The sequence below is a fragment of the Notolepis coatsorum genome (assembly GCF_963971535.1).
Source record: "Notolepis coatsorum genome assembly, chromosome: 13".
Lineage (NCBI taxonomy): Eukaryota > Metazoa > Chordata > Actinopteri > Aulopiformes > Paralepididae > Notolepis > Notolepis coatsorum.
Window position 1 is genome coordinate 64,874,697 of NC_140177.1, and position 72,089 is coordinate 64,946,785.

The 72,089-nt window shown below is 44.3% G+C and overlaps 2 protein-coding genes across 2 annotated transcripts; one reads left to right on the forward strand and one right to left on the reverse strand.

Moving 5' to 3' along the window:
- The first annotated feature begins 13,884 nt into the window (after nucleotides 1-13,884).
- LOC311238738 (uncharacterized protein) lies at nucleotides 13,885-54,048 on the forward strand. The gene is made up of 5 exons (XM_084326912.1): nucleotides 13,885-13,914; nucleotides 50,116-50,492; nucleotides 50,773-50,839; nucleotides 51,347-51,512; nucleotides 51,856-54,048. Exons 2-5 carry the CDS (start codon nucleotides 50,124-50,126, stop codon nucleotides 51,974-51,976), a joined length of 723 nt encoding a protein of 240 aa, XP_084183038.1. The 5' UTR covers nucleotides 13,885-13,914; nucleotides 50,116-50,123; the 3' UTR covers nucleotides 51,977-54,048.
- Nucleotides 29,332-32,519, reverse strand: LOC311239381 (B-type lectin plumieribetin-like; the record flags this gene model as incomplete). Its single annotated transcript, XM_084327688.1, has 2 exons — nucleotides 29,332-29,595; nucleotides 32,484-32,519. The coding sequence occupies 2 exons, from the start codon at nucleotides 32,517-32,519 to the stop codon at nucleotides 29,332-29,334; spliced, it is 300 nt and encodes a 99-aa protein (XP_084183814.1).
- Nucleotides 54,049-72,089: the final 18,041 nt, after the last annotated feature.

A 72,089-nucleotide genomic window follows, 5' to 3' on the forward strand; every position in this document is an offset into this window, starting at 1 on the left:
TCCGCCTGGATGACGACCAACCAACTCAAACTGAACCTAAGCAAAACAGAATTGCTCCACCTGCCGGCCAAATCCTCCCCCCTGACCGACCTTTCCATCACAGTCGAGAATGCAGCTGTGACCGCATCCCCGACTGCCAAGAACCTTGGTGTTGTCCTCGACGACCAGTTAAACTTCTCCGCTCACATCGCAGCGACAACCAGAACCTGCAGATTCCTCCTGAGCAACGTCAGAAAGATCCGGCCCTTCCTGACAAAAGAAGCCACCCAACTCCTTGTCCAATCAACAGTCATCTCCTGCCTCGACTACTGCAACACACTGCTTGCTGGCCTCCCGGCCAGTGTTAATTTTGGCAGCTATTTTCATTTTAGTTTTAGTCTTAGTCATGTGTCAAGTGCTCCTTTTTCGTTTTCATTTTAGTCATCTTCATTTATTTTTAGTTTAGTCAGTTTTAGTCAACTAAATGTCTGGGCATTTTAGTCTTAGTCAGTTTTTGTCTCAATTTTGTCTTTTTTGTTTTAGTCTAGATTTAGTCGACGAAAACGGATGACATTATTGTCTATTTTTAGATAATGGGAAAAAAATCAGAAGTCAGAAATAGTCAACATGGAACATTTTCTGATTAAAATTTCGTATTTATTTTTTAACCTAGGGGAATCTGAGTCGGCGGCACAAGTGATACACAGGAAGTATATATGTTGGTGTATACATGGTCCAATGTATTGTTGCTCCTACAGTATATGTTGGTGTAGACATGGTCCAATGTATTGTTGCTCCTACACAGGGGCGTCATTTTGGTATGGCACGGTATGGCACTCGCCCTACCTTGGCAAAAAAAAATGTAAAAAAAAAAAAAATGTCAACATTATGAACGAAGCTTCGAACTATTCGGTACAGCCCTAGCATGTTTTGATATTGTCAATTATCTCACTTTTACTAGGTGACTTTTACTGTGACTAACTAAAATATGCAAAAAAAAATAAGGAAAATGGACATAGGGAAGTTTTTTTATCAAAGGGCAGCAGAGACAAGTGATACAGGGACACAGGTAAGGTCTGGCTTAGTGATTATAATAGTGCAGTTCAGCATTCAGTAACCCATACTTTTTGTGAATGTGTTTTTGATACTACATTCTGTTGAACACACACCTCAAAACCGTACCTAAGGAAAATTGGCTCAATTGCAAGAAAAGTAATAGACAGTTATGATATTACATTCTGCATAATTCGTATAATAATAATAACTTTATTTTTTGTATGCAAAATATTGTGGTTCCCTGCTTTAGTCTGTTGACACATTTCTATACTAAAAATGCTTGTGTAATCCTGTGTCATACCTAAATGTCATATAACTGAATTGTATAGAAACAACTCACCAAAAGTGACTATTGCACAAAGCACAACTGATTTGACAAAAAGAATCCACCAAAAATCCCTTCACCCCCCCCCCCTCCTCGCCATACCTTGCCTTTTACTGAAATGACGCCACTGCTCCTACAGTATATGTTGGTGTAGACATGGTCCAATGTATTGTTGCTCCTACAGTATATGTTGGTGTAGACATGGTCCAATGTATTGTTGCTCCTACAGTATATGTTGGTGTAGACATGGTCCAATGTATGCATCAAAGAGAGCATTACGGATGTGGTGACGTTGTTTCTGACCAGAGAGACGACGCTGAACTCTGTCTGTCTTCTGTTTGCTGTGTCTTTCCTTTCTCTCTGCCATGTCTGTCCTCTCTCTGCTGTGTCTGTCCTCTCTGTCCTCTCTCTCTCTGCTGTGTCTGGCAGCGGTTTATTCTATAACAGGATACTGTAAACTAAGTAAACAGAACACACAGTAGTACTAGTAGTAGTACACACTGATTGCAATCTGCTTGCATAAAAACATTATATAAAATCACATTCTGAGGTCAGTGTTAAAGTGCCACATGGAAGAGGTCTGGTTAGTGGTTAGAGTTAGAGGTGGTCTAGGTCTGGTTAGGGTAACTTAGGGGTAGGTAAGCATTCATTATAATTTATTATTATTATTTAGATAGATGGATGTAAAGGGCTAGACCAACTCTTAACCCCTATCCGGACCTAGACCACCTCTAAGTCACAACCCTAACTTAGGGGTTAAAGTTAGAGGTGGTCTAGGTATGGTTAGGGGTTAGAGTTAGAGGTGGTCTAGGTCTGGTTATACTGATCCGATACCAGTGCATACATAATTTTCTTTTTAAATTATATTATATAAATTATAAAACTTTTTTTCTTTTCTTTTTTACAGCTACTGTTTTATATATACTGTGTTTTAGTAATAACTAGAAAGTAATGGTATTTATTCAACAACAGGTGATTGTATAGATTAGTATTAGTATCATTAATTGACAACTAAGCTCAATGAGTTCACCCACGGAATGGTTGTTGGTACATTGGTTCCGCATGGACGTTACACGTTGTTGCGCACTTCCTATCCAGAAGGCTCCGTTTAGGTTAGCTCCTAGCAGAGGCTCTGTTGTGATTTTTTATGCAAAATAAATATTCAACATTCTCTTTTGAGACTCCGCCTCAGACTCTTATCATTTGGCACTAAAAGCTAAACATTGTCACCCGTATGGCTGTCTGCATTATGTCATTAATTGTGTTGGAGAGGTCGATCAGTTAGCCACGTTAGCGTGAGCTAGGTTAGCCACTAGCTAACGCGAGCTAGATGGAAATACAAACAATGTAACATTACTGGTGAAAAGTGATTTACCTTGGAATACTCCTTTGCCAACTTGCTGTACTTTGCTTGCAGGTCTGCAGCTGGATTATGAATAGTCCCAACTAGGGTTGGGCATCGTTTGGATTTGAACGATTCCGGTTCCGATTCCGATTCTCCATATCGATTCCTGTTCTAAACGATTCTCGATTCCGATTCTTTTATTTTTTTTTATCTACTTTTTCTCCCATCCCAATTTCGTATCGTCCAATTCTACCCTCCCCTGTCTCGAACGCTGTTAGGCCATGCCTGCCACACGCCGGCTGCAATGTGGACGAAGCCTTACATCACGTGTCCCCTCCGGTACTCGAGGAAGCAGCCGTCGCATCTTTTCACCTGCACAGCACAATCTCTCAGCGTCGGGGGTGTGCGTGGGAGGGACACGCCGCCCCCGTCGCTTCCTGATTCTGCTGCGCAGGCGCACTAACCGACCTGTAGGAGTCGCTGTCCACAACGTCCGATCCCCACCCATCAGCTTCCCACCCCCTAATACTGCCAATTGTATTAGTATGAACGACCAGCCAAGCTGATAGCAATGCGGAGAGCTGGGCTCGAACCCAGCGTATCTTGCATTGGTGGCAAGCGCCTTGCCCACTACACCACCTAGCCGCCCCTCGATTCCGATTCTTTGAGGTGCAGGTCAAAACAGGTCACAGCTTATTTCGCAGGAGAATTTTAACTTTTTTGAAATTTAAATTTTTTTTTCATACTATTCACATTTTCAGTTGACTTGATACAGTTTAATTTGGTTGCTGTACTGTAACTAGGGTATTAATTAACAAAGTAAATTAAGAATCGAAATTAAGAATCGAAATGCAAATATGTTATTTCCGGTTCCAGAACCGGAAGTTAGGAACCGGTTCCTATTAGAACCGGTTTTCGGTGCCCAACCCTACTCTCAACTTTAGCCAAGGTAACGTTCAGCTAAAACTAGCTTTTCAAATAGCTCTACAGCTAATGCTAATAACAGAGCTCCTCGCCACACTGCTCAACTCGGGACGAGGGCATTAAGAAAAGTTATAATTATTTTGTCTCGTCTTGTTTTATTCAACAATAGCAACATACATGAAGAGAAATTTCGTCCTGGTTTTTGTCAATTACATTTTTGTGTCCTCAGTTGTGGTCAACGATATTTAATAAACTATTTAGTCTCGTTAGCGTGACATGGTCTTCAATAACGTGACGTCACGTCTCGTTGTCGTCATGAAAAAAACCTTCGTTGACGAACATCTTTCGTCATCAATTTAGTCAACAAAATTAACACTGCTCCCGGCCACTGCCACCAAGCCTCTTCAACTCATTCAGAACGCAGCGGTCCGCCTGATCTCAAACCTACCGAAGTCGGCCCATGTCACCCCACTTCTTAGGGACCTGCACTGGCTCCCCATTGCTGCACGAATCCGCTTCAAGGCCCTCGACCTGGCATACCGTGCGGCAAAGGGAACCGCTCCCGCCTACCTCCGGACAATGGTCTCTAGCGACACACCCTCAAGACCCCTACGCTCTGCATCTTCTGGCCGTCTCAGACCCACTCCTATCCGAGCTCCGGGAGGGTCATCAAGGAGAACCTGCCTTTTCTCAGTCCTTGCCCCACAATGGTGGAATGAACTACCCACCCCAGTTAGGACAGCCGAAACCCGTCCAATCTTTCGCCGTCGACTAAAGACGCACTTCTTCAACCATTATCTGAAAAAAACTAAAACAAAAAAAATTATCTAATCCTAACTAACCTTACTGTCATGCACTTGTCCTAATAAACTAACACTGTAGCACTCAACACTTTGATGAACATTGTTACTCAGCTGATAGAGTTGTGCGCTTCCTGATGACTTGTCATACAGAACTTGTAAGTTGCTTTGGATAAAAGTGTCAGCTAAATGACTAAATGTAAATGTAAATGTAGATCAATACAGTCCGTATTAATTAATGTTGTGTTTTTTTTCCAAATGTAGCCAAGAGTAAAGACCCTAACCCTATCAAAACCGCAGTCAAAGTGTATATTTTAAGCACTAGGCTACATTTGTTTACCAATGATTTTAAGTGTTATATGAGTGCAAACAATTTAAATTAAAAAAATCTTGGCTCATCCCGGCGGAAACTGGATTAATTGGATGCAGGCAAATATCACGCCAGGAAGACCCAGGGCATTCAATGGACATTGAAATTTCATAAAGCTACACTACCCAGCTCACACCAGCCTCTGTGAAAACTGCTGAAAATATTTATTGCGAAAAAAGTCAGACTTTATTTTCGTGAATATATCTCACAGGTCGAACAAACCTGAATGTTATTGCCATAATATACAACGTAGATTGTTTCTTTACCTTTCTGTGAACATCTAGGAAAAAAACACGTCTCAATCTGATGAAAAATGGCGGTGTGTCTGACTTCCACCTAAACCGACTACCTAAACAGACAATGTATAACGTATGAAGTATATCATGGCATACATACCTTTTGCATACTGCACCTTATGTGTATACTGTATACATACTTCATCAGAGCATACTTAGCATTTTACGATTATATATATTAGATTAGATATTAGATTATATATGTAACCTGAGGGACACTAGGACCCAGGAGTTCTCTGGCCAGGTACTGCTAGCCTCGAAAGGGAAAGAGAGAAAGTCGTGTGAGACCTTGACCAAGCTCACGTTTGTTCACGTCAGCTGGGATTGACACTACAGGTGATTACGGCAGCGGAGTTCGTGCTGCCCCACGGGTGTTTATTTTTATTATCTTTTTCCCCCTTCTTTTTCCGTTTTTCTCCCCTCCCAATGTTAGTCGTTATGCCAATTCCCAATCCCTTTCCTGGTCGTTGCGCACTGTACCCCCTACCGTCGGTCTGGGAGGGTGGAGACTATCACATGCTTCCTCCGACACATGTGTACCCAGCCCACCACTTATTTTCACCTGGCAGCCCGGACTCTCACTGAGAGAGTGTAACGTGTGGAAGGTCACACTACCTCTCTTAGATCCTTCCCTCGCTGTGCAGGCACCCCAACCGAACTGTAAGAGTCGCTGTCCACAATGACCCAGACCCACCCACCGGCTTCCATCCCGCTGACTCTGCCAATCGAGCCAGTATGACGGCCGGCCAAGCCGGAAGCAACGCTGACAGCTGGATTCGATACCAGTGTCTCTTGCGTTGGTGACGAGCGCCTTGTCCGCTGCACTACCCAGCCGCCCTGCTCCACAGGTTTTTAAGACGTGTTGTATGTGGCCAACCATCCTCGTTCCTGGGAGCACAGTTGCTGGCTGGCAATTGCGGGCTTGAGGTTGTACAGACACGGCGTGTAGGGCAGCCACTGTTTTTCCTCTTTTTAATTTATCTGTATGTCCCCGCCTACCCAACCCCCCACCCCACCCCACCCACCCAACCACCTCCAATGTACAGTTCCCCCCCCACACCCCACCCCACCTACCCTACCCCCCCCCACCCCACCTACCCAACCTACTCCAATGTACAGTTTCTTCCCTCTCAAATGTATATACTCTCTTTTTTAGACTCTTTTTGTATCACAAACAGTACTGTATATTTGTAGATTAAGTATGTCATAAATGTCTAGATGTAACGGTACTCTCTACCTGTATGTCATGTATGTCATCTGACATCTGATTCATGATGTAAATGACTCTTAATCCGATCAGCTTGGACGCTCTTCCCCTTATCCCAAAAGCAAATCTCGTATCAGTTTAACACGGAATTCAACATGTTGTGTCAACACCTGATGACACATTATCCCAAATTACATTATACCTTGTTATTGACAGGGTTCAGAATTCAATTTTGCATCAACAACATGACATTGCATTTCATTACTTGTTGACACTCAAAGACAGGCATGTCTGCAAGTGACCTTTAATATGACCTTTCATGTCCTAGTGGACATTTCCACCACAATTCCCCCCTTAAACACTTATATTAATATAGCCACTAGTGTTGTCACGATACTGGAATTTCGACTTCGACACGATACCTTGAAAAGTATCGATACTTCGATACCATTTCGATACCAAAAATTTTTTAAATAAAGAAATAAATATATATATATATATATATATATATATATATATATATTTTTTTTTTTGATTTTTTTATTTTTTTTTAACAAATTTAGCTTTTGTTGCTGGTTGATTCTCCTCAGCTTCTCTCTGGTACTATAAGAGAAGATAAATATAACACTTTTAAAACCCTTTGTTTATCTTTAGATCACACATTTAAAAATAACTGTTCATCTCACTTCAATCATTTTTATTGCAGATGCAGAACATGGTATTTTCTCAAGCAGACAGATGTAAAGACTGTAATCTGTGTTGCATGTACCTGACAAACTGAACTGTTTGTATTACAGTTAGTAACAGTTTCGATTTTTATTTAAAGATAACGAGAGAGAGAGAGAGAGAGAGAGAGAGAGAGAGAGAGAGAGAGAGAGAGAGAGAGAGAGAGAGAGAGAGAGAGAGAGAGAGAGAGAGAGAGAAAGAGAGAGAGAGAGAGAGAGAGAGAGAGAGAGAGAGAGAGAGAGGCTATGCTTGGAGCATTTTAGTAACGTTACATTTTCAACAAGATTGCTGCTATTTAAACACTTCATGGAAACGGGGTAACCAGGGGCGGATTTAGGATTGTAGGAGATCCGGGGCTTGGGCCCCCCCCCCCCTTTTTTTTTTTTTTTTTTTTTTTTTTATATATTTTTTTTTTTTTTTTTTTTTTGGGGCAGGTAAGGGACATATTTCTTTTGAATTTAATGAACCTGTACGTGCAATTTCCTGCAATATAGAGCCTTCAATCTTGACCAATAAAGCTGCTCTTTTCACTATAAAACTCAGTTAACCATAACGTAGTTATGGTTAGATTTATATATTGGGGGGGGATATATCATATTTTTTATATAATCAAAAAGTGGTGGAGCAAGATCATACCTTTGCTCCCCCAAGTTCAATAGTGGGAGAGCAGAGATGCTCCGAATGCTCTTATGGCCAGGCGTCTATGATTCACTGATACAAAGTAAAATAGTGCAGTGCAATAAAATAGTTAGTAAAATAGAATAAAATAATGCAATAGTGCATTGCAATAAAATAGTTATCATCATATTTTTTCGGGAGGCCGGTAAGGAGTGCATTACAGTAGTCGAGTTGGCTTGAGATAAAGGCATGGATCTGGTTTTCAGCGTCCTTTTGATTTATAAATGGCCGTACTTTAGCTATGTTTATACAACGGCATGCAAATTTCTCGATTCTGATTGGCCATTCACACGTCTTTATTGACAACAATCCACGGTCCTGGGCTCAGGACCCGCCCACAACCAAATCACATAACCCTCCCCGGCTCACTCCGGGAGAAAACAGGATCGCCGAGTACAAATGGTTATGTTGAAAGCACCATAACGACTAAATATGAAGCGATTCTGTCAAGGGGAATGTGTTAGTATTTTAAACAATGTTGGATGATGTAATTGATGGGTCTTGACTCAATCTAGAACAAAAGAAAAATCGCGGATTGATTGATAGATTAATTGATTGATTTAAATTTCTTCCTTCCTACTTTCCGACTGCAGCGTTCTCTCTCACACTGTCCGACGCTGGCGTACCCACAAACACACACATACACACACACACACACACACACACACACACACACATACACACACACTGTGACACACACACACACACACACACACACACACACACACGCACACACACACACACACACTCCTGTCTGCAACAGCGCGGGAGTCAGACTGAGAGAGAAGCAGCGCTGTTTTAAGTGAGCATGGTCTATTGAATTGATTGATTGGTTGATTGCTAATTTTATTACTGTACCCCTGGTTTCCAACTGGTTAAGTTTAGGCTAAAAGAAATAAATAAAAAAATAGGGCGAAGAAAACGTTTTTTTCCTATAGGGCAAAGAAAACGTTTTAATAAATTTTCAATCAATCATTCCAATAATACACAGTTGGATGTGTTAGTTGGTTGGATGCACTTCAAGCTGCTTCCACATGAGGCAACTTCTCTCAATCATTCCAATAATACACAGTTGGATGTGTTAGTTTGGTTGGATGCACTTCAAGCTGCTTCCACATGGAGTTGTGGGAACTACTTTTTCTGGCGGATGGTTTTTTCAATAAATCTTCGATTAATGTGTGTTTATTGTATAGAAATAAGGTTGGATGAATCTGGCAGTTGTATAAAAGCTTTACACCACGTGCAGTCGTGATTTGTGACCAATAAACCATGCCTAGGGGGGTCTAACGACCCTCGGCTGCGCCTCGGGCCTAACAACCACCCCTAGGCATGGTTTATTGGTCACAAACCACTCCTGCGTGTGATGTAATGCTTAATTCTAAGGTGGAAGAATTAAGTTTTTGTCAACTTGTTGATTGTGATTTAAAGCTTAGGTCTGAGTCTACCATAACACCAAGACTTAACTCACTCAAATACAGTTAGCAGCTGGATAGACCACAGATGGAAATTAGCTTCTGCTAAATCTGGTGCAAACATATTTTCATGTAACAATGATGAATTGTAAAAAAAAAAAAAAAAAAAAAAAAAAATTAATTTTTTTTTAAATAGATTCGGGGCTTTTCAGAATACATCCGGGGCTTGAGCCCAGGTAGCCACCCCCTAGCTCCGCCCCTGGGGGTAACGTTAACCTTATGTCGACTGTAGTATTGTATGACCTCGACATAACGTTTAAACGTTAGCGTTACTCCGTTTCCATGCAGTAATTATAAATGTGTCCAGCTAAGCTAAGCTAATGGAGCTAACGGCTAGCAGTAGCTAACGTTAGCTGGTAGCTGTAACGTTACTAACAACGAATCAGCTGTTGATATTATGCGTCATCAGTAGACAACGTATCATGTATTAAACTAGAGTTAATGGTTTAATGCTTCAGTCACAGTGACGTTGAAAGAGCAGCTGTCACGAACCTCTTTCATTTCTTTATGGAGATCCACGTTGGCACTTCTCTGTAACACCACTTGCAAATAGCATTGGGGCATCTTTATCTTGTCCTGCGTTGTTTACTTCAAACCTGAAGTACCTCCAAACAGCACTTCTGCTGTTTTCTTTATCCACAAGCACAAGTTGCGGAGGCTCTGCATTTGCCATCTTCAGCTAAAATGTTTGTTTACAAACTGAAGACAGCTCTGTGAGGGGGAGGGCTGGACTCGGAGAAGGCAGAGGGGCAAGCGTGCTCTGAACAGCGTGTCAACAACTTGCGGTAGAACACTCGCCAGCTGGTACCGATACTGCAGAAAGTATCGGTATTTCGGGAAATGAGTATCGAAACCATTTTAAATATTCAGTATCGATATGTATCGATACTTCGATATTTTTGACAACACTAATAGCCACTACACCATGCCTAGACCCTTGCTCGTGCATGGGTATCTTATTTTCCTGTACGCTTTTTTGTGAGGGAAATATTATCCACTTCGTGTTAAATACATATTTCTCTGTACAAAACTTTAACTAGTCTGACTAGTATACAGCCCAAACTCTATAGGCGACAGTTTTAAACAGTGTCTGTCTCTTAAACAACAGCCAAGGTTGAAGAGATATGACATGGCCTTTCCTCCAGTTCTAGTGTGAAGACATAACAGAGCCATAGACCCAATTCTGTTATCAGACTCTCATCTGGGGCATTTGTTTGTTTACCTTTCTTGTCATCTATTCTTCCCTTTTAGCAATATATTGTGAACATGTTAACATTTCCCTATAAGGATAACAATGTTCTCCTTATTTCATTGAGTCCAGTGTACACCCATGACCTGGCACACTTCCATATCTTGCGTATCTTCTAACTGGGAAGTTATCCCAATAGTCAGTCCACCTGTTCCTTTCTTTCATCAACCTGCTCACTTAGAGCAGCGCTCAGCTTCTGTACTTTCTTGATCATCATGGTTGGAGGTCATCGAGGCTCTGTTGATTCCAACAGCCATGCCCAAGGAGGCCATGGGGAGCTTGGGGATGACAGCCTGGTGGGATCCCGTTGGCCCAGTAGGTGAACAGGGAGCTGCCAAAGTTCTGTCGCCGGCCCTCCTTCCTGTTGCTATTGATGGCAGCCTGGAGCTCATTTGGGTTGCTCAGGCCCCTCTTGTCACAAGTCCCATGACGCACAACTGCAAGCCGATGCTTGACTCTGTCTTCCCATTCCCGGAGTTTCCGGCAAATTCCTGGAAGCATATGAATCTCAACACTTCATGTTATATAATCTGTGGTACATTTATAATTTCTCAAACTTGGCATATCATTTATGCCTCATTAATTTTAAAACATTCACCGCTTCACAGTTTTTCCTTTTCATAAATGGACATTGTGCTTATCAGCAACCCACATGTTTCCTGTCACTTCTCTTGCACATGCACACAAACTTACTAACTAGCCCCCTCTGCTTCTTTTTCTTCGCTTTTTCTTCACTGGACGCAGTCAAGGTATGGGGAATCTCTTTTCATACGAACATATAGCTGATTCTTGTAACGTGGCAATGGTAATTATTGTAAAATTGTCTTTACTTTGTTTTATTATTATTATTTCCTTCACTTCTCTTTCGATAGTTAATTCACCCCCCCCCCCCCCCCCTTCAGATAATTATATACATATAAACATCCCACTTGGTTTCCGTAACACTTTGAGTCGCTGATGTACTAACATTCAGCATGAAACTTTTCACATGCCCCCCCCCCCCCCCTTTTTGTAGGGAAGTCAAAACCTTTTCGGTTAGATTCCTGTGTCTCTCAACAATACTCTCACATCTTCCTTCCATCAGTCACCCCAATCTCAAAGTTCTCAACAATATTTTGCAGGTGTTCCTTTGTACACTGAGTCAATAACTCCATTGAATGAGTGTGTATAAAGTCTTTCACAATGGAAGCCATATTTAAAACACTAATCACTACGATATTTGTATTTGAGCAACCCTGGTTCCCTACCACTCATATAACTACCTTAAACCTAACCGTCTTCTTTGAGGCGTGCCGGGCTCAAGGCTACTTTAAACGCTGAACTCCACAACCCTAAAGTCTGGAAGCGTACCCTCTACAGAGCCCAAAGTCTCCACCCAGGATTACCTCAAAATAAAAAGGAAAAATAATAAATTAGTGGACTGTTGGAAATATTGATTATTCAATATAGCTGGCCCACTCGGTGCCTAACTAAACCAGGGCTTCTCTCTAATACTTTTGTTTGGTTTTATCATAGAAATCTTTAATCGTCTTTTTCAAGGATACTTTTAAGAAGGGAAGTCTTGTGGCTCGAACATTTCCTGCAGTGTCTGGCATGGATCCAAGTTTGGTTGTTCTCCAACCTTGAATGCAGACGTGGTGATGAGCAGGACCTGGTATGGTCCATCTTTGACCACCACCCAATCTCCTGGTTGCAGGCTATGAAGTGGGCCCTCCCGTGGTTTCGGTAGGGCTTATTTCACCTGCGAGCGGATAGAAAACTAGAACCTTTGTTAGATTGGTGCATTATTCCTGCTTTCTTTATTCTATCCCTTCTAGGCTATTTATAACTTGGATGGAAAGATTTTTTTTTCTTCTTTTTTTTCTTCTCTTGTGGACGTTTTGAGTACTGCACTCATTTTCTTTAGTTTGGTCTAGCTTTGATGCTATTGGCTAATTCAGTCATGTGACACTGTCAGGTCAGCTATTTCATCACCCCAGAAAGTGTTTGTCTGCTCTCAGCATTATTCCTATTCTTCCAGCCGTGGAAATTATTGCTTGTAAGTTTTTTTATTGTGCAAACATCATATTGCAATTAATTTCACCTGTGTGAGTCTGTGAATGCTCAGTTAACATGTTTGCTTAGTTTGGATACACTCGTGTTAGCTCCTGGTTAGCCTACCTGTATTCCTAATGTTATGCTAATTCTCAGTCAACTCAAAGGACTTTCTGTTTCATATTTTAGTTGAGTGAACTTTGTAAATATTGTACTTTATTTAAAAGGCACATTCACATCAGCATTTAAGTGACATTTGGCTTTAGCTCATTTAGTCATTTTACATTTAGTTGAAGTCATTTTACACATACAATGTATTTGTATTGTATACTGTAATGCAATGTTATTGACAACAATTGTGTAATTATTCTTTTTTGTTGTTGTTGTGTATTTCAGTTTTACACAATTGTAATTTGAGAACAGACAACAGTAAAAAAAATCAATGGTTACCATCTTCCTGGACTCTTAGTTTTGAAACAGCAATGTGCAATATTATTTTATTCCATTTTTATTCTATTCTTATCTTAGGCAATTTGATCACTTTGATGTTGAGCGATTTGCAGTGTAAAATTTCCCTCGGGATAATAAAAGTATTTCTCACTTCATATAAGTAAGGAATTTCTCAAAACTTTTTTGTGAGAAATCTTTACATTTTTTATTTAGTTGTATCCCAATAAATGGCAAATGGCTATTTTCTCTTTCTCTATCCTCCCCCCTTTTGAACAATGGTTTAAACCATAGCTCAATCTAGTTATAATAGAGAAATAGCCCTTTGTCCACACTTGTTGTGATATTTGTTACTGTGGCCCCCACTTAATGTCAGCGACTTCTGGTTCCTGAGAAGCGCTTTATAAATTCAATGAATTATTTTTATTATTATTTGTGTGCCTGGCACTGCCACCAAGCAGTCATATACAGACATACAGTACATATTGTGGCATCTGTCTGTGCCTCTGTCTGTCAGTGACAGCAGCGGCCCTGTAATTATTTGCCCACTTTGATCTTGATAAACTCTTATCAGAGCCCACCAGCCCGCTCACACAAACCCCACCAGCCCAGCCTTCTGTCTGTCCTTTCTACTTTAGACTGAGCCGTGAGTTGTGCTGTCTGAAATAGAGAAACATTTATATTCCATTTCAGGCAGTTGTACATATAACTCAAAGAATTTGTTTTAATATCTCTGTATTTTCCCTTTTATCATGTAAATTACATTTGATGTATTTAATTGTTTCTGCTAATTCTACAAAGTTTTGAGGTGCTGTCTGTTCCCTCACTCTGTCAGTAAGAGTTCCGCCCCCCTTCCTGTCGGGTTCTGCACTGCCACCCTCACTATCACTGTCACCGGCCCCCCTTTTGTCGTCTAGTCTTCTGGTCTTCTGGCATTCTCTCTACCATATTTATAACATGCATTCCTGCTTCCCAGGCGACTACTCTCCCCTCCTGCCTTATTAGGGTGAGTCTTATGGTATCTGTTTTTGGTGTGGTCTGGTCCGTTTAGACCAAAAGGTTGGACAACTGTAATCGATTTCTCACTTCTCTCATGAGTCACATACATAATATTCCCATAATTTAACGTCTTCCATTCCTGTACACTTTTATAACAACCATATGACATGTTATTTTCAAATATAATACACTTTTCTGGAAGACTCTTTATCAAACTCGGATTATACATCCCAAACTTTTAACTATATGTCAAACACCTCTCAATTTATTACTGAACGTTATTATTTTTCACTCTTTATGCAAGCTATTGTTCATTGTGGTTATTAATGTTAAAATCCTAGTATCTTAACCTGGCATGCCTAGTTGCCCTTCCGCAGTCTGGTTTAAAATGTCTTCTCCTGCTGTCTCCTTCGTTTCAGGTCTTGTTCTGCATGACTTGCATATCTTAATACTTCATCTAATCTTGTTGTCTCACACCCTATGCAAGACGTCTGAGCTGCACTACTGTACTTTGTTCTCAGTTGCCCAATTGCTGTTCATATGGAGAGTCTTTTGTGTTCCCCCGAATGTCAGCTGGAGGCATATAGCTCTGCCGCTGTAATCGGCATATACTGCACATAGTCTATTTCAAAGCTTCTATCGGGGCCCGGTACTCATTGTTATCTGCCCAATGTCTTTGTGCAGGGAAATCCCCTCGCACCATTCGCTATTTCAGCTTTAACACTCTTCCTGGGATAGAACTTATTTTAGCATAATTTGGTTTGTGCATTTCAATAAAAATGTGTAGAGCCTTTGTAAAAACGAGTCCTTCCTTAACACTTGGGTTGGGGAGGTCAGCGCACGTTACTAGTTCCTCAGCTTCCTCATCAGGAATGGTCTATATACGAACATAGTAGCTCTTTCTTCTTCAGGGCTCGTGTTAGGGCATTCAATCGATGGGTAACTGTACAGTCTTTATCCACCAAAATAAATGCCATTGAGAGTACTATCAGCAGTGTTGTGCCGATCTTTTAACAGATTTGATGAAGAGATGGTGTGATCAAGGCGATCTTGTCATCCTCCAAAGTTGGGTTCGGTTCAGTAACTCATATACTTATTATTTCCCTTGTATCTCACACTGGTGGTTAGTAGTAACATTTACAAAAACAGTGACAAAACATTGACACACAACAATACTGGCCATTAAAACATATACCCCCATGTATGTGTATTAAGTATTTATTAAAGTATAATATGGACCCGGTGTCTGTGTGTCTGTGTGTCCTGGCTGGCTGCGTGAATATTTTCGGCAACCAACTTGTGTTTAGCGTTTCTCTGATTGGCCACTACGCCCATTAACCCGTCTAACCTTAACCAACTCCGAAACAATGCCTAACCTTAACCTTAACCATAACCAACTCCGAAAGAATATTGCCATTCTCTAAGACAAACTCTAACCTTAACCAGCTCCTTAACAGCGCCTAAACTTAACCCTTCTAACCTTAACCAACTCCGAAACAATGCCTAACCTTAACCTTAACCAACTCCGAAACAATGCTTAAAGTTAACATGCCTAAACTTAACCGGCGAAAGAATGCACGTTAAAAAAAGAAGAAAAAAAAAATGAAGGGAATCGAACTTGTCACCAACTGACCGCAGGATCCACAGCAAGGCAGCGCTGCCAGTTGAGCTAGTTGTCGATGGTAAAAAAGGGGGGATTACTGCTACATAATGCTGCCGCGACGGAGCTCCCGCTACGCTCCGCGGCCCGCTCCGCTCTGCTGCTGCTGCTGCTGGGGGCATGGCTAGACGCAAGTTGGGCGTGGCTAGACACAAGTTGGTTGCCTTTCATATTTAGGCGGCCCGGCTGCCAGGGGGCTTGCAGGCCCTTCGCGTGTGTGTGCTTATCAGCTCGGGCCACCTTGCAGTGGCTCGAGCAGTCAGTGTCTACCCACTTTTTACACTTATGTCCCATTAAAACATAACTACTTATAATTTATATCTAGTTTGTTTAATTTCCGTTTCTTTTGGAATTTTTATTATTATAATATTCTTTTTTTAGAGTATTTCTGAAATAATTATAACTTCTTTTTCAAGAATTTTTAACATTTTGACGACTGGGTTATAGATCATAATCTTTTTCGGCCAGCATTATTCTGGGACCTTATTTATAGACAAATCTTTATCGGCCAGCATTATTCTGGGACCTTATTTATAGACAAATCTTTTTCGGCCAGCATTATTCTGGGACCTTATTTATAGACAAAATCTTTTCTGGCCAGCGCCTCCGTATTTGTTTATAATTATTATTTTATTTCTATGCATGCAATTTACGGTTCCTTTTATCCAGCCTCCTCAGGACTGATAACAAATCTCAGAGATCACAGGACTTAATACCTATGTGCTATAGCCAGCTTCCCTAATCTCAATTATGCAACATAATCAATCTCAGCGTCAGTCTTTTTACGCATCTTCATCTCTCATCTGTCTTTCATCAAGATAGCCCCGCGGTTGACTCATACCTTCAATGGTAAGTGGGTAAGCTCCAATGGTTTTATTCTATTCAACCTTTCCTTCCTGCAATAATTTTCTGCAGAGGGCCTCAAACCCCTTACACAAACAATAATCTTCTGATTCTACACTATTTTAAATGCTAGCTTTATTCCATTATAATATATTTCTGTAATTTGTTCTGCTCTCATGGCGTGCTTTTACTCAGAAAGAATCCTCTGCCCCTGGCCCTGTGAGTCAGCTCTTATCTCAGCCACAGACCGCAGCCACATGAAAAACTGGCGTTCTTCCAAGTCATGTCAGACCTCTTAAATTTTTTTTTCTATCCCCATCTGTATCAAAATCCAACTGTTCCGGCCGAAACTCTTTGATACCAATCTTAGAGACTTGAAACTCCAGCCAGATCCATCTCTCAGCCACTGGAGCTCAGTCTCAGATGTGGTTCTATACAGAAAATATTCTTTTAATATTTCAGATATTTTTTGCTGATTCACAGTTACAGAGGCAAATATCATCTCCGAGAATAACTCTTACCTTTAAATATGGGCTTGGTTATTTTTTATCTTTTTGATCCTGTATTGACAAATCCAGCCCACAATCCCTGGCTTAGGAAAAGTCAAGTTTAGGGTCCCATCTGGGGTGCCAAAATTGTCGTGACAATTATGCAAATAAATTTTACACAATTATGTAAATCACAGTTAAACCCATACGGTGAGAATAATTACACAGCAATAATATAAAAACAGAGTCTTACCTTAAAGGGGAACTATCTTATAAATGACCTTTTCCAGTGTTTAGGGTTATTTTCTAGCTATGTGGACTTATAGTAATAGGATCTATGTCTCTAATTCTCGATTTGGCGCATTCTTCCAATTCTCCTCTCACAATAATGTCCCTCCCTCAAGTGAGTCATCTGAAAATTAGCGTATTCGGGACGTCAGATGGTGCGCATTTGCATAATAACACCCGCCCCCCTCTAGCTGCCAGCCGAGCGAGAGCGAGAGAACTGTAAACACTCTCCTTCTCCCGTTCGAGGAAGTCCAACACCGCGCTGCGTGTTTACACAGTTCTTTTTTTTTTCTCTCTCTCTCTCTCTCTCTCTCTCTCTGGGAGACACGCTGAGTTTTTTTCTCTCTCTCTCTCTCTCTCTCTCTCTGGGAGACACGCTGAGTTTTTTTCTATCTCTCTCTCTCTGGGAGACACGCTGAGTTTTTTTCTCTCTCTCTCTCTCTCTCTCTCTCTCTCTCTCTCTCTCTCTCTCTCTCTCTCTCTCTCTCTGTCTGGGAGACACGCTGAGTTTCTCTCTCTCTCTCTGGGAGACACGCTGAGTTCTCTCTCTCTCTCTCTCTCTCTCTCTCTCTCTCTCTCTCTCTCTCTCTCTCTCTCTCTCTCTCTGTGGACTGACTGTCACTCAAAACTCAAAGTGCTTATGGGCGGAGCCAGGCCATAACAGCCTGAAATCCGGAGGCTGAAAAATGATTGAGTACTTGATTAGAAATATAAACCAATGCATTTTTTTGAAAAAAAAAAAGGTACAGATGTCTTCAATAGACTCACAGGAATTGTGTGAAGTTGCCCAAATAGTGCTAGGAATAGTAAAATAGTTCCCCTTTAAGGTGAATTTGAAGAAGTTTTATTAAAGTATATTATGGAAGAAGTTTATTAAAGATACCAACAATTCTTACAGTAACTGAGTCTCTGGGTCTCTGCTAATCAGAGATATCGCATCATTACCTCTGCCCAATGCAGATACGTCCAACAGAGATAACTATCTGTTTCTAACTGACTACCTCCAGTGTTTCATAAAGTTCTGGAGGTGAGACTGCCAAAACACACAATAACATCAGCTTTTATAACAAACAGAAAATGGGGGACATCCTTATCATAAAAGTGATCTTTAACCAATCAATGACCCTTGTCTCAATTATCTCGTGGCCTATTGGACATCTGATTCATGATGTAAATGACTCTTAATCCAATCAGCTTGGACGCTCTTCCCCTTATCCCAAAAGCAAATCTCGTATCAGTTTAACACTGAATTCAACATGATGACACATTATCCCAAATTACATTATACCTTGTTATTGACAGGGTTCAGAATTCAATTTTGCATCAACAACATGACATTGCATTTCATTACTTGTTGACACTCAAAGACAGGCATTTCTGCAAGTGACCTTTAATATGACCTTTCATGTCCTAGTGGAGGGATATGGTATTACAATCAATTAATATTAAAATAATAGTGTTTATAATAGTGTTAATTATGCATATTTCCACCACAGTGTTCAATCTGGATTTAGTATTACCAAGCGTGATTCACAAACCGTGAATGAAATCTACTGTAAGTACAGTTACTTTTTTATAATGTAAATTACTCCACCATTTTTCATCAGAATGCAACGCCGTTTTTTGATAGATGTTCACAGAAAGGTCTTTACTCTTGGCTACATTTTAAAAGAAAACGCAACATTAATTCATACATTATGTAGAGATGGATTTATGGCGTGATGTCATTTGCGGTCCAGTACCGAACCGCTCTGGCTTAATAGGTTACCCTGTGAGGCCCAAATACATTAGCAACATCAGAGGTCAGAGGGTGGGACCTATAAACACATTTACTATCCATAAGAATTATGAGGCTGAACAACAGGACCCATTGACTATGTACAGTAGGTACATGTGCTTAAAGAAAATTAAATACACATTTACAGACTTTTTCTTTAAATGGCTAAAAGTTATTTTGGAATTTTGCAACCGTGGGTCTCACAGGGTACTTTTAACCCTGTGAGGCTAAAAAAGAAAGACATTAGCAACTTCAGAGGCCAAAGGGTGGGACTTATAAACACATGAAGGGTGCCGTGACTGAAAGAAAGGTTGAGAAACGCTGGTATATATGGTGTGGCTCTTTGTGGTACCACAGTAATTTTTGTGGCTCTTAGTCTCTGACTGGTTGGCCACCCCTGTCATATACAGTATGTTATGATGAATTGAAAATGGGGGACCCTGATGAAAGATGAAAGTCTTTCTCTGGTCTGCATCCCCTTAACACTTTGGCGACCAAAGTTCTGCAGCGATTTATAGTCCAGAGGACCGAGCGTTGTCAACAAACCGATGTTCATTTTCACTAATCGATCACGTTGCGTTTTAAAACAATGTCCAATCCAGCTGTAATTTGGGGGAATAGTATCCTATCGTCAGCCTTTTTTTTTTTTTAATCGCCCTCAATGATACTGCAGTGGAGCGATGTCGCCCCTAAGCGGATCTGGCCGGTATTGCATGTTTCAAAAATCAAATATGCGGGTAGGTCCTGCAAGTCGATCTGGGACGTTAATAGCGTTATTAATATGGAATAAAACAATAACAACTCGCCACGAGTTAACTTGTGGCTCTGGTCCACAACACATGGCACTGTAACACGTATAAACTCGTGGCTGGTCCTTAAAGTGTTTTACAATTGTGTGTATTGAGCTGTACTGTATTGTACCCATTCTACAATCTGTTAATACAATTTCCAATCAATCAATAAGTCCTCATTTCCTTTTAGAGTGGGTAGTTATATTATCGTACTTGGCCATCGCGTCCCGCTCTTAAGCCTATCGAGATATACCTCATCTCATGTACCTACTGTACTCCACTGACGAAAAAACAAATACGCCCATCACCTGCCGGGTCCCGCCCCTATGGAGGCGTAGCCTATAAGACACTAGGCATGGTCACCAAACACTCTTCCTCTATTTCGTTTCCATCATAACGGTCGCAGTGCGCCTTATGTAACTAGTTGTTATGAAAAGATTAGAGAAATTGCGTAATGTTGAAAGCTTACCGGAGGTTTGCTTACCCCTGGAATCTTCGGGGCATGTTTCAGCGACACGTCGGGCCTATGTTGATGTTTCCTCGTCTGGTGGCAGCAGACCAGGGAGCAGCGTACAAGGTTTGGCTATCGGGCCAGCTTGTACACAGGTAGGCCCTGTGTCATCAGGCATTGATGTTGGTGTTAGTAATGCTGTGAAGTGTGTTTCGGCGCCAGGGCCGGGGTGGCTTGGTGAACGTTCCACTGCAGTGGACAATTTCCTGGCTATCCTGGAGCATGCTGCTTACACTAATGCTACTAATGCTACTGCTAATGCTAATGTTGATGCTGAAATGGGTCGTTGTTCTAATATTCCCCGCCGCGGGACGTTGCCGCTTTTCCCTCCTCTTGCCCGGTTCATTGATGAAGGTCAGTCGGTTGCTAATGTGGGGGGTTTCGCTGAGTCTTATTTACCTTTTTTACGGGTAAAAGGGCTAACAACAGGGTGCAGGCCGGGGGTACCGTGGCTACGTAGCCAGGTAGCTTTGTTCCTGTGCCCCGGCGGGGATGAACGATGTCCCACCCGGCCGATGCTTGAGAGCGAATCGGCTCGGAGGGTGGCAGTATGGACGGATGAGTGGTATACTGCTGCAGGATGGTTTGTAGCGGCGGCCAGTGTTATGGCTCAGCTGGCTAGTTTCCTATCCACATTGGCGTCGGGTAGTGGGGCTATGGGTCCAGCCGACATTGTAAACATGTTGCATGTTTGTGGTGTTATAGAGATCTTGACTCAGTCGCAAGCTATAACTGCGGGGAGGATTAGGATGCTATCAACGTTTGTTGTTAGGCATGTTTGGTTGGAGCACTCTCCTCTTGGGGAAGAGGGTAGGTTTTCTCTCCTCATGACTCCTTTTTCCACGGAAAGACTTTTTGGTCATTCTGTGGAGGCGCAGGCGGTTGTTGATCTGGGTCCCACACTGCCTCACGCTGTGCAGCCAGAGGTGGGAGCACGGCCTCGTCAACAAGTCAAGTGATGCCCTGGGCGGAGAGTCAACAGGGATCCACAAGGCCGACAGCCTTGGCGGCCGAGGGATCGGCCATTTTGGGTGTATTCGGCTTGGATAAAACAAGCCGTTGTCATTCTGCCGTGAGCAGCCCGCTCCCCGTTCAATCCTCTCTCTGTTACCCACGGAAGCGGGGCTCTGATCGTTTTCCTTTGGCTGCGGGCCGCGAACCTTCTTTGAAGCGCATGCGGCCCCATTCTTCACTTCTCATGGGGACAGGGGCTGACACCCAGTTGATGGCTGAGCCTGGGTCTGTCCGTGAGAATGTTGTGCTGTCGCGTGGCTCCTGCACCACACGTTGTGTGATGGGGGAGCCTGGTGTTACGGCTGCCACTAGCTACAGTGGTCAGCAGGGGGACTCGAGGCCTCTTCTGTTGAATGCACAGCAAGGGTTACCCCGGCCTCGCCTTCGCCAGGCGGGGTATCACGCTGATGCCTCCCACTCCCGTGAGAGCGGCAGTGGTCTGCAAAGAAGAGGCGAGCGTGATTTGGGTGATAGCAATATCACTGCAGGGCTTCGGCGTGTAGGAGCCCATGGGGTCCTCATGCCTTGCGTGTCTAGCTGTAGAACAACTCCTCAGCATGCGCTAGAGGGGTGTTCAGGGGGGGGGGTGTGTCAACCAGTTTGATGACAGCTTCTCCCATATCAAACCGGCCCTTTCTGTCGGGGTCCCCCCTTGGGTGCGTCGCACAGCGGGAGGGACCGGGCCAACTATCTACTGTTCCTTGCGGCCCAGCGTCAGTTGACGGCGGGTGCGCTGTGGGATTATTTTCACATATGGCGACAAGAATGCCGTTTGGGGGGGTGGATAGAGAGAACGTTGAAGGAGGGGCTTGTGTTGCAGTTCGCGCAACCCCACCCTCCGTTCTCAGGTTTGGTGCCGACCCTATTGTCAGGGTCAGAAGCAGTGACAGCCCTGGCCGACGAGATCCAATCTCTGTTGGCGAAGCAGACCGTAGTCGTGGTCCCGAGAGAGGACGCGATGTCAGGCGTCTACTCCCGTTATTTTCTGGTGCCCAAGAAAATGGGGGGGGGTCAGACCTATACTGGATCTGTCCGCATTCAATCGGTTGATTGTAGCGAGACCGTTCAAGATGTTGATCGTCAAACTCCTTCTGCTTGCTGTCAGAAGGGGAGACTGGTTCACCTCCATAGACCTGAAGGATGCGTATTTTCACATCCCGATTTTCCCTCTTCACAGGAAGTTCCTGCGGTTCCTGTTTCAGGGCGTAGCGTACGAGTACCAGAGGTTGCCGTTCGGCTATTCTCTGGCTCCCCGCACATTCACCAAGTGCGTAGCGACTGCGCTGGAGCCTCTACGTCGTCGGGGAATACGGGTTCTATTCTATCTTGATGACATTCTACTCCTCAGTCATTCGGAGGAGGTTGCCAGGTCTCATACCAGGCTGGTGGTGGAATTCCTCACCACGCTGGGTTTTGCTGTGAACTGGAAGAAGAGTACGCCTCTTCCCAGTCAACAGGTGGAGTACTTGGGCTTGACGTTGAGGTCAAGGCCCATGATTGTAACCCTCTCGGAGCAGCGATGGGTGTCTATCCTTCGCGCGCTCGGGGGTTTCCGTCTGGGAGGGACGGTCACGGAGCTGCAAGTGATGTGCCTGCTCGGTATGATGGCATCTGCTCACACGGTGGTTCCTCTTGGCCTCCTCTTCATGAGGAGGATACAGAGGTGGTTTTTCTCTATGGGGATAGATCCGGTGAGGGACAAATGGAAACGGTTGATGGTTCCTTTGTCGATATGGGGAGATCTCGGCCATTGGAGGAGGCTGGGTATCCTCACCATTGGGGTCCCCATGGGCAGCAGGCGCTCACACGTCACGGTCTTCACCGACGCCTCTCTCACGGGTTGGGGAGGGACGTGTCAAACCCACGCAGTGGGGGGCAGCTGGACGAAGGTCCATGCTGGCCAGTCTACCCCACACATCAATCTGTTGGAATTGAAGGCGGTCCTCCTGGTCCTCAAACGGTTCGACCACCTGGTGGTAGGCGAGCACGTTATGGTCAGAACGGACAGTATGACGGCAGCGGCGTATATCAACAGGCAGGGTGGGACTCGTTCCATCCGCCTGCACCGGGCGGCGGTCGAACTTTGGCTATGGGCATCTCGCAGGAGGGAGGGAGGGAGCGCAGGACGGTGATCCTGGTCGCGCCGGACCGGGGCACGGCAGTGTGGTTTCCCGTCTTGATCCAGCTACTGGTCGCTCCGCCTTGGGTTATTCCTTTGTCGGCGACGGCCCTCTCTCAGCAACACGGGTCGCTGTTCCAGTACCCGGTGTTGAGCCAACGCCTGTTGGTGTGGCTGGTGGGAGGATAAGTCTGGAGAGGATGGACCCTTCTGTGGTTAATACCATCCGGAATGCGCATGCTCCCTCCACTGTCGCGCTTTACGCGGGCAGATGGCGTATGTTCCAAGAGTGGTGTAAGGCGGGGGGCCGGGACCCAGTCTCTTGCCCCCTGGATGCTGTCCTTAGTTATCTCCAGTCTCTCCTTGGTAGACTGTCGGCTTCGACGGTGAGGGTATATGCAGCAGCTATATCCTCCTATCATGAGGGGTTTGAGGGGGATGTCTTGTTCAGCCACCCTCTTGTGAAGCGTTTCCTGCTTGGCGCTCGACGCGTTAAGCCGGTGCAACGCTCTTTGGCTCCGAGTTGGGATCTTCAATTGGTCCTCGTCGGTTGTCCTTGGCCCCGTTTGAGCCGCTTGACCAAGCGCCGTTGGGACAGCTGTCTTCAAGACCGCGTTCTTGCTGGCTGTCACCTCCGCTAAACGCGTGGGTGAGCTCTGTGCTCTTTCGGTACGTCCAGAGTGCCTGTCTTTTCGTTCCGATTGCGGTGCCACTCTGCGGCCTAATCCTGCTTTCGTGCCTAAGAATATCCGGAGTTCCTTCCGCTCCAGGGATATTGTGGTTCAGGCGTTTCGTCCGCCTCCTCACGCTAGTGAGTTAGATGCGGGCCTTCACCTGTCATGTCCGGTCCGTGCTTTGGGAATTTACCTGAGCCGTACTCAGGACCTCAGGGTTACCGATCAGCTTTTTGTCTGTCACGGTGGTTCTCGTGCCGGTAAGGCACTATCGAAACAGCGCCTGTCCCATTGGTTGTGCGAGGGCATTGCCCTCTGCTACACGTTGGCCGGGCTGGATCAGGGCGCACTCCACTCGTGGGGTGGCTGCCTCTGCCGCTCTGCTGGGTGGGGCCTCAGTGGAGGACATCTGTGCTGCAGCTTCATGGTCCTCCCCGGGCCCCTTTGTAAGGTTTTACCTCATGGACATGACCGGGGGTTCTGTCTCCCAGGCGGTTCTGGGGTCTGTGGCCTTTCCTGCTTCCCGTCCTTTGGTAGGGTAGCAGGAGTGTGTGGGTATGGGCCACAGTGTGTTAGGTCACACGTGGTTCCGCCTGTGCTGTGTGTTCAAGGGGTTCTAGTTCCCTCTTGCTCGCACTCAGGTGGAGTTGACTGCGCCCCCCCTTCATTAGGAAGGATGGGGTGACGGGACTCCCCAACCCCTTGATGTGGGCTTACGGGTCCTCAGGGGGTACATCTGTCGGGCCTCGCGTCCGCTCTACCCCATATCTCGATAGGCTTAAGAGCGGGACGCGATGGCCAAGTACGATAATATAACAAAAGGTTATGTATATAACCTAGTTATATGAGTACTGGCTGAGCGTCCCGCTCTTAACGGCCCTGAGTTCCCTTTTGAGGAATCTTTTCCTGGAAACAGGTTTTTTGGCGAGGAAGAGTGTTTGGTGACCATGCCTAGTGTCTTATAGGCTACGCCTCCATAGTGGCGGGACCCGGGACATCAGGTGATGGGCGTATTTGTTTTTTCGTTAGTGGAGTACAGTAGGTACATGAGATGAGGTATATCTCGATAGGCTTAAGAGCGGGACGCTCAGCCAGTACCTTTCGTTTCCATTTGTACCTCTGTGCCATCTGACCGCTTTATTTGATTGTTTATTCTATCAAGCAGTGCAGTGATGTTTCTTATTTATTATAAGTGCTGTGTGTGTGCTCTATAGAGGTGCAGTGCTTAATTGGTGTACAATGCTGTTTTTAATTACCAGTAGTGGTCTAGATTGGTCCAGAGTTATCCCTTTTAATGTTTTTATTTAATAAAGTGTAAAATCTTGGTATAAAAAAACCTCTGCTGTACGCCTTTTCTTTTATTAGAAACCCTGTGTTGGCTAGGAACTCATTAGAACCGAAATGTGTAGCAATGAATGAGGGTCTCTCCCCTTAACAGAGAGTGGCAGAGTTTCTCTATTCAACCATTAAGGTTACATATATATATTGTAACTATATTTATTGTAGGCAAATATAACTGAGCAATTATATACATACCCTCATCTTGCATCTTGACCTATTTACACTGCCTACTTGCCCATATGCGCATGATCAGAGTTAATTATATTGTTATAATAACTATTTTTATTATATTTTACCTCTCCACTATACTATAATTTTATGACCTGTATCATGTCTTCTAATACCCGTACCTCCCCTCCCCCATGCTGCTATGGTGACTGAATTTCCCCGCGGCAGAGCGGTGCAGCGCTCTCCTTCGCGAATACGCTCGTTCAGAACGCAAGCCGCCATCTTTAATGTGTGCCATACTGTAGGTCGCATAGGTAATATTAATAGGTTGCCGCGGCATTCGTAATCCCCCCTACATGATAACCACGCAGGTTAATCAAGCAACGCTCACACATAATAAGTAAGCAATTGGCACAAGTGTAAATTATACATTCGTTACTCAGTTTTGATATCGATGGATAGCTCAACTTGTTTGTCAGCTTGCTGTGGAGCCGCTGGTCAGTCGGTGACAAGTTTGAATCACTTCAATTATTATTATTAATTTTTTTACATTTAATTAATTTATCATCTCTCTATATAAACGTGACTAGCTATTCATATCAATCGAAATAACGTTCATCTCCGATATTTAAACATGGTCCCCAAAATGAATGGAAGCGAATGAGGAGCCTAAATAACATTATATAACGTTGCGTTGTACAGTTTCTAGTTAATCAGTAAGAGTGTACTGTACATACAGAGTTAATAGTAATACAGAGTTAAGTGTGTACTGTACATACAGAGTTAAGTGTGTACTGTACATACAAAGTGTACTGTACATACAGCGTTAAGTGTGTACTGTACATACAGAGTTAACTCTGTATTGTACACTACACTCTGTATGTACAGTACACACTTAACTCTGTATTGTACAGTACAGTCCACTTAACTCTGTATGTACAGTACACACTTAACTCTGAATTGTACAGTACAGTACACTTAACTCTGTATGTACAGTACACACTTAACTCTGTATGTACAGTACACTTAACTATATGTATTGTACAGTACACTCTGTATGTACAGTACATCCTTAACTATGTATGTACACTACAACTGTACTGTACATGTAACTGTAACTGTACCGGGAACTGGTAGTGGACTTTGTCACATGGTGCGATAAAAACCACCTGCAGCTAAATGTGGCGAAGACCAAGGAACTGGTTGTGGAGCTGGGGAGGAGGAGGAGTGCACCTGTGACCCCCGTTTCCATCAGGGGAGTTGATGTGGACATGGTTGAGGTGTACAAATACCTCGATGTGCACATCGACTACAAACTGAACGGGTCAAAACATGCAGAAGCACTATACAAGAAGGGCCAGAGCCGACTCTACTTCCTCAGAAGGCTGAGATCCTTCAATGTCTGTACAAGGATGTTGAGGATGTTCTATGAGTCGGTGGTGGCGGGCGCCTTCTTGTACGCTGTGACCTGCTGGGGCAGCGTACTGAGACCAGTGGACACAACCAGGCTGGATAAGCTGGTCAGGAAGGCCAGCAGCGTGGTTGGGGTGGAGCTGGACTCTCTAGCGAGGGTGGCGGAGAGGAGGAGCCTTGCTAAGCTCCAGGCCATCAGGGAAAACCCCACCCACCCACTATACACAGACTTGGCTGACAGGAGGAGCATGTTCAGTGCTAGGCTCACACTACCCAAATGCAGCACTGAACGGCACAGGAAGTCCTTCATTCCAACAGCCATCAGACTATATAATGCATCACTGTGCCTCACTGCATCACTGAGCACAGAGCGGCAGCTCAATAGTGGCAGGAGGCCGAGACTAGCGGCCTCCAGGCTCCACAACAGGGGGTGACCTGTCCTGTCTAAATGTTTAAATGTTGAGCGATTTGCAGTGTCAAATTTCCCACGGGATAATAAAAGTATTTCTATTCTATCTATTCTATTCTTCTACACTCTTAACTCTGTATGTACAGTACACTCTTAACTCTGTATGTACAGTACACTCTTAACTCTGTATGTACAGTACACTCTTAACTCTGTATGTACAGTACACTCTTACTGATTAACTAGAAACTGTACATTGTAACGCAACGTTATATAATGTTATTTCGCGTTTTTATTCATAACGTTATTTCGCGTGACAATACTGTACATCAGTGGAGGCTGCTGACCAAATTTTTAGGTGAAGCACAAATTATTATATTATATATTAAATTATATTTTTTAAACATCCCCAACGCTGCAACACCCCCATTCCTCCCAGGTGTCAGGCTCCTCATTCGCTTCCATTCATTTTGGGGACCATGTTTAAATATCGGAGATGAACGTTATTTCGATTGATATGAATAGCTAGTTACGTTTATATAGAGAGATGATAAATTAATTAAACGTAAAAAAATATTGAAGTGATTCAAACTTGTCACCGACTGACCAGCGGCTCCACAGCAAGCTGACGAACGAGTTGAGCTATCCGTTTTTATTAATACTGAGTGACGAATGTATAATTTACACTTGTGCCAATTGCCTACTTATTATGCGCGAGCGTTGCTTGATTAACCTGCATGGTTATTATGTAGGGGGGATTACGAATGCATAATGCCGCGGCAACCTATTAATATTACCTATGCGACCTACAGTATGGCACACATTAAAGATGGCGGCTTGCGTTCTGAACGAGCGTATTCGCGAAGGAGAGCGCTCTGCCGCTCTGCCGCGGGGGCGTGCTAGGCGTGGTCACGTGGGACGCTGAACGCAAGTAGGTTACCTTAAGTGTTAACGCGAGAGGGACGCATCAGGAGCATCTCAAAAGAGGAAAACTTACAATTTGAGTCTGAGATAAAGTTGAGCTTGGAATCGTAAATCAAAGCAACCCCGCCTCCTTTTTTGGAGGTGTGTGTGATTGATTGATTGATTGAAATGTTATTAACAGATTGCAGAATGGGTACAATTAGGGCTGAACGATTAATCTATTTTTTATCGAAATTGCGATTTGGAATGATGCAATTATCAAATTCGCAATTTTTCTTTTATTTTTTTTTTACTTTTTTTTTTAAAAATGTGTTTAACCAGGAAGTCCCATTGAGATACAAGATCAGTTTGGGAGAGGGAGGTAAGGGGTTTTAGATTGTGTGTTGTGAAGTTTAGACTTCAGAGAGGGAGAGTAAAGTACAGAAAAAAAGGTACCGTTGGGTTCCGGTATTCCCAGGTAAAAATAAACATTTTCAGGCTCGGTGTCCCGAAAAGACCCACCGCGTAGGCCAGATGCAAGCCGCATTTTACAATCGCAATATCTGTCAGAAAAATCGCAATTAGATTATTTTCCCAAAATCGTGCATCCCTAGGTACAATACAGTGCAGCTCAATACACACAATTGTTAAGGGGATGCAGACCAGAGAAAGACTTTCATCTTCTTTACATCAGGGTCCCCCATGTGATATGAGAGCTACTGAAATTAGGGGGGGAAGCCTCATTTAAAGGCAGGAAGTCATTAGGTTTAAGCCATGTCTCACAGAGGCCCAGCATATCGAGGTATTTCCCCCCTGCATTTCCACTTTGTTTTTGTCTTCCCTACTATCTCAAACACAACCAACAATGTCCGCCCTAAAGAAATAGAAATGTCTGTCCAACAATATAAATACTGAAGTTTGTCAGAGGACCAAGGCAAAGGCCAATCACAGTTCTGCAATGTCCGCATCAGCTCGCATTTGAGCATACAAAGGGAGATTCAGTACAGCCATGATGGTGTCCAGCTGTTTTACTTGAAGCCCTTGGACTGGGAAGAGTTCCAGACCTCCTCGCCGTCCTTCTCGATCACGAGGTTACCGTCGTTGCGCATGTACATGCGGCACATCTTGAAGCTGGAGGCCGGGGTCTTGGTCTGCCACATCATCTTGTTGTCCCTCTTGTACATGACAAAGTTGCAGTCGTCCTGCATGCACAGGCGCCAGGCGTCGCGCTGGCCGGCGGTGTCAGACGTCCACATGGGCTTCCAGCCGTAGATCACGAAGTTACCGTCCTCCTACGAAAGTTGCACAAAGATATAGATGGAAGATAGATGTTACCAACACTGCTGTTATTAAAATTTTGAGAACTAAAAGGATCTGACTGATTTGTGTGATCATCTTTGGTAAGTAACAAATAGGCTAGGATTCCAAAAAATCTGAATTATCCCTTTAACATTCTAATGATGTAGTTGGCTACTGGTAGAATTCTAAGATAAGAGTTTGATGAAATAAAAAAAATGTATTGATGAAAACCCAAATACAGTAGATCTTGATCTTGCTAGGGTGTTTCTAGGTGGTTGCTAGGGTGTTATAGCTGGTTCCTAGGGTGTTTCTAGGTGGTTGCTAGGGTGTTTCTATGGTTGCTAGGGTGTTATAAGTGTTTGCTAGGGTGTTTCTAGGTGGTTGCTAGGGTGTTTCTAGGTGGTTGCTAGGGTGTTATGGGTGGTTGCTAGGGTGTTTCTAGGTGGTTGCTAGGGTGTTATAAGTGGTTGCTAGGGTGTTTCTAGGTGGTTGCTAGGGTGTTTCTAGGTGGTTGCTAGGGTGTTATGGGTGGTTGCTAGGGTGTTATAAGTGGTTGCTAGGGTGTTTCTAGGTGGTTGCTAGGGTGTTATAAGTGGTTGCTAGGGTGTTTCTAGGTGGTTGCTAGGGTGTTTCTAGGTGGTTGCTAGGGTGTTATGGGTGGTTGCTAGGGTGTTTCTAGGTGGTTGCTAGGGTGTTATAAGTGGTTGCTAGGGTGTTTCTAGGTGGTTGCTAGGGTGTTTCTAGGTGGTTGCTAGGGTGTTATGGGTGGTTGCTAGGGTGTTTCTAGGTGGTTGCTAGGGTGTTATAAGTGGTTGCTAGGGTGTTTCTAGGTGGTTGCTAGGGTGTTATATGTGGTTGCTAGGGTGTTTCTAGGTGGTTGCTAGGGTGTTATAAGTGGTTGCTAGGGTGTTTCTAGGTGGTTGCTAGGGTGTTATATGTGGTTGCTAGGGTGTTTCTAGGTGGTTGCTAGGGTGTTATAAGTGGTTGCTAGGGTGTTTCTAGGTGGTTGCTAGGGTGTTATATGTGGTTGCTAGGGTGTTTCTAGGTGGTTGCTAGGGTGAAAAGCATGGTGAAGAGGTCGTGACCCGGGTGGGCGGGGTCTGCCATGATCTTCCTCGCCCTCCTCAAGGCCCTGGAGGAATGTAGGGACTCGAGGGAGGGAAGGGGGCAGCCGATCACACTCTCCGCTGATCGTATCACCCGCTGCAGCTTGGCCTTGTCCCTGACCGTGGCTGCAGGGAACCAGGTGATGATGGAGAGGGTGAGGATGGACTGGATGATGGCAGTGTAGAACTGGACCATCATAGTCCTCTGCAGCCTAAACTTCCCTAACAGGGGAGCCTATATCATTGGGACAGGTCTCTGCTCATCAGCAAGGAAAGGTACTGCTTTGGGGAGAAAGTATATCATCTATCACTACTGCCACCGGGTGTGGGAGGGTGCGGGTAGTATTAGGAGAAGTGTGGGTGTGTGGGGAATTACTGCGAGTCGCCCTGGAGGGCAAGAAGGACCAGCTCACTACCCCTAGGTTAGTAAATCCTATAGGCCCCATCCACCACTCTGCTAAAGCTCCACTCTACTCCTGCACTAAAGTCAGGGATTCAGTTGGACTCAGATCTGCATGCTGCGTTCCCCCTACCTGGTGAAAGTGTACATCTACTCTCATAGGGATAATCCACCCTGCTACACAAACATCTCAAAACAAACTGGTCAGACTACATGCTTGACCTTACTCCTAGAACCCACCTCACCCCTGCCCACTTTGACAACCTAGGATGGCTTAGAGACGACAGAGTACAGCAACATGCAATGGGCCTGGTACCCAGATTCGGCTCAATCAGGGACTAAACATGTTTCGCAATTATGCCACATCAATGTGGAACGCCCTACCCAAAGCTGTAAAGGAATGTGAATCACTACCCACTTTCAAAACCACTCTCAAAGAACACCTATACGGGAGACTGCAATTCGAAACTGGCCCCTGTAAATGTCCTAACCCAACCCCCTCCAATGTACAGTAAATTACCAAACATGGTTTTGTCAATATTCCAATGTGCTTGTATACAGTTGTACAGTGTCCACCCACCCCTCCTATACCCAACCTACCCAACCCCCCCACCCCACCCACCCAACCACCTCCAATGTACAGCCCCCCCCACCCCACCCCACCTAATGTACGGTTTCATAAATGTATAGATGTAGCAGTACTGTCTATCTGTATGTCATGTATGTGTGTGCGTGTGTGTGTGTGTGTGTGTGTGTGTGTGTGTGTGTGTGTGTGTGTGTGTGTGTGTGTGTGTGTGTGTGTGTAAATGAATGAACCGAAATATGTAGTTTGCTGATAGATACACAAAATGGGTTTATTTATGTTGATTTAATTTGGTTGTGTTGATGTTTCCATTTTTGCAAAATGCATATTCTGTTTGTTTTACACAATAAGTCTATTGGTGTGTTGTGTGTGTGTAGGGGCAGGTGTAGAAGATTTTTTCTTCTTCCTGTTCCTTTCGGCCATGGTATTTGGTGAATTATATGTACTGTTGGACTGTGGTAATTCCATGTACGAATAAATAAATGATGATGACGATGTATGTCCTGATGAATTGAAAATGGGCGACCCTGATGTAAACAAGACAAAAGTCTTTCTCTGGTCTGCATCCCCTTAACAATTGTGTGTATTGAGCTGTACTGTATTGTACCCATTCTGCAATCTGTTAATAAAGTTTTCAATCAATCAATCAATCAATCAGTACCCGTTCTGCACCTGCGTATTGGGGGCCACTATATAATGCATGATTAGGAGACATGTTGAGACTTGTCTAGGCTGCCTGCACACACACCAGCTTCCTGGGCGGGCGCCTCCCAGAATGCACTACACCTGTACCCCGCCTCCCAGAATGTACCTGCAACCTTCCTCCATTGTTGTATCAGCGTGTGCTGTGTCTCTGCATCGTTAATCGACAATAAAACGTGAGTAGTGCATGATAAAGTCGATGGTGGATATTATTCTGTATCTATGATTTCGATTGCAAACGCCAGCGGAGTAGTGCTGTGTTCGTTTTTTACATGGTTATGCGTTTTTACACGTTATGCGTGCCTGCTGCTAATTTAGCTATGTTAGCTGTTAGCTATGTCTGGCCTCTGCTGGGTAATGCAACGTTGCCTACCAAACAACGGGACCACTGTGTTTTTTTTTGTATTGCTCCTGGCTGTTCAAACTAATTTTACCGTGTGAAAGAGAGGAAAGTTGGTTCATTTCCACAAACTACCAGTGAAAAAGTGTTGTTCTGAACTGGAGCTATAGTATAGCCAGCCATTTAGCTACCTGGCTACCTATATAGCTTCAGTTCAGCTAACTAGCTACATGCAGCATTTAGCCAGTGATGGGCAAGCTACTTGGAAAATGTAGTAAGCTACACTAGTTACTCTCGATTAAATATAGCTCAACTACAATGGAAGCTATCCCCAGATAAATGTAGCAAGCTACACTACAAAAATAGCACACTACTTTTTCTTTTTTTTTTACTTTACTTTATGATCAGGTTTCCACCAAACAAATACAGTAGGCAGGCAAAAGAAAGTTCAGTTTGATTGTTTATGAAACAAGCCCTCGGTCTGGCTTTTTGTGTCATCATTTTAACATGAACTTATATTATGTACAAAATGTTAATAAAGTATGAGGAAATAACTGTGGAAACGTAATAAATAAAAGGCCAAATCAATCAAATAAATACTAAAATATATACTCTCTCTATTGGAATGGAGACTTTTCAGCACAGGATAAACTGCCCACTTTATCAACCAAAACTTCTTCAATATCAGAATTTTAACTAATAATAACTGTCTTACTGAATTTTACTATTATGCTACCATGTCTATACTACCACCAACTATGCTGTCTATACTACAGTATGTACTCAGAGTATAACACTCAAGCTCGACACTGCTAGACAAACAATACTAATTTATAGACTATATTTGTTTCCTGTGCAGTACACCTGAGATTAATCACCTCATCCAGTACTGTTTGACATGAATTTATGCGTCGTTCCCTGTGTTTTTTTTCTTACTGCCTCCCTCCCTTGTCCTAGGGCCTGCCTACTGATTGCCTGCCTGAATCTTTCCGGCCGACAAGGCGTACAGGACAGTAATCTGCACTGACGGGTTCAACCTCTCCCCAGATCCATGCACGGATTGCTTCCTGGTTGTATAGGTAGGCCTATATGCAACACAGATCGTAGTTTATAGACTATATTTGTTTCCTGTGCAGTACACCTGAGATTAATCACCTTATCCAGTACTGTTTGACATGAATTTATGCGTCGTTCCCTGTGTTTTTTTTCTTACTGCCTCCCTCCCTTGTCCTAGGGCCTGCCTACTGATTGCCTGCCTGAATCTTTCCGGCCGACAAGGCGTACAGGACAGTAATCTGCACTGACGGGTTCAACCTCTCCCCAGATCCATGCACAGATTGCTTCCTGGTTGTATAGGTAGGCCTATATGCAACACAGATTGTAGTTTATAGACTATATTTGTTTCCTGTGCAGTACACCTGAGATTAATCACCTCATCCAGTACTGTTTGACATGAATTTATGCGTCGTTCCCTGTGTTTTTTTTCTTACTGCCTCCCTCCCTTGTCCTAGGGCCTGCCTACTGATTGCCTGCCTGAATCTTTCCGGCCGACAAGGCGTACAGGACAGTAATCTGCACTGACGGGTTCAACCTCTCCCCAGATCCATGCACGGATTGCTTCCTGGTTGTATAGGTAGGCCTATATGAAACACAGATCGTAGTTTATAGACTATATTTGTTTCCTGTGCAGTACACCTGAGATTAATCACCTCATCCAGTACTGTTTGACATGAATTTATGCGTCGTTCCCTGTGTTTTTTTTCTTACTGCCTCCCTCCCTTGTCCTAGGGCCTGCCTACTGATTGCCTGCCTGAATCTTTCCGGCCGACAAGGCGTACAGGACAGTAATCTGCACTGACGGGTTCAACCTCTCCCCAGATCCATGCACGGATTGCTTCCTGGTTGTATAGGTAGGCCTATATGCAACACAGATTGTAGTTTATAGACTATATTTGTTTCCTGTGCAGTACACCTGAGATTAATCACCTCATCCAGTACTGTTTGACATGAATTTATGCGTCGTTCCCTGTGTTTTTTTTCTTACTGCCTCCCTCCCTTGTCCTAGGGCCTGCCTACTGATTGCCTGCCTGAATCTTTCCGGCCGACAAGGCGTACAGGACAGTAATCTGCACTGACGGGTTCAACCTCTCCCCAGATCCATGCACGGATTGCTTCCTGGTTGTATAGGTAGGCCTATATGCAACACAGATCGTAGTTTATAGACTATATTTGTTTCCTGTGCAGTACACCTGAGATTAATCACCTCATCCAGTACTGTTTGACATGAATTTATGCGTCGTTCCCTGTGTTTTTTTTCTTACTGCCTCCCTCCCTTGTCCTAGGGCCTGCCTACTGATTGCCTGCCTGAATCTTTCCGGCCGACAAGGCGTACAGGACAGTAATCTGCACTGACGGGTTCAACCTCTCCCCAGATCCATGCACGGATTGCTTCCTGGTTGTATAGGTAGGCCTATATGCAACACAGATTGTAGTTTATAGACTATATTTGTTTCCTGTGCAGTACACCTGAGATTAATCACCTCATCCAGTACTGTTTGACATGAATTTATGCGTCATTCCCTGTGTTTTTTTTCTTACTGCCTCCCTCCCTTGTCCTAGGGCCTGCCTACTGATTGCCTGCCTGAATCTTTCCGGCCGACAAGGCGTACAGGACAGTAATCTGCACTGACGGGTTCAACCTCTCCCCAGATCCATGCACGGATTGCTTCCTGGTTGTATAGGTAGGCCTATATGCAACACAGATCGTAGTTTATAGACTATATTTGTTTCCTGTGCAGTACACCTGAGATTAATCACCTCATCCAGTACTGTTTGACATGAATTTATGCGTCGTTCCCTGTGTTTTTTTTCTTACTGCCTCCCTCCCTTGTCCTAGGGCCTGCCTACTGATTGCCTGCCTGAATCTTTCCGGCCGACAAGGCGTACAGGACAGTAATCTGCACTGACGGGTTCAACCTCTCCCCAGATCCATGCACGGATTGCTTCCTGGTTGTATAGGTAGGCCTATATGCAACACAGATTGTAGTTTATAGACTATATTTGTTTCCTGTGCAGTACACCTGAGATTAATCACCTCATCCAGTACTGTTTGACATGAATTTATGCGTCGTTCCCTGTGTTTTTTTTCTTACTGCCTCCCTCCCTTGTCCTAGGGCCTGCCTACTGATTGCCTGCCTGAATCTTCCGGCCGACAAGGCGTACAGGACAGTAATCTGCACTGACGGGTTCAACCTCTCCCCAGATCCATGCACGGATTGCTTCCTGGTTGTATAGGTAGGCCTATATGCAACACAGATCGTAGTTTATAGACTATATTTGTTTCCTGTGCAGTACACCTGAGATTAATCACCTCATCCAGTACTGTTTGACATGAATTTATGCGTCGTTCCCTGTGTTTATTTTCTTACTGCCTCCCTCCCTTGTCCTAGGGCCTGCCTACTGATTGCCTGCCTGAATCTTCCGGCCAACAAGGCGTACAGGACAGTAATCTGCACTGACGGGTTCAACCTCTCCCCAGATCCATGCACGGATTGCTTCCTGGTTGTATAGGTAGGCCTATATGCAACACAGATCGTAGTTTATAGACTATATTTGTTTCCTGTGCAGTACACCTGAGATTAATCACCTCATCCAGTACTGTTTGACATGAATTTATGCGTCGTTCCCTGTGTTTTTTTTTCTTACTGCCTCCCTCCCTTGTCCTAGGGCCTGCCTACTGATTGCCTGCCTGAATCTTCCGGCCGACAAGGCGTACAGGACAGTAATCTGCACTGACGGGTTCAACCTCTCCCCAGATCCATGCACGGATTGCTTCCTGGTTGTATAGGTAGGCCTATATGCAACACAGATCGTAGTTTATAGACTATTTGTTTCCTGTGCAGTACACCTGAGATTAGCCTATAGTATACGTTCATAATCTGCATGCAAACTGTAATCTCTCCTTTCTCTGGTTTCCTTTTTTCTAGGTCATCAGAGAGGTCTTTAACATACAGTATCCTGTTCAGTGGCATCTTGTTCAGTGAGGCAGCCAGGCTAACCAGTGTTCAGTGTGAGGCAGATGTAATGATTGGGTAGGTAACTATAGCACGCACAACAATGTTCCACTGTAAATATATTCGATGTCAGCATGTGTCTGAGAGTGTGCATACCTTTGTCCAGCACGCGCAGCTCCACAGTAACGCCCCCAATTATCATTATCAGTGCGGGGTACCTGACTGCTCACAGAGGTTCAGAAAACACGCAGCACTGAGATCTCATATATATAGGCTGCATAGGTGCTACCTGCAAGCTGGTCAGCCGCCTAGACCTAGATCAGCTCTACCACCTGACACATCCTTGAAATGTGTGCTTGAGGCTTGTGCATTTAAGTGTGACACTTTAGCCTCTCTTATCAAGCATTTGAAGACACACATAGAGGGAGGAATGGAATCGCCATGTCCATTTAGAGGTTGTGATTGCAGGTTCACAAACGTAATGACTTTTGCTTCACATATTTCCAGGAAACACAAGGATTCAGTTTTAGATGACTTGGTACTAGACAAGTCTACAGAGTCATTGCCAGAACCCAGTCAGACGTATTCAGAAGCTGCTGGTGAACATGATGAACCAGAAGTGCCATTAGCTGTGGACGAAACCCTTTTTTTACATAACCTTACACTTTTCTATTTGAAATTGCAATCTAAGCTACTCTTACCGGCAAGCACCATACAAACCATTATTGAGGACTTTCAAATTGCTCATGAACTTGGCCTGTCTCATTCACTTAACGTTCTGAGTGAGAAATTGAAGAAACTTGGAATCCCTCAGGCCACTATAAGCAGCATGGTTGATGAAGTGAACAGAGATGATCTACTCACACTTTTTAACAAGGGAAGACTCAGTACAGATACAAAGAGGAAGTCTGCTTTTAAAGAGTGTTTCAACCATGTTCATCCCGTGCCTTTACTCTTGGGCAATGATGAAAATGACAAAGAATGCTTTGCTCAGTATGTACCTATACATGAGACATTGGTGACACTGTTCAAAAACGAGTCTCTACGAGAACAGTATAACATGACATGTTTGCAGCAATCTACTGATGCTGTCTATCAGGATGTCAAGGATGGAGAAGGATTTCAAAGTAATCCAATGTTGAAAGCTGACCCTTCCTCACTTGGTTTGATACTGTACCAAGATGCCTTCGAGGTTGTTAATCCACTGGGCTCAGGGAAGAAAAAGCACAAGGTCTTAGCTGTTTACCTAACCCTGACTGACATCTTGCCTCACAATAGATCTTCTATAGATCAGATGCAACTTGTTCTCTTATGTAGGGAGCAGGACTTTAAGTATTTTGGGCTAAAAAAGGTTTTTGCACATCTGATTGAGGACCTCAAAATCCTGGAGGAGAGAGGTGTAGTCATATCTGATGGCACTGTACTAAAGGGCTCTTTGGTTGCCATTGCAGGAGACAACTTAGGATCCCATTCTATTGGGGGATTTTTAGAAAACTTCAGTCGATCTAAATATTTTTGTCGCTACTGTCAGGTACAGAGAGAGGATTTTGTGAAGAATCCAGTGTTGTGTGGTGCCACAAGAACGGTCCAATCATACACAAGTAATTTGCAAGACCTGGAAACTAGTGCCACAGACTCTGTATGCGGTATCAAGTTTGACTCTCCTTTCAACCAGCTTTCTCATTTCCATGTTTGCCAGCCTGGCCTCCCACCATGTCTAGGCCATGATTTATTTGAGGGAGTCATGGATTATGACCTTCCTTTATATATTCGCCATTTAGTCCAGGAGAATCATTTTACTTACCTGCAGTTAAATCGGTGCAAAAACAAGTTCCGATATGAAGGGAACGATGGTAGGGACAAACCAGCAGACCTCTCTCCCAGCAGTGACAAACTAAGTGGGCATGCAGTTCAAAACTGGTGTTTCCTTAGATTACTCCCTCTCTTGGTGGGTGGCAGGATTAAAGATCCCTGTGACAATGAGGTGTGGCAGCTCATTTTGCAGCTGAGAGAGATGGTTGAGCTTATCTGTGCACCAGTCATTACAGAAGGCCAGGTAGCATATCTGAAAGTCATCACAGAGGAGTACATATGCAACAGGAAAAGGCTCTTCCCCAATTCCCCCCTGAGGCCAAAGCATCACTATATTGGCCATTATCCAGATCTAATCATCCACTTTGGCCCACTTATTCGCCTGTGGACTCTGCGGTTTGAAAGCAAACACACTTTTTTCAAACAGTGTGCCAGAAAATTGCACAATTTCAAAAATCTGTGCAAAACACTAGCAGAGAGACACCAACTCCTCCAGGCCTACCTGAGTGCGGGAAACTTGTTTCCTCGTGTTATACAGGTAGAGAAGGGGACTGCCTTTTATTTGGATGATTACAACAACAAGATCAGGGCATCTGTAGCCAGTTGTCAATTTGAGTCTCAGTCTGCAGTGGCTTGTAACAATGTTACAGTCAAAGGCACAGACTACAGAAATGGGATGTTCATCTTGTTTGGGAACAGTGATGAAGGACTTCACATGGGGAAGATTATGCTGGTCATTGTTGCCCAAAACTCTGTCCACTTTGTCTCAGAGAAACACATTTGTGTGAAGTTGATTGACATGGGTGTGTACTGTGACTTAGGAGTGGCCCAAGAGGATTACGTGTGCATTAAGCACAAAGATGTACTGGACTACTATCCTCTTCCAGCATACAACGTGCACGATCAGATGCTTATTGCGCTCCACCATTCTTTTCCAGGAGCAGTTTAAACAGGAAAGGGAGGATATGACAGACGTGAGGACAGACGTAAGTGGAGCAGGATATCAAGTAACCTTAAGATAGTTGATTTTGTATTTAAATTTGTATTGTTGATTGTATAGCGAGCACATGTTGGCAGTTAACCGCATATAGTGCACTGCAAACAGACAAGTAGGGAATATGCACAAACTGATTCATGATTGACCCTAATCAATGAGACTAGGTAATAGAAGCTATAAAGGAAGCAGTTTGGTCATATTTACCGGGCCTCCCTGATGACTTACTGACCACCCTACTTGAGGATCTTGGAGTGGAGAGTGTCGAAGATCTGGCCTTAATGGAGAGGGTGGATCTGGTCCGACACCTCAAACCAATCCAGTGTCGGAAGCTGATGGATGGTCTTAAGAAAGGTAAATTCATATTTAGACTTGCGTGACACTTGGAACTATGCCCTTGGAACATTGGCATAACTGTTTTTGTCCCTTCTAGGGTTAGTAACCCTTAATATGGAGGTGCTCCCTCCCCATCCAATTGCTTCAAGTTCCCCAAAAACGAGCTCTGTGAACACTCTGTCCTCTCCGAACACCTCTATGCAATCATTCACGCACTCTCTGTTGTGCAGCCCCCCAAGCACTTCAAACTCTTCACAGCCTGGCAGCGCATGGTATGTAGACTTTTGTGTCAACTGGAACCGGATGTCAACAGCCATTCAACGTGCAGTGGAAAAAGAACAGAGACCAAAGCCAGATGAGAGAAGGGCCTTTGTGAACGCTTTGGTGGATCAGATGATGGAGCACGAGCACAACCCAACCAGAACCACGTGCCTCAGTATCGTCCGAACAATTGTCAGGAGCCATCCTGACACCTTTGCTGACATTAGCAGGCGAGGTGAAATGGTTGGAGACGGATGCCACTCTCTTCTCCAACAAGTAAAAACAAGAGTGGAGTATAAAAGCAGGAACAACACTCTGGCTAGACGCCGCAGAGGCAGAGAGGAAAGACGGCCCACTGGCGTGGCAGGAGAGTCCAGGCTGACGAGTGGTCCTGTTGACCAATACGGGTAGGGGTGGCAAAACAAACGGCGCCAGTGTCCTCTCCATTCACGCTCGCAGCAATTAGGGGTTAAAGTGGCACTGCCAATGCTAGACTAACTTAGGTTATTTGGATTGAATGTTTAAATTATGTGTAGATTTTTTTTTTATATAATTTCTAGGGCTATCCCTGACTAAGGATTTGGATAGTCGACTATGATTGGCCAAAATGTGCAGTTAGTCGACAAAAATAAAATAAAAAGTAGAATATATATATATATTTATATATAGTTTTTTTTTATCATTCCATTTGGGCTGTGGGGGGTGCTTAATGTCTGAAGGCTTCTTGTCCTCTGCAAAAGCATGCAATTGGTCCACTGATGGATACATCTTGATATTTGTCTAGTCTAGTGTGTTCATTAGATGGGTGAAATCCTCTTTCAGTGCTTCTGTGCCTGTTTTCGTAGGCAGTTAGCCTCTGGTATGCGTGCCATTAGCGTTAGAGGCCTTTTTTCTTTTGGAAAAAATGATAAAAAAATATATATATTATAATTTTTTTTTTTATGTATTCCACTAAGAGGTTGCCTATGATTCCTTCCTATCCCTAGGTGTGTGAGGTGGGGCCCAGCAAGCTTACCGGACGGGGAGACAGAGGAAACCATGGCGGCTTTGAAAAGGGATCTGCGGAACATCTACTCAGGCATGCAATCTACTTTACTTTTGGTGAATTGACACCTGAATAAATATCCCACATTAAGCAAAAAGGCCACCTTAATATTCAGAATGAGTAATACAATTAAAGGTGTAAAGTGTCACAGCCAACTAAGTGACACTGGGTAGTATGACATCCTGATCTTATATATGATTATGGGGAATGTCTGTAGATTCTTCCTGGACAATGGAATCAATGGAATCAATACAATAGGTTTATTGTATATATTTGTTTTAAATCTAGGCATATGTTACTATATGTGTCTAGATGTGATATGCCTTCTGGCTGGTAAACGCCCAGTCAGAAAGGAATTGAGTAGAAACACGTTATGTGTAAACACATGTTAAGTGCCACAAGTCAACGAGTGACACTTTGTATAGTGTTCTTGTGTTTGTTGTGTATGATTGGAGCTATGTATGTGACCTGTATATTCTTTATACACTTTAAAACTATGTTACAGTTAATGTGCAGTCGGAATGGAGACAGAAACCTTTTGATAATGCATGGAGCTGCACAGAGTCCATTTCTCTGTCCATTTCTCTGGAATGTGCAAAAAAAGGGAGTGACCCACACACAGGCTGGGATGTGAGCAGAGGAGTGAATCTCTGCCTACAAGAGTTAACCCTTTTTACATTATAATACAAAAATATACATACATATTATACTTTAAACTACAAAATACATATATGATGTGTGATCAATCAGTGTATCTGTATATATCTGAAGTATGTGTTGGGCTATGTACTATATACTCATGCTAGAAGTGTGAATTGCTTTCACTTCAATACTGTTTGGTCACTAAGGAATGTGGAACCTTGGAGCCTCTGGCCTCTGCTAAGTAACAGATAGGTATTTTCCAACACGAGGTAATCTGTTACTTCTCCAGTAGATGTAATGACTAGAAGGGGAGGAGTACATCCTTACTATGTAGTGTACGTTGGTTGGCTAGTGAAATGACATCACAGTGACATCACTGTATTTGGACCAATAAGCGAAGAGATCTGGGGCCCTTTATAAAGGCCAACTTGCCAGATCACAGTCAGATTTGAGATTTTGAGAGATTTTGAAGATTTTACCATTGTGTGGCAGCCACAAGCCGATCTTAAGAGAAGAGATGTTTTTGTTTTATACTTCTTTTAACTGAGTTGGATATTTCCAATGAAGTCTCATTTGTAAATAAAAACAGCTTTTTATAATATATCTTTTGAGTCCTTGGACTGATTTCCAGTAGCAATGTGCTCCGATGCCAGCCGACGCCCTGAGTTCCAATGGAGGTTGGATTGAATCAACTGACTGGTTAATGCTTTTCAGCTAAAAGATATATATTATATATATATATGTATATGCTATGTACTGTAGAAATACTATACATGGAAATGTGTGTTGTTTGCGGGTTCCGGTATCTCTGTGTCCAGACGGACTCTGTCGAGTTATGTGGGACCTCGACCGTCTGAATCACTGCAGGGTTAGACGGTCGGTTCCGCTGACGGAGGAGGAGGGGGGAAACAGGAGATGCTGGGGCGTGCAAACAATGATTACGAGTTAGTACAGTGGTAATACTTATCAACAAAGTAGTAATACAACCAAGCTTTCAATTGAGCAGTATTACAAGCCCTTTCGTAAAATAATAATGTTGATGATGATGATGATAATAACAAAATAATTGTTTTTACATGCTATAAGAGTTCTCCTAAGACATACATTCGGTTTATTTCAAACAAGAAGAGATTAACAACTCTTCATGATTACATTTCATATCAACTGGATATAACTAGACCAGTGACTTGAAGTAATCTAGACAGAAATAGTAATTGACTCGAGAACTTGGCGAGTTTAGCACCTCGCCGGGGGATATCGAGCGGCCACGGGTTTTATATCTCGAGTAGGTGATTGAGATATATAGAGACGACCTGTAGCTATTTTCATGGCGTCCCTGGCGTAGGGCTGAGATCGGTAAGATAACAGCCAAAATAAAATAAAATAGAAATATTGAAAAACGGAGAACCGAGCTTTAGAATACACCAGTCAAAGGATATTGATCTGTATGGCCCTCGGTGGAAAGCAGTGGCAAATTAAAGGCATCTGCATAGTGGGGGCATTGCTGGTGGAGCGGTTGAGGCCGCAAAATTGGATTAAAGAGAAAGAAAGTAAAGAAAACCCTCTCTCTAAAATGTCTGGCAGTTTAGAGAGACATCAGCGCAGCCATACAGGCTGGCAGCGCCGGCTAATAAGCTGGTGCTAACTGGAGGCTACAGGAGGCTACATAGCCCTAGCCCACTGGAACACGGGCTGACAAGCCAGGAACGAGCTAAATGCTAACTGGATGGCTACCTAGCCCGAGGCTACGTGACGCTAGCTAAAATGGCGCGTTCACTGGAATGCAGGCTAACTAGCCACAAGCTAACTGAATGCTAACTGGATGGCTACCTATCCCGAGGCTACGTGACGCTAGCTCAAACGGCGCGTTCACTGGAATGCAGGCTAACTAGCCACAAGCTAACTGAATGCTAACTGGATGGTTACCTAGCCCGAGGCTACGTGACGCTAGCTAAAACGGCGCGTTCACTGGAATGCAGGCTAACTAGCCACAAGCTAACTGAATGCTAACTGGATGGCTACCTAGCCCGAGGCTACGTGACGCTAGCTAAAACGGCACGTTCACTGGAATGCAGGCTAACTAGCCACAAGCTAACTGAATGCTAACTGGATGGCTACCTAGCCCGAGGCTACGTGACGCTAGCTAAAACTGCGCATTCACTGGAATGCAGGCTAACTAGCCACAAGCTAACTGAATGCTAACTGGATGGCTACCTAGCCCGAGGCTACGTGACGCTAGCTAAAACGGCGCGTTCACTGGAATGCAGGCTAACTAGCCACAAGCTAACTGAATGCTAACTGGATGGCTACCTAGCCCGAGGCTACGTGACGCTAGCTAAAACGGCGCGTTCACTGGGATGCAGGCTAACTAGCCACAAGCTAACTGAATGCTAACTGGATGGCTACCTAGCCCGAGGCTACGTGACGCTAGCTAAAACGGCGCGTTCACTGGAATGCAGGCTAACTAGCCAAGAGCTAACTAGATCTCAACAGGCTAACAAGCCAAGAGTGAATTGATGGCTAACTAGCCAAGAGCTAACTAGCTCTCAACAGGCTAACAAGCCAAGAGTGAATTGATGGCTAACTAGCCAAGAGCTAACTAGCTCCCCACAGGCTAACAAGCCAAGAGTGAATTGATGTCTGACTAGCCAAGAGCTAACTAGCTCCCCACAGGCTAACAAGCCAAGAGCTAACTAGCTCCCAACAGGCTAACTAGCCAGACATGAGCTAAAAGCTGGCTACCAAGCCAGAGCTAATGGAAGTGAACAGGGTGTCTCACAATCATCCCCACATCACAGAGGACGATAAATTACCCTCGGATGATGGATTGGGAGCTTCTACACCCAGCAGGGGGTTAGACTACCCAGGAGAACGGGGAACACACCCAGAGTCCCCTGAGACGCTTGCGGAAATTGAGGAATTCACGGAACCAAGCAAATCACAATACCCAGAGCTGCCGGCTGTACAGCAGGCAGTAATTGGCACAGGAGAGAAACCTTACTGCTGTGACCAGTGTGGAAGGAGCTTCAAGACGAAGGCTTACCTTAAACGTCACCACATGGTAAACACAGGAGAGAAACCTTACTGCTGTGCCCAGTGTGGGAAGACCTTCAAGACGAAGGCAGAACTTAAACAACACCACCTGGTACACACAGAAAATAAACCTTACGGTTGCGCCCAGTGTGAGAAGGCCTTCAAGACGAAGGGAGAGCTTAAAATTCACTGTACGGTACACACACGAGAGAGACCTTACAGCTGTGGCCAGTGTGGAAAGAGCTTCAAGACAAAGACATGTCTTAACCAACACCACATGGTACACACAGAAAATAAACCTTACGGTTGTGACCAGTGTGGGAAGACCTTCAAGACGAGGGCAGAACTTAAACAACACCACCTGGTACACACAGAACATAAACCTTACGGTTGCGCCCAGTGTGAGAGGACCTTCAAGACGAAGGGAGATCTTAAAAGTCACCACCTGGTACACACAGGAGGGAGACCCTACGGCTGTGACCAGTGTGACATGAGCTTCAAGAGAAAGACAGCGCTTAAAGTTCACCACATGGTACACACACGGGAGAAACATTACTGCTGTGGCCAGTGTGGGAAGACCTTCAAGACGAAGGCAGAACTTAAACAACACCACACGGTACACACAGAAGAGAAACCTTACTGCTGTGACCAGTGTGGAAGGAGCTTCAAGACGAAGGCTCACCTTAAACGTCACCACGTAATACACACAGAAGAGAAACCTTACTGCTGTGACCAGTGTGGGAAGACCTTCAAGACGAAGGCAGAACTTAAACAACACCACACGGTACACACAGAAGAGAAACCTTACTGCTGTGACCAGTGTGGGAAGAGCTTCAAGACGAAGCGTAACCTTACACTACACCACATGGTACACACACGAGAGAAACATTACTGCTGTGGCCAGTGTGGGAAGAGCTTCAAGACAAAGACATGTCTTAAACTACACCACGTGGTACACACAGGAGAGAAACTTTACTGCTGTGGCCAGTGTGGAAAGACCTTCAAGAGGAAGGCAGAACTTAAACAACACCACATGATGCACACACGAGAGAAACCATACTACTGTGACCAGTGTTACATGAGCTTCAGGAACCAGCAAGGGCTTAAGAGACACAGACGGCGGAGGCAGCCATGCAAGGTGCCAACCTGCTTAACGGGGGCAGTAAGGGGTTATGTGTCTCGCTCAAGAACACTGCGACACACTATCATGGACGAGTTTGGAAATGGAAAAAACCAAGAGGACGATGTAGTCATTCTTCCTCTTTATGAGGCGCAAGGCTCCACCTCAAAACGAGTATCTCCCTCCACTGACATAGAGGCGTTCAACTCTCTAGACGAGTTCCTAAAGGCCAAGAATATCAATTATGAGCACTGTTCCATTTTCTATGGCCCAGAAGAGGAGGATGGCGACATTCAGATCAAGGATCAGAACCCGAGGCCACAGATGACACCTTCAGGTGAAACTGAGTCTGAGCCTGAACAGGATGGGGAGCTAAATACCTCTGAAACTGAACACAGTTCTGATTACTCAACATATTGAGTAATAGCTCAAGAGAAGCTAGCACAAGGAGACGCTAGCTCACCAAAGGGGCTTCAATGGCCCAAATGATGGAACGAGAAATAAGAACCCCCGGTCAAGATGACGGGAAAACATGGGGGAGAAACTAACCCCAGAGCAGCAAGCGGAGATGAGGCCGAGGGAGCCTTAAAGTCCAAGGCCGAGGGAGCCTTGAAGTCAAAGGCAGAGGGAGCCTTAAACAGTCACTTGAACTTGAAGTAACATAATGCTTACTTGGAGTCAAAACTGAAAACTACTTGCGACTAGCAGGCCGAGGGAGCCTTAAAGTCCAAGGCCGAGGGAGCCTTAAAGTCACTTGAACTTGAAGTAACATAATGCTTACTTAGTCAAAACTTAAGTAGAAAACGACTTGCGACTAGCAGGCCGAGGGAGCCTTAAAGTCCAAGGCCGAGGGAGCCTTAAAGTCAAAGGCCGAGGGAGCCTTAAACAGTCACTTGAACTTGAAGTAACATAATGCTTACTTGGAGTCAAAACTGAAAACTACTTGCGACTAGCAGGCCGAGGGAGCCTTAAAGTCCAAGGCCGAGGGAGCCTTAAAGTCACTTGACCGTGAAGTAACATAATGCTTACTTAGTCAAAACTTAAGTAGAAAAACTCTACGAGTCTATAGCATGATAACTAGCCATTGCTAACAGAAGCTATTAGCAGGATAACGAGCCAGAAGCTAGCAGGAGCATAAGTCCTGCTACTGTGACGGAAGTGGAACCAGCGTAATCATACAGGCTGGTGTTATCAGCAGGAGCTGAGTCTACAAGAGGCTACATAGCCTGAGTCTACAAGAGGCTACATAGCCTGAATCTACAAGAGGCTACCTAGCCTGAGTCTACAGCAGGCTAACTAGCCAGAGCTAACACCAGACATAACAGTAACTAACTACCCAGTCTGGACCGAGACAGGCACAATACAGGGTTGACCCCCTGTGCAAGAAGGAAATGGACGGAAACAACAGTCCGAAAGGCCTGTGAACAATGTGCGCTGGTAAGGGGGAAAAAACCTGAACCAGTGCCATCGAGACGAATAGCAGTATCTGAGAGCAGGACTGAAACTACTGGAGGAAGCGGGTGTAATGGCCCAATACTCTGTACCCTACCAGCCCAATACGAACGGGGTGGCAGAGAGAGCTGTACGCTCTATGAAGGATCAGATGATCAAAGTGAATATGTTGCGATCCTGGAATGAACCGACCTCCCTCCTTAGGATACACCAAGGAAACCGACAGTACAGTTCGGACCGGAAGGATCAGAACCTGCCCTATTTCGGGCCAGGAGCATTCTTAGACGGGGGGGGGAGGTCCCCCGGAGTCAGTGGATGACGCAGCGAATGGCAAGTAGGAATATACTGACTCGGGTCAGAACTCGGAAATGGAGGAAGACCGGGATAGGTCAAGCTCCAGAGCATCCTCAAGGTCCTCATCTAGACCTCCCAGACCTCCTAGACCTCCTAGACCGGACAGAGAGACATCGGCCTGGACCCAGGTTACAGGGCGACGAGAGCCCTGAATGGACCTGAAAGAGAGAAAAGAAATGAGTCCTCTGTGGACCGTATCTGTGATGTCCTGCGAGGCCTACGGACAGGGTCACACGACCAGGCCAACCACCCTTCAATAAAGGACTGCTGCTACAATTCTCGGGGACCCGTGGGGTCACCCGAGAAGTGACAATTCAACGTACCTCAAACTATGGGAGAGATCCAAGAGGTCAGAGGGGGTGACCCCAAGATGACCAAGATGACCAAGATGACCAAGATGACCAAGATGACCAAGATGACCAAGATGACCAAGACGACAACAACCTGGGTGCATCGGCCGGGAACAACAGATGCAAGTCTTCCCGCCGGATACCAAGCCACAACGTGGACCCTATCCTATCGAGCCGTCCAGCCAGGGAACAACAGATGCAAGTCTTCCCGCCGGCTACCAGGGTAACAAGGTACCAAGATGGCAGAGGGGGTGTGGAGAGTCACAGCCACGTGACCCCGCAATCGCCATCTCGTCCCCCAGTACAGACGCTATTAAGACAATGGTAAATGACCGACCAGGATGACAGAGGGGGTGTAAAGTGTCACAGCCAACTAAGTGACACTGGGTAGTATGACATCCTGATCTTATATATGATTATGGGGAATGTCTGTAGATTCTTCCTGGACAATGGAATCAATGGAATCAATACAATAGGTTTATTGTATATATTTGTTTTAAATCTAGGCATATGTTACTATATGTGTCTAGATGTGATATGCCTTCTGGCTGGTAAACGCCCAGTCAGAAAGGAATTGAGTAGAAACACGTTATGTGTAAACACATGTTAAGTGCCACAAGTCAACGAGTGACACTTTGTATAGTGTTCTTGTGTTTGTTGTGTATGATTGGAGCTATGTATGTGACCTGTATATTCTTTATACACTTTAAAACTATGTTACAGTTAATGTGCAGTCGGAATGGAGACAGAAACCTTTTGATAATGCATGGAGCTGCACAGAGTCCATTTCTCTGTCCATTTCTCTGGAATGTGCAAAAAAAAGGGAGTGACCCACACACAGGCTGGGATGTGAGCAGAGGAGTGAATCTCTGCCTACAAGAGTTAACCCTTTATACATTATAATACAAAAATATACATACATATTATACTTTAAACTACAAAATACATATATGATGTGTGATCAATCAGTGTATCTGTATATATCTGAAGTATGTGTTGGGCTATGTACTATATACTCATGCTAGAAGTGTGAATTGCTTTCACTTCAATACTGTTTGGTCACTAAGGAATGTGGAACCTTGGAGCCTCTGGCCTCTGCTAAGTAACAGATAGGTATTTTCCAACACGAGGTAATCTGTTACTTCTCCAGTAGATGTAATGACTAGAAGGGGAGGAGTACATCCTTACTATGTAGTGTACGTTGGTTGGCTAGTGAAATGACATCACAGTGACATCACTGTATTTGGACCAATAAGCGAAGAGATCTGGGGCCCTTTATAAAGGCCAACTTGCCAGATCACAGTCAGATTTGAGATTTTGAGAGATTTTGAAGATTTTACCATTGTGTGGCAGCCACAAGCCGATCTTAAGAGAAGAGATGTTTTTGTTTTATACTTCTTTTAACTGAGTTGGATATTTCCAATGAAGTCTCATTTGTAACTTGCTTTTTCTAAATAAAAACAGCTTTTTATAATATATCTTTTGAGTCCTTGGACTGATTTCCAGTAGCAATGTGCTCCGATGCCAGCCGACGCCCTGAGTTCCAATGGAGGGTGACTATACATGTACTGTAACCATACAGATTGAATCAACTGACTGGTTAATGCTTTTCAGCTAAAAGATATATATTATATATATATATATATATATATATATATGCTATGTACTGTAGAAATACTATACATGGAAATGTGTGTTGTTTGCGGGTTCCGGTATCTCTGTGTCCAGACGGACTCTGTCGAGTTATGTGGGACCTCGACCGTCTGAATCACTGCAGGGTTAGACGGTCGGTTCCGCTGACGGAACCTCGCCGGGGGATATCGAGCGGCCACGGGTTTTATATCTCGAGTAGGTGATTGAGATATATAGAGACGACCTGTAGCTCTTCTCAAAAGGTTTGCCACTCAATTTCCCAGATGTGGCAACATCAAATCTAATTGTTGTTACTTGGTTTGTATGTCTGTACACAGAGGAAGGGATGGGTGGGACAGCGAGAGCAGAACTTCTGATGGAGAGGACCTACGTCATCCTGCGGCGTTACTTGAATAAAATGCCTGCACCAACGATGGTGGCGGTCAAAGAAGAATGGCCTTTTCTCTTCTCTCAGACGGGGCTTTTCTCCCACTTTGGCCTCCTGACAGACACCGATGTCCTTCAAAAGATCAAAGATGCCCTGTGTCATCGAGGACGGACCATCCTGCAGTTCTGCCAGAAACTGGACAACACGAAGATCAGGGATGTTCTGGCCAGATATCATCCAGAGGTTTCGGAGATCAGTGCCTGCATCGTCCTGCTCCTTATGGTGTACTTCAAGGAGCCTACAGAGAAACTACTGCTCGAAGTTGATGTAAGTTTATTTAAATATTAAAATATTTGAAATGCGAGTGATTACATTAGGGGCGACTGAAGCTCAGTTGGTAGAGATGGTCGTTCATCGACCGTAGGGTTGGTGGTTCGAATCCTGGCTCTGACTGTCCGCATGTCGGAAGTGTCCTTGAGCAAGACACTTAACCCCCAAGTTGCTCCAAATGGGCCGAGCTGATGTGTGGTGAGCTGTAGTGCGTGGATTAGCTTATCTTCATCCTTTCATAATGTTAAATCTGCTATTGTGTGTTACTTTGTTGCAGACCTGTGCCACTGTTGCTGATGTGAATACTGCAGCACTCCCAAGCACCCCCTGTTTGATAATTCAAGGTAATAATGTTCAGGGATGAACTTGTGTTCCTTTGCATCGAGGGGGAAAATCTGACAGAAGGCAGTTTGTGATACGGCACACATATGACGCTTATAAATAATATCCTGAGCTGGCATGTCTCATGTTCAACTTTGTCAGTGCTGTAAAGTTGAAACCTTTTTAAATCTTAGACAAACAAAACACTTTGCTTTCATGAAATATTGTAAGCCGTCATTTGAGGCTTTATAAAAGCAGCACAATGAACACAAATCTGTCAGTGCGACCTCATCTTAAATAAGAGACAGCATTGCTTGTTGTAAGAGAGGCAGAGTTGATTTGGCAAAAATATATATATATATGCATTTTTCTTTTTCTTTTTAATAATCGAATTTTATTTTCATATTCGAATCCCATGCCCATCGAACGAAGCTTTGAAGTATTTAAGACAGCCTTAGTTCTGTGTCATGTCCTTGCAGGAATGTATACCTATCCACAACAACGCATGACAGGGTATCTGTTCATTTCAGGTGACGCAATGCAGCCTTCTGGATGGATGCTATCCATCGAGGGAGAAGTTGTGATGGGCCCACACCCATTATTTTTGCATGGGGTAGCTGCTTTATTCACCAGCTACTATGTCTTCAACCTGGAGTATCCTTCCGTTGGATCATCCACACTTGAGTTCATCCAAAGGTATTTTAACACTCTGAACACATGATCAATGTCATCAGTAAGACTTATCATGCAAAGACTATCTGGCTATTAAGTCCATGCCTTTCTACAGAGGCCATAAAGTAGATTAAATGCTTTGAGTATGAAGCCTGGTACCAACTATGTGAATTGGGACCACACCATCACTTGATGTTGCTCCTATCTTGTTAAGAAATTGACATAATGGTTTAATTCACATTATAGTATGGCTTCAAAATTCTGATGAGTAAACATTATGTTAGAGGTACCATGAAAAAACACAGGTGAGCACCTTGATAAATGCTGAGTCTATTTAAAACTGAAACGTATCTTTGCTTATTAACAGGTTCTTCTTGGGCATCAACCCGGAGAAAGGCTCCAGGGCAAAGAAGCGAAGCGCCATCAACCCTCAAGTGACCACCCTTTTTCGTAAGCTCATAGACTTTGAATGGTCTGCATCTGCATAGACAATCGTCCTTCTCCTGTCGTCCCCTGACGTGAACACCCTTCTTCGTAAGTAAGCTCATAAACTTTGGTCTGCAAAGACAATTGTCCTTCTCCTGTCGTCCCCTGACGTGAACACCCTTCTTCGGAAGCTCATAGACTTTGAATGGTTTGCAAAGACAATTGTCCTTCTCCTGTCGTCCCCTGACGTGAACACCCTTTTTCGGAAGCTCATAGACTTTGAATGGTCTGCATCTGTATAGACAATCGTCCTTCTCCTGTCGTCCCCTGACGTGAACACCCTTCTTCGGAAGCTCATAGACTTTGAATGGTTTGCAAAGACAATTGTCATGCTCCTGTCGTCCCTGCGCCTCTTTTGTTATTTTGAGTGCCTCTTTTGTTCTTTTGAGTGAGTGCATAAAGTGTATTCATTAGTTCCATTTTCGGGTAAGACCTGGAAGTACTAGTTTCATGGCGACAGTGGCTCGGGAGGTAGAGCAGTCGTCTGGCAATCCGGAGATTCCCGCTCCTCCCCGGGCAGCGTGTCGATGTGTCCTTGAGCAAGACACTTAACCCCTACATGCTCCCGTCGGTGTGTGAATGGGTAAAATGTGCACAAATTGTAAAAAAAAAAAAAACAGCCATTTACCATTTTACTTACGAATATTATTACTTTGTCTTAGTTTTGCCGTTTTGAGCAGTGTTGACCAGCAGTTTATAAAATAATATTTAAAATGTTTATTAGCAACGCCGAGCTTTCAAACCATTGCGTTTCTCTGTCCGAAACTCTCGTGCAACTGTGTACCTTTGAATTTTCTCTGTGATACTTGTACAACAAGCGTTTCGCAGAGGACCAGTTCTTCAGAGTTAATATGGGATTTTCCTATGGGTCAAATGTGCACAAATATGTAAAAAAAGAAGAAAAAAAAGCAGCCATTTACCATTTTACTTACGAATATGATTACTTTGTCTTAGTTTTGCCGTTTTGAGCAGTGTTGACCAGCAGTTTATAAAATAATATTTAAAATGTTTATTAGCAACGCCGAGCTTTCAAACCATTGCATTTCTCTGTTCGAAACTCTCGTGCAACTGTGTACCTTTGAATTTTCTCTGCGATACTTGTACAACAAGCATTTCGCAGAGGACCAGTTCTTCAGAGTTAATATGGGATTTTCCTATGGGTCAAATGTGCACAAATTGTAAAAAAGAAAACAGCCATTTACCATTTCAAGAATAAGAATATAATTCTTTGTAATATAATTCTTTGTAATAATTCTGTCTTTTGACAATAAAATCCCATAATTAACTCTGAAGAACTGGCGAAACGCTCGTCATACAAGGCGCATCAGTCAGCTAAAGCCGTTTTGAGCAGTGTTGACCAGCAGTTTATAAAATAATATTGTAAATGTTTATTAGCAACGCAGAGCTTTCAAACCATTGCGTTTCACTGTTCGAAACTCTCGTGCAACTGTGAGTACCTTTGAATTTTCTCTGCGATACTTGTACAACAAGCGTTTCGCAGAGGACCAGTTCTTCAGAGTTAATATGAGATTTTCCTATGGGTAAAATGTGCACAAATTGTATATAAAAGAAGAAAGAAAACAGCCATTTAACATTTCAAGAATAAGAATATAATTCTTTGTAATATAATTCTGTCTTTTGACAATAAAATCCCATAATTAACTCTGAAGAACTGGCGAAACGCTCGATGTGCAAGGCGCATCAGTCGGCTAAAGCCGTTTTGAGCAGTGTTGACCAGCAGTTTATAAAATAATATTTAAAATGTTTATTAGCAACGCCGAGCTTTCAAACCATTGCGTTTCTCTGTCCGAAACTCTTGTACAACTGAGTACCTTTGAATTTTCTCTGCGATACTTGTACAACGAGCAGGATTTTCCTATGGGTAAAATGTGCACAAATTGTAAAAAAGAAAACAGCCATTTACCATTTCAAGAATAAGAATATAATTCTTTGTATATAATTATTTGTAATAATTCTGTCTTTTGACAATAAATGCCGGCTTACCTCGTGTAATTCTTGTATATAATTATTTGTAATAATTCTGTCTTTTGACAATAAATGCTGGCTTACCTCATTTGTGCGTTTGGACTGTTGTTTTTAATGTACAATAGCCTACGTGCATTTTTGAAGTCCAGCGCAGTATACTTCCTGGCAGAAGCTCACACTTTGGTTTTCTGTCATGATTAATCACGTCATCCAATAGTATTTGACAGGAAACTATTGTATGAGCTTCCTCCAGAAGTATACTGGAGCTGGGGACTATACAGTTATGCATACCATTGTAAATTGACTGTTATTTTGCCAAATTATATAATATAATAATTATTATTATTCAATTATTTTGTTGGCAAGTCTGAAAAGTAATGCAAAAGACTTGCCAACAAAATAATTGAAAAATAATAATTATTATATTATATAATTTGGCAAAATAACAGTCAATTTACAATGATAGACATGCATAACTCTATAGTCCCCAGCTCCAGTAAACTTCTGGAGGAAGCTCATACAATAGTTTCATGTCAAGATACAATAGGATGACGTGATTAAACACAACAGGAAACCAAAGTGTGACCTTCAGGAAGTGTACTGGAGCTGGACTACAAAAATACATGTAGGCTATTGTAAATACACAATACATTGTTGTAATATATATACAACAAAATAATGTGATATCACAGTAATTTCTTACAATTTGATGTTGTGAAGTCACAATACATTGTTGTAATATATATACAACAAAACAATGTGATATTACAGTAAATGTCTTACAATTTGATGTTGTGAAGTCACAATACATTGTTGTAATATATATACAACAAAATAATGTGATATCACAGTAATTTCTTACTGTAAGAAGTTGTGAAATTACAACAATGTATTGTACTACCATTACTGTGAAATTACAACACATTGCTGTGAAGCCATTCACAGTAAATTATTGTGAATCTTACTGTAAAAGTCATGCAACACATTGCCAGAAGGTATTGTAATATCACAGTAATTTCTTACAATATGATGTTGTGAAGTCACAATACATTGCTGTAATATATACACAACAAAACAATGTGATATCACAGTAATTTCTTACAGTAAGAAATTGTGAAATTACAACAATGTATTGTACTACCATTACTGTGAAATTACAACATATTGCTGTGAAGCCATTCACAGTAAATTATTGTGAATTTTACTGTAAAAGTCATGCAAAATATTGCCTGTAAGCTATTGTAACTTTACGGTGAAAATGTTTACAGTGTACACAGTGGCAGAATACCTGAGCACTGTGACTGACCCAATACTAAGAAGATCCTTGACTAGGTACAGACTCAGCGAGCACAGCCTAGCCATCGAGAAAGGCCGCCATAGGCAGACCTGGCTCCCAAGCGAAGACAGACTATGCACCCACTGCACACAAGATGAGGTGGAAACCAAGCTCCACTTCTTAACAACCTGCCCACTATACCAAGACATCAGAGACATATATTTCCCACAAATTGCAAACACCGAAAGAGACTTTGAAAACATGGACAATAACTCAAAACTCCCATACCTACTGGGAGAAATACAAGAATGTGCAAACACAGCAGCCAGATTTGTGAGCTGCTGTGACAAGAAAAGGACATCCAACGGAATACAACCACCATAAAGACTGTACAAAAAATTCCTTCTGTAATGATTTCTTTTGTTTTATCTGTTTGATTGCTTTTTTTTGTTTGGCTTTGGCAATGTAAACGTATGTTTCCCATGTCAATAAAGCCCATTGAATTGAGAGAGAGAGAGAGAGAGAGAGAGAGAGAGAGAGAGAGAGAGAGAGAGAGAGAGAGAGAGAGAGAGATACACACCACGGCGGGTGCAGCACAACAGAAGAGAGAGAGACAGAGAGACAGAGAGACAGTGACAGAGAGACAGAGAAACAGAGACCATGGTGGGAACTGAATAGATTGCATGAAAAACTCACCCTAACGCAGATCAATGGCAAAGTTGGAAGGAGACGATGTCGACGCATTTTCCTACAGTGGAGATGAAAAAGTTCACCAGCATCCATGATATTGTCCCCCCGTTGGGATGAACTTGGGAGTCCTAGTTTATCTGCCACATGTTAGCACTCGATAACGTAGCTAATGCTAGTTAGCTAGCGTTAGCTAGCGCTAGTTAGCCTTTAGCTAAGCTACTAGCCGACATGGCTAGCCCGACTGAACCACACGTTAGCACTCGATAACGTAGCTGACGCTAGTTAGCTAGCATTAGCTAATGCTAGTTAGCCTTTAGCTAAGCTACTAGCCGACATGGCTAGCCCGACTGAATCACACGTCAGCACTAGTTGTCCCTGTCTTTAGCTAAGCCGACATGGCTAGCCTGACTGAACTTTCTAACATGCAACAACTTTCATCTTCAGTTTATCTGCCGAACAACCGTCCTCTTCGTCTTGGCTGGCATAACCTCCAATGCTGCATGCACTCCCGTGGAAATAGTCAGACGCACGCCGGCCGACTGTACCTTACCTGTAACCCCTCCCCTCGTTGAAACCAATAGTATATCTGCTGCAGAGCCGCAGAGCTCCAATAGTGTATCTGCAGAGCCACAGAGCTCCAATAGTATATCTGCAGAGCCACAGAGACCGGAACAAGTCAGACACATTCTACAAATGTGTCTAATGTGAAATATATAAGCATATAAGCAAAACTAGATTTTAGGTCTGTGATGAAAAGGGCCTTGCGGGAAGGGGGGCCTCGCAAAAAAAAATATTATAATAATAATAATTTAAAATTTAAAAATTTAAAATAATATATATATATATATTTTTTTTTTGCGAGGCCCCCCTTCCCGCGAGGCCCTGTGCGACCGCACTGCTCGCACACCCCCTGAGGCGGCCCTGGGTATAGGGGAACAGACTCAGTTAACTCTTCAATATCTGATGCTGAGGCTGAACCTGTCGTCTCTGTCTCTCTCTCACGTTTATCAGATTGTGTGGGACTGTCACTGGGACCGGCGAAACGTTTCGAAAAGAAATTTGATATTTTTCTTTTCTGCGAGTGAGACATTCTGTGCTAGCAAAGTCTGACTATTAGCTAAAATCGACTGACTGCGCAAGCACTGTATCACAGTAGCTCAGTGGTTCGTGGCGCGTGGGAAGGGCGGGAGACGGGAGGTGAATACAATTAGTGTCATGTCACCTGCAGTGGCGGCTCGTGAATTCTTCACGGGGGGCGGAAATAATTAGTATCCCCATCTATCTCTCCTTCTCTCTCTTTCTCTCTCTCACACACAGCGCGACGTGGAATCGATTCGTTACACAATCAGACCTAGTATGTGTAGTATTATATACCAAGAATAACTTCAGTATGAGTACAGGGCTGTACACATATTTTGCATATTGTTAAACAAGCCAAGGCTAGCTATTAAACTATCGGGGGACCCTGATGTAAACAAGACAAACGTCTTTCTCTGGTCTGCATCCCCTTAACAATTGTATGTATTGAGCCGTACTGTATTGTACCCATTCTGCAATCTGTTAAATAAAGTTTTCATTCATTCATTCATTCAAACATAGACGATATTGAACAAGCCATAATCCACTTATTTTCAATCCAAAAGAAACTCCACTCTCTCTCTGATCAATACAATAATAAACACATTTGTATAACTTGTCATTTTAAACAAGTTACCATTCATTGTCTGGTTGATTATGATCCACCCACGACGAAATTAATGACTTAGTTCAACAAAAACACAGCATAAAGAGAGCGAGAGCGAGAGAGAGAGAGAGAGAGAGAGAGAGAGACCGAATTAACTCACTGTTTACGTGGTCGAGGAGGGCTTGATAAAGTGTATAATTATGTCCATTGTTGTCCCCAGACTGTTGATGTATATCCACTCTGTCCAGACTGCATCCAGCTATTAGCTTGTTAGCATTGATAAAGTATATCCACTCCACTGTCCAGACTGTGTTGATGTCCATTGTCCATGCATGTCCACACTGCATCCATATATAGCTTGTTGTTAACCAACAAGTACTGTGTGAGTGAAGAGCTGTGTCTTTGTCCATTTCCGCGTCGACCAGCCTGCAAACTACCTGGCGTTCCTATCGCCATGCTCTAAGACAAACTCTAACCTTAACCAACTTTGAAAGAGTGCCTAAGCTTAACCGTCGAAAGAACTTGCCGTCACGCTCTAAGACAAATAGCTGCATCACAACAACACAACAGCTACAACAGAAACTGGCGTTGGCCAATCAGAGAGAGCGTCTCCGCGAAATGCGGCTACGGAAAAAACTGACGTCGGCCAATCAGAGAGCGTCTCCGAGAAATGCGGCTACGGAAATTATAGACGCTGCTGCTTAGACCGCTTCAAAACGCGCCTGTGTTCCATCATAATACATCATATTTCAACGCACAGCGCGTTACGCACTGATTGGCTGCGACGGATACAGCGATGAAACAGTGCACGGAGTGCACGTGCACTCAAAGCGCTATTGCTTCTAGCCTGAGAGAAATACGGCTAGGAGAAATGCGGCTACGGTAACGGAACGTATTCTCTATCAGAAAACGATTATTTATATTTGATATATTAACGTTATATTGTGGATTGGAAACACAAACATACTTAACATGAGTAAATATTATTCATTTTAAACATGTTTATATTATTTATAGGGCTATAAAACAAAAAACAAAAAAAAATCGTATTCTTCTTTCTTTTAACCTGGGTTAACCAGGGGGGGGGGGGGCGGCGCCCGAGCGCCCCTAGTGGCCAGCCGCCACTGGTCACCTGTCATTCAATCAGTCTGTGACAGTCTGTCATCACTCGAAAATCTACTCTGCTGCAATCTTGTCGGTTTTACACGTATGATTGTGTACGTACAGTAGTGTAATGAATTAATGAAAACTTTATTTAACAGATTGGAGAATGGCTACAATACAGTACGGCTCAATACACACAATATAAAAATGGTGAAGTGCTTTGAGCAGGATAAACTTATAATATACAGTGTTACAGTTATACAGTTACAGTATATAATATACAAATATATAAATACTGTCATAAAAGAAAAACGGTTTGACAGCAACATGTAGCAGACACGATTGGTCACAGCTCCGCTCCCGTCAATGTTAATTTCGCTTAAAAACCTTATTTGAACAACACTAATGAGTTTAAACCTCATCGTATATATTAAATAGGACCTTCTACTAACTATATCAAAAGAAATAAAGATTCAACATGGGACCTAAGGACAAGAAAGAGATTGGAAAGAAACTCGGAGGAGACAGTACAACGGCGCAAGTTGTGACACGCTCTTCGAGGGATACAGCAGCCGCCAATACAACAGCACCGTTGTTGACTAGCCCCGTTGGGGAGACAGTAGCGGATAATATACCGGGCCCGACGACGGCTAGCCCCGAGAGGGTGACAGCAGACGACAATATAACGGTAACGGCGGGGACAAACACTGTGAGAGAGAAAGCAGTGGAATTTGAGAAGAACATTTCTGTGAAATCCACCGTGTCCCCCAATGCTCCTACAACCTCAACTGATACAAGCAGGGAAGATACACAACCCGATTTCAAGTCTCTGACTAACCTGATAAAGGATCAGATGGACGCTTTCAAATTACACATCGACAAATTCAAATTACACATCGATGCTAAATTCGAAGAGGTTAAAAAAGCGGCCGCGGAACAGGCCGGGCGAATTACTGCAGTGGAGAACACGGTGCTAGGAATTACATTAAAAGTCGAGGAGAACGAGAAGACTGTTCACGATGGATTCACAGAGATAGCGGAGGAGATACAACAGGTGGAAAAAGCGCCTCGGAAAAAAATACAAGACATCGAAGAGGAAGCAATGGAGAGGCGGCTCGAGACCGAACGTTACTACCGTAGAAATAATATCCGTATTGTGGGATTGGATGAATCAGTCAATTGCACAGACGACATATTTCCAACAGTGTTAGCAGGAATTCTAGGTAAACAGATCCTATCCACAGCGCTGTTAGTGGATCAGTGTTATAGAGTCGGTACACAGGACCTAAAAGGCAATGGGACGAGGGTTATCATTGCTACTCTGCGCAAGACAGAAATAAGAGACGCGATCATCAGAGGGGCACGCAAGCAATGGGGGAAACTGAAATATGGTGACAAACCAGTGTCTTTCTACGAGGATCTATGCAAGGAGGCCATTGCCCTACGTGTCCCCTACAAAGATGTGCTGCAGAGGCTATACAAGAGAAATCTTAAGCCAAGCCTTCGTTACCCAGCCCTTCTATCCATCTTGGGGGAAGATGGTAAAAGATTTGGATTACGCTCGCCTAAAGTCGCAGATGAACACATGAAGCAACATGATACTGGTCCCCCGGGGCCGGTCGCACCATAGGCTCGTATCAGAAGACAAGCCTACTCATCTCTCTCTTTTTCTCATTTTATTTTTTATTATTTTTATTAGAATGACTTTACCACAGCTCAACTACAAAAGCAACAGCAGATATGCATGTTGGCAACACTGAGGCACACAGTGTTTAATACGGAACGATAGGCACTATATTTATAGACTTCTGGTTTCTGAGGAGGCAATAATCCAATAATGACATTGGAAACACTCTGGAATATTCTGGATTCTTCTCTCGACTACTCAGGGACACAATGGAATATGCTGGAAAACACTAGTAGCTCATAACTCCTGGACAGGAAGAACATTCTGGAACATAACAGCAGTGTTTACGAATTTACAAGGGTATTCTACAACTTTCTAGAATACACTGTACTCCAATGAAGGCCTGTAATTTTAACATCCGGTATGTATGCATATGAACCAGTGATGGAAGTTCAATAAGGTTTTAAAAACATCATCCTCATCTAAAGGTATAAGCATGACAAGGTTATTCTAATATTTTAAGCAATTACTCCACTGCTTTAGGGATTTTCATACTTTAGCTCTAAAAATCTCGTTTTTTCTGTTGAGTTTTATTTTAATTCTTACTTTTTTTTTTTTTTTTTTTTTTTTTGCTCTTTTCTTTTTTCTGATGGTTCCAACATAAGTTAGTAGAAGGTTCAAATGAATATATCAATGGAGGTATATTTTTAATTTTTCACACTATTGTTATTACATTAATGGGAAGGCGCAAGACCAAAAGTGACATTCTATTGAATTAGAATGAAAGTTTTAGATCCTATGGTAATTAGCATAGGAAGATTAGGGTTAGAAAGCTCATTTTGGGCAACCCGGTGGCTTAAGGGAGGGAGTCATACGCGTAGGATGTGTCTATGGAACACAGTCCTGTACGACTCTCGGAGGGAGGGGGGATTAGGGGATTATTATTTGTATATATGTATGTTTTTAAGCTCTCAATGAGACCTCAATAGTTGGATGTATATCTATTGTAGCTTTGCACTCCAGAAGCATTACCAACAACTACACAACAATATGTATAGATTATGGCTAGTTTGAATATAATGATTTGGAATACTGGGGGAATAAATAATCAACACAAACGCAAAAGCGTGCTCACACTGATGAAAAACTGACAGGTTGCAATGGCTCTGCTAAGCGAAACTCACATTTTAGGGAAAGACATAGCTACGTTAGCGGACAACACATATCATAACATTAGTCACTCTTCCTTTGGAACGAGAACTCGTGGAGTTGCCATAGTCGTTAGACGGAAGTTGAATATTGAATTGAAGGGAGTATGGTCTGATGCAGATGGTCGGATAACTATAGCTAAGATTGTACACAAGAACAGGAAAATAGCATTGGTAGCGGTATAGGCCCCAAATTTGTACGAAGCTAATTTCTTCACTACACTTACCAGAACTATGTTAGACCTTCCCGAATACTCATTTATAATTGGTGCGGATTTTAATGCCATTTGGGATCCAGGGATGGATAAATCTTACCCCTCCTTTTCCAACAAACAAAAAAATTCATCTAATGCATTAAAGGATTGGTCGAAGATTACAGGTGTAAATGACTTATGGCGATCACTCAACCCCACGACCCGGAAATACTCTTGTCGATCTGCGAGACATAACACATTATCCAGAATAGATTATGTTTTTGCATCCCCGAGACTATTTGATAACTATGATGTGGAAATGATACCCAATGCATTATCAGATCACTGTTATTTACTCCTAAAAGGAACATTTGGTATACTATCATCCCGAGCCTCAAGATGGCGATTTAACACGATGCTGCTTAATAACAAGGAATTCATTACACAATTCAAAGAAGCTCTTTCAGTATTCCTACTGGTGATTGCGAATTCGGTGCAGGACCCCAGAATATTATGGATGTCGGTAAAGGGAATGATCAAGGATTTCACTGATAGATTTTCCTCCAAAATACGCAAGAATCAATGCTCAAAACTGGCTGAACTGGAAACTCTTTACTCAACGTTATTTACTTCTTTACAATACAACGACTCGGTTCGACTGGAAACTCAAGTTAATGTACTAAAAAAAGAGAATAACGCCATATACAAACAACAATCTGAAATGCAAATACGTAGCACAAGACAACAGCAGTACTCTCAAGATTCTAAACAAAGTCACCTATTAGCTATGCGATTAAGAGTTAATGCAAAATTTGCAGATATAACTACCATTAAAGCACAACAAGGACTTGTTACAGACCCTAAAAAAATAAACGCGACATTCAAAGAATTCTACTCCAACTTGTATAAATCAGAAACGACCTTCGATCAAAACAAAATGGACACATATCTTAATCAAATTAACCTCTGAAGTATCTTTTCTTCATTTATCTAGTCTCTGTGATCGTTTGTACCCTTCTACTCTCCATTGTTTGCATTTCAAGTGTTCGGTTGTAGGAAGGAAACGCAGACGAGGTGGTTTGAATAAAACAAAGCTGTGTTTATTTCCATGTCAATAAACACAAGCTAGATGAATCAGCTTAGTACTGGGTCTTCATTGTATATCTAATTATCTCTTTGGTGTGGCAGTTGGTCCATGATCTGATCAGCTGCGGCCGATCAGAGCGTTTCCTTCTGGTGTGGTTGTCTCAGGTTGTCCAGACAACACTGGTTGTCCGGGATTCTCAGCGCTCAGGGCCGGGAGCGCTTGATTCGTCTGTCTGCGTGTCTGGATCCCCTGCTGCGATGTGATCCTATCATCGTCTGTGTCCGTGGCTCTGTGCGTGTCGGTGTCTGTCTGAGCGCTCCTGTCTCCCCCATCAGCGCCTGCAGTCTTTAAAGGAAACAGTTTCCCCCCTGCCCCTGGACGTCCAGGTGACGTCACCCCGGGGATCGGGCTTCTTCTATTGGCTAGAAGCTCTTTCTGCTGCGTGACACATCATCCTTTTTCTGAGAACCCGGTCCATTTAAGGTAGTATTGAGAGGTTAGGTTAAATGTGGCCGTTCCCCTTAAAGCAGGGTCTTACTCAGCAGTTTGTCTATTAGTAATTTTGATCCATTCAATATTTCTATCGGTTACTTTGTTTTACGTGGGTTTACATGCATAGATTATTTACTGTTTAGTATAACTAAGTTAGTTAAATGCTTTTTCCCGAATGCTAGAGCCTTTTTATAGTTATTTAACACAATTATGAATGATTAACCTAGTTTCTTCTATAAGATTATACTGGTACTTTTAAATGTCTTTTAACTTGGTAGTTCTAACTTGTTTTATCCCTGGTCTTACTACTTCTGTTTACTTAGCCAATTTTCTAATGTGATTTTGTTTAACAGTTTACTTTTGGTCAAGTACGCTAGTATTAATTCTATAATGTATATAACTCCATTTGGCTTTTCTAGTGACCAAAGTTTTTCATGTTTGATATTAAACTGTATGTTTCTAACATCCACTTGCTTTTAGGCTAACCTTTAATAGATTTCCATCATATTTTATTGTTTAGTTTTTTATCTTATGAAGCCTAGTCTCTGACCAGCTGCCGGAGCCTGGAATTACCCTCCAGTCCTTCCTGGGGTCCAACGGCTGGTCAGCTATTGTCAACAAGACTTCTGACCTCCACAATAGGTTGAGCCTTCAAATGCTAGTTTTTATCATCCTAAAGACTGTACTCCCTACCCCAGATCCTGTTGATGCCTGTTTTAAAGATAATAAGTTACTCTCTAGTTTTCCTACCAAATGGGTTCGACAGTGGGGGAAACGGGTCCTTTAAAGTAAGCTATTGATCTTTTTAGCTACAGTAAACAACACTCCTTCCTGCCCACCTCAAGATATCCTTGAGGGGTCAGTTTTATGACCTAATAGTCAGCGAACTCGGTTGTGAGAGGAGACTGTTATCTGATCCTCTGTGATCTGGATCCAGCTACCTGTGGCCTCGCTGATAACCCTATGTGAGGGGAAGTTTAACACTGTTTAACAGCTGGTGGCTTGTTTTCCTTCGAGAGACCGCTAGACTGATCTTTAATCCATTCTGTAATACTGTATTAATCATTTTGATTCAATCAATTTACGACACATCCTACTGGTGGTATTTCTATTCTAAAGTAATCTTTAACCTTGTTTCAGCTTTATTTGATCACTAAGTATCTTGTTAAGTTTTAACATTAATTTACAAACTATGTCTTACTTTTTTGGTTAACTTGTTATTTAGTCTTTAACCCGGTTCTCTATAGACAGCTTTTCCTGACTCAGAATGACAGGTCACTATTTTCTGGATCAATGATTGTTGCTGCTTGTTCAAATACCATTAACTTTGCTATTTTGACCCTGTGTGTTGCAATGTTTAACCTGAGGCCATCTAACTAATCTATCTGACAAAGCCATCTGTTTTACCTATTTCCTCAAGGTCTAAAACCGTCCAGTCTATCTGTTCTATAGTTAATGTGTGACTGGTGTCCTTTCTGCTTACAGAATGTGCTTGTTGGGCCGGGGGAGGGTTAGGCAGGGTCAACTGTTTTCTACTATCTTTAGGCCTTGTGCCAGCTGACACCACTTCCCACGGCGCCCCGGTCGCCCCCTCTGCCAAATTCCTTACAGCTTACCACCATCATTTTGTCCAGTATCATTTTGTACAGTTTTCTTGAGTTTTTATATGTTTCATTTTGATAATACACAACACCTCCCTAAACTTTCAGAGGATGACGCTAAACAGTTAGAAACACCGATCACACTAGAGGAACTCAGGAAGGCCATATCCGAAATGCAAAGTGGTAAGGCTCCTGGAAGAGATGGTATCCCACCAGAAATGTAGCTCTCTTGTTGGGACATAATTGGACCCCTATTACTTAATATGATTTTATACTCAGTCAAGGAGGGGAACTTCCATAAGAACGACAATATTGCACTCATAACAGTCCTCCTTAAAAAAGACAAAGACCCCACCGAGTGCGGTAGTTATAGACCCTTAAGCCTCCTCAGAACCTTTGTTGTTTGTTTGTTTATGTGTTTGTTTAAATAATTTTTATTTTTTTTTGCAATAACTGCCGCACCCCCCGCACCCCCCTTCCAACGTGCCTGCCCTCCTGGGTGGGTGGGGCCACTGTAGGCTCTTCCAGGGAAGGTAAGTCAATTGACACCGGCTGCATAGTTGGAGTGTCATTAAAAAACAGCTCTGTAATTCCAGCAGTGGATTGGGGTTCCCTAGGGGTCTCTACACTCCCCAATAACTGCTCTGTGTGCCGTTTCCACACCAGATCGCTGTCTGTCTGTACTGTATAGGACAGCGGTCCCGTCTGTCGAACTACAGTGGCGGGCACCCACTTCGGTCCACGATGGTAGTTCCATGCCAGTACGTGGTCACCAGCACTGAAGGCCCTGGTCTTGGCTCTCAATGCTCTTCTTCTTACTTGCTTATCCTGTTCATGCCACACAATTTATTTTTCTTCTGGTGGTCTGAGAAGATCCAGGTTGGTGCGCAGCGGTCTCTTAAGGGGAGACACTGCAGGTGAATAGGGTAAAATAATTAACTAATAGATATCACAATGAAACTTCCCCAGTTGATTACTTATATTAAGACAAGACTTTTTTGTATTACAAGTTTTCTGAAATTGTATGTTTAAATATGCAACATCCATAAATCAGAAAATACTCCATTCAGTCCATTTTTATGGTAAAATTCCATATTTCGCCATGTTTTTAGGAATAAAATGTGATATAAATCAGGGTATGAATGCGATATCAACAAACCCTTCTGTAAATACCTTCAGAACATAGATATGAATAGAACTGGAAGGTTTGGTGTATGTGAGTGCTACTGAAGTGGAGATTTCTGGCTCAGAGTATGAGGAAAAACTCTTAAAACTCATTTTTGGGAAAACGCCTTCAAAGTTCTGTATTGTAAAATGCCATACTTTTTTTTTTAAACAGATATTTACAAACACAATACCTAATCAAACCATTAGTAATAGACAACCTAAACACATGCCTGATAACTGAATAATAATAATAATGATGTTATTGAACTGAACAGAACTACACACAGGCTACAAACAGTGTAGTACCCCCTAATAGGCAAAAAATAATTGAATAGATATCACTATGAAACTTTCCCAATTTGTTATGTACATATAAACTAAGAAAAAATATATTGCAAGTTTTCTGAAATGTATGTTTATATATGCAAATGAGGCACTTCCCCATTAAATATGTGCACATTTATGGATGCAATAAGGCAAAATGATGTAAAATAAACAACTAAATGTGTGTTATTGACGTTTTATTGTCACTAGTTTCATAGAAGACATGTTTAGGAAGCAAAATATAACAAAATCTCAAAATCAACAAAAAAAGTATATTTGACTATTCACCTGCAGTGTCTCGCCTTAAGGAGCAGTTCCGCTGGGGATGCCCTTGGACGATGACTTCTGCCGCTCTGACCTTCCCATCGGAACCAGTTCCGGCCGGCCACGTAGCTCGGGGTAGTGACTGGTCTATTATCATTATGACGGTATTCACTTTCAGGTTGTCCCTGTCCTTTACCCACTTCTGACGGGCTTGAAGGGATGGTAGATAGTGTAGGAGGAAGCGGGTCCAAAACTGGTCGGCCAGTACTTGGCTGTGTCTCCACATTCTCCGGCCGTTCATCTCGTCTTGTCTGTACACCGCCTGAGGAAGGGCAGGGTCCAGCCGCCCCATCAAGATGTAGTTTGGGGTGATGGGGTCGATGTCCGCTACGTCGCTTGAAACGTAACCGAGGGGCTTAGAGTTCAAGACGCCCTCGATCTCTGTGAGGACCGTCATCAGGACTTCCTCAACCACGGTCTGGGCCCCAAGTACGGTGTACATAGCAGTCTTTATGGAACGGACCTCTCTCTCCCACGTTCCCCCCGAAATGGGGGGCGTTCGGGGGGTTGAACTGGAATGTGATCTGAGCAGGAGCGAGGCGGATCTTGAGTTCTTCACCCATAGCCAGGAAGCTCTCTCTCAGTTCTGTGTCTCCTGCTCTGAAGTTTGTCCCTTGGTCGGACAACAGCACTGATGGGGTTCCTCTCCGGGCTTGGAATCTCCGGAAGGACATGAGGAATGAGTCCGTACTCATGGTCTGGAGGATTTCAATGTGAACAGCTTGGGTGGTCATGCACTTGTACACGATGCCCCACCTCTTCTCTGTCCCTCTTCCTTTCTTGACGTTGAATGGGCCGAAGCAGTCCACGCCCGTGGAGTGGAAGGCCCGCTCACCGAGTCGGAGGCGGCAGGGAGGCAGGTCGGCCATCATCGGAATACTAGGCTGTGCCCTCCACTTGCGACAGGTTGGGCAAGTCCGTTGGAATCGACGTACAGCTTCTCTCCCTTGGAGTATCCAGAAGCGCTGTCGGATCTCAGCAAAGACTCTCTCGGCCCCCGCGTGGTGCACCACCTCGTCGTACTTCTGGATGATCAGCTCGGTTATCTTGTGTCGGCTGTTGAGGACGATGGGATGCTTAGCATCTTCGGTCACGTCCGGGGCCCGTCTCAATCGACCACCCACCCTGATGAGGTGCTGGGCGTCGAGCTCTGGGGCCAAGGTGAGGAGTCGACTGTCTGAGGGGACTGGCTTTTTCCCTGTCAGGCAATCTAGTTCTTCTGGGAATGAGTCTCTTAGGGCTCTCTTTAGCAGAAGAAGTTCGGCTTCTTTGTATTTCGATGCGTCGAGGTCTGTGGTGGTGGGAGTCTCCGGGTGGTGCCATAAGAATGTCCTTTTCTGAGCACTCTCAAGAGTTAAACAGTCGTCTAGGTTCGGGTCCGTTGGAGCCGGGGCTTGCGTCAGCCCGCAGAACATAGACTTCTTGATCTCTGACTCATCTTGGTTCGCCTCCCGTGGTGTGGGGGTAGGCCACTTCTCCTCCGGGAGCTTGAGGAACTCAGGACCGTCACTGTAAGGGTTAGAACGTGTGAGGTCGTCTAAGGACATCCCCCGTGTGATGACATCCGCTGGGTTCTGCTTGGTGTCAACGTATCTCCAACATGCTGCTCCTACTAGGTCTTGGATCTTGGTGACTCGGACTCCGACGAAAACCTTGTACCGACAGGAGTCGGACTGGATCCAGGTGAGCACGGTCATAGAGTCTGACCATAGGGTGGTCTCACGCACCGGTATGGTGAGTTCACTTTGTATCATCGTTGCGAGTTGCGCGCCTACCAGAGCTGCGCAGAGCTCTAGTCGCGGGATCGACTGCTGCTTGCGGGGAGCTATCCTCGAGCGGGCCAGGACGAAGGCTACATGGACTTCTCCTCCCTCTTCTCGGGCTCTCAGGTAAGCCACCGATCCGTACGCCACTTCAGAGGCGTCGCTGAAGACGTGCAGGTCTATCTGACACGTCTCCAGCCGCACTGTAGGGGGGAAGTAACTCCGTTGGATGGTCACATCTCGGAGTGAGTCGAGTTCTTCCTCCCATTCTCTTCAGGTGGAAGCCAGGTGCTCGGGTATGGGGTCGTCCCAGCCCTGCTCCTTGTCCCACAGTTCTCTCACCAGCATCTTCGCCCGAGTGATGTAAGGTAGGATACATCCCATTGGGTCGTACTGGCTGGCGAGTGTTCGGTACACACTCCGCCGAGTGGTCGGTAGAGTCTTGGACCTTCCCTGATCCGTGGTCAGGGGTGTGTGTTTGTAATGAAGCGAGTCCGATTTGAAACGCCAGACGAGGCCCAATGTCATTTCTTGCGCTTCACCTGGGGTGGTCGCCATCCAGGTCTCGCTGCTCGCGGCCTTGGTCTCTGGGGGGAGGCTTCGGAGGACTTGAGGGTCACTGCTGGCCCATTGCCTGAGGTCGAATCCACCTTTGGCCAGTGAGGCTCGTAGCTTCAGTAGGATGCTCTCGGCTTCTTCTGGCGTAGGTACGCTCTGTAGGCAGTTGTCCACGTATAAACTCCTTTCCACGCTGTGTCTGACCTCCTCGTTGGCTCCGGGGTCTTCGGCCACGTGCTTCTGTAACGCGAACGTGGCGCAGCACGGGCTGCAGGTGGTGCCGAATGGGAGTACCTCCCATTGGTATATCGAGGGTTGTTCGTCGTCGAGCCTCTCTCTCCACAGGAACCTCAGCAGAGGCTTGTCTTCCTCCATCAGTCGTACTTGTAGGAACATTCCCTTGATGTCGCCGCTGATGGCCACTTTGTCCTGCCGAAAACGTAGCAGTACGCCGAGGAGGGAGGGGCCGAGTGTCGGGCCGGGCAGGAGCAGGTTATTCAGATTCTGTAGTCCAATCTGATAACTGCAATTGAACACGATGCGGTTCTTTCCGTTGTGGGTGACCTTGTGGTGGGGCACGTACCAGGACTCAGTCGTCTTGTCTGCCTCGTGGTCAGCGATTTTCTTTATATGGCCAGCCGTGATCAGCTTTTCGATCTCGGCACGATATATCGTTGCTTGGGGGGGGTCTTTGGCGAGACGCCGCTCAGTGTTCTGTAGATAGCGTTGTGTCACTTCCTTTGACGCGTGCAGAGTGGGCATCCCTTCCCGCCTCAAGAGTGGGGTCGCGTATCTTAGCACTCCGTCGACCTCGACCCTCGTAGTCTTCTGCTCGAGTAGAACTATGGCATACTTGTCCTCCTTTGACCGAACCATTTTGCATTCGTTCTTGAATGGCAGCGAGTCTAGTGTCCATAGTCTCTCAACGTGCTGCAAGAGGGTAGTGTCTTGGTCGCTCACCTTGGTGTAAAGGCAGCGTGTGGACGTTGGTCGGTTGGAAGGCCCGGAGAGAGGGCCCTGGAGCGTCCAGCCCAGTCGGGTCTTAACCGCGGCTGGGCAGCCTCTGGGTCTGATGTGGACCGCGTCCGTTGGGACGACAAGGTCTGCGTGGTCGGAGCCTATGAGCAGGGTTGGTGTAGCGCCGTCGATGAGCGGTATGGGCAGTCGGCGTAGGTGTGCGTACTTCTCCCTCAGCTGTGGGATGGGGTAGTCATAGCGTGACAGACCTATGTCGTGGCTTGTGAACGCCTTGTTGATGCTGTACCGCTTCTCGGGCTGATCGATCGCTGCTATGGTGAACAAGACGTTTTCACCCTTTATTGTCTTTAAGTCTCGACGAATGGTACGGATTGTCATGGTCTCCTCTGGACCCCGCAGGCCCAACTGGGTCGCGGCGGAAGCGAGGAGGAGAGTCTTCTCCGACCCGTCGTCGAGGACGGCGTAGGTGTCGAGTACCTTGTCCCCGTAACTGAGGAGTACTCGTACCACCTTGAGGAGCACCCGGGAGCTCCCGCTCTTCACAGGGTCTATGTAGAGTACTTCTGCTCTCGAGCTGCTTTGTGGGGCGGGTCTCCGTTTGTTGCTCTCGTGCAGGGCTTCGAGGTGGGCGCCGTCACACTTGCCGCACTTTTTCTTAAGGCGGCACTCAGCTGCCATGTGGCTGCGCGCGCAGCAGAAGCAGCGGCGGTTTGCTTTAATCCACTGACTCATGTCTTCGGCGGTCAGTTTCTTAAATGCGTCGCACTGTGACAGCCAGTGTTCGTTGTCGCAATATTGGCATGCGATCTTCCATTTTCCCTTAGCGGGGGGGGGGGGGGGGTTATGACTCTTTTGTCGTGGCACCGACTCGGCCTGGTGCATCACGGTGATGGGCCTGCTTTGGTCTTTAAACCTTCTCGGTCCCTCTTTAATGTTCGAGCCACCCCACGCGAAGGTGTCGATCCTTAGGCTGCTGACCTCCCTGGCTAGGAAGTCAGCAAGGTCCAGGAGTGATTGTTCTGGGCCATTGGGGTCACGGTGATTCCTTTACCGCCGGAAACGTTCTTGGCGGGATGGGGGGACCTTCTCTAATATACGCTCCACGTTGGAGTTGGCGTACAACTCGTACATCCCCTTCTCTCGTTGTGACCCGAGCATCCCTACCAGGGATTGTACTTTGATGGATAGGTCGTCCAGGGCTCGATTGTCTTTAGCTGGGGGGAGACGTTCAATCTCACGTATCTCCTGAATGACATAGTCCCATGTACGTCCGTAACGTGCGTCGAGGGCCACCAGGGCATCAGAATAGGGAGTCTGTGAATTAGAGTATGCCAGCGCTATGTTGTGCGCTCTGGTTACCTTGAGGTGCTTAAGGAGGATGGCATATTTGTAGGACTCGTCCTGTACTCCGGACATAATTGTCTCTAGGCACATGCGCAGTTCGGTATACTGCGCTCTGTCTTCTCGCGTGAAGTCCGGGAATGTGGGTGTCCCAATGTAGGATGCCATGGATGGCTGTGACACTGATGCGCGTAGGGGGAGAGGCCTCCTTGGCGAGTCTCCCCGTACGTGGGGTCGTGGGTTCGTGCTGGGTGGGAACCAGAGGCCGGGCCCCCAGGTACTGCTCCTCGGTGCTGTCTGTTGCTCAAACTCCCCCCTGGGACGGGTTGGGGGTTCGTAACGCAGCGTGTTGGGGCTGAGATCGGGGCTGCACTGTTCCTCCTGGTCTGAGATGGGTTCGTGCGTGTGGGCTTTCTGTCCTCCCTCGTCCTCCGCTAGGCTTTCTAGTCGCTTGGTTAGTTTCTCTGCAACGTAGGCAGGTTCTTCCCGTAGGCTGGGTCCCATGTAGCTTGGTCAGGGAGGGGAAGGTGCCCTCGACCCTTGTCGTGATGATCTCCGGGAGCTCCGGGTGGAGGAGTGGGGAGTCACCCTCTGGAGCGCTTGCTCCATCATTTGCGCCTGTAGACGGTCTCGTTCCGCCTCGCGCTGTGCATTGGCGCGGTCTCGCTCCATGGTTTCTTGAGCCTGGAGGCGCCTCTCTTCCAGTCTGGA

Coding starts and splice junctions, on each gene's coding strand:
- LOC311238738 (XM_084326912.1), top strand. CDS start 50,124: ATGGGTGGGACAGCGAGAGCAGAACTTCTGATGGAGAGGACCTACGTC. Junction 50,493..50,772: donor AACTACTGCTCGAAGTTGAT/GTAAGTTTATTT, acceptor ACTTTGTTGCAG/ACCTGTGCCACTGTTGCTGA. Junction 50,840..51,346: donor CCCCTGTTTGATAATTCAAG/GTAATAATGTTC, acceptor TGTTCATTTCAG/GTGACGCAATGCAGCCTTCT.